The sequence below is a fragment of the Colletes latitarsis genome, chromosome 1 (assembly GCF_051014445.1).
Source record: "Colletes latitarsis isolate SP2378_abdomen chromosome 1, iyColLati1, whole genome shotgun sequence".
Lineage (NCBI taxonomy): Eukaryota > Metazoa > Arthropoda > Insecta > Hymenoptera > Colletidae > Colletes > Colletes latitarsis.
The window spans coordinates 29,898,911-29,970,999 of NC_135134.1; positions in this window are offsets into that span (position 1 = coordinate 29,898,911).

Genomic DNA, 72,089 nt, shown 5'->3' on the forward strand with positions numbered 1-72,089 from the left:
ATGTGTCAAAATAATCGATTCCTTCTCGTTGTCGGAATCCTTTCGTTACGAGTCTCGCCTTGTATCTCTTCAGATTTCCAGCTGCATCATTTTTGATTGAGAAAACCCATTTGCAACCGATTGCACGTTTTCCTTGTGGCAGTGCACATATGGTCCATGTGCGATTTTTTTCAAGCGCCAGCATCTCTTCGTCCATGGCTTTCTTCCATTTGCTGGTGTCGTCACTAGATATTGCCTCAGTGTAGGTCATAGGCACCGTATCAGCCAAAAAAGCAATAGGTATGCCGTATCGGCCAGGTGCTTGTAATGTTCTTCTATTGCGCAGTTGTCTACCTTCCCGAGCATTTTCATTGGCGGCTACCTGCTCTGTCTCTGGCAAAGCTGCGCTTTCTTTATTTCCATTGGTTTCCAGTTCTCGTGTTTGGGCGACATTTTCCACAACTGGAGCTTGGTGTTCGGCTGCACCTTCTGGAGTAGGAATCGTCTATCTTTCGTCTTCAATTCCGAACTTGATTATTGTATCGGTTTCGGCACGCGTTTCGGCACTGGGCAGGGCATTTTCGTTGAAGGTTACGTCACTGCTTATTGAAATTTTCTTCAATTTATTATCCCAGAGTCTATAATTAGTAGACTCCCCATCGTAACCGACGAATATGACCTGTCTGCTTTTTGGGTCGAATTTTTGCCGTCTTTCCTTCGGCACGTTCAGGTAAGCTACGGATCCAAACACCTTTAAATGTTTTATATCAGGTTTGTGTTTAAACCACTTCTCGAACGGAGTAATCATCTCCCCTGGCTTTAGGATGGTCCGATTCAGCACGTAACACGCAGTATTTACTACTTCTGCCCATAATTTTTGATGCATGTTCTTTGCGTGAATCATAGAACGTGTACTTTCAATGAGCGTACGAATTTCGCGTTCAGCGCGACCATTCTGCTCATGAATGTATGGTGACGAGCGTTCGTGGATTATACCTTTTTCCTCTAAAAAGGTCCGGAGCTGGCTGCAGGTGTACTCTGCCCCATTGTCCGAGCGCAGGACTTTGATTTTCGTTCCAGTCTGCGTCGATACGAATGCCTCGTACTCCTTAAATTTGCTGAATACTTTTGATTTATGGCTCATGAAGTATACCTTCCTATAGCTGGTACTCACGTCCTTAAACAGTAAAAAGAACCGCGTGTTGCTCGGTGAGTTTATGTTTACAGGGCCACAGACATCGATATGAATTTTCTCCCCTGGTCCGTAATTGTCTTCAACCCCGATGCTTGGTTGCGGCCTTCGGGACTGCTTGCCCATAATGCATCCTTCACTAAAAAACTTTGTCAAATTGTCCTTTTCAATTCCATGGATGCCGAGTTGATCACACGTGTGTTTTACGGCGCGCTCATTTACGTGTCTCATTCGCTCATGCCAAAGTTTTAATTTTTCCTGGCCATCTGCTAATTTCAGCGCTTTACAGTCAATGGGCACTTTCACTTTGAAACACATTTTAAACAGTTTCCCGTGCGGTATTCCAGGTGCGGCGAGTTTTCCTTTACTATCGCGAACTTCACATTTGTTTTCAAACGAATGAAAAGAGTACCGTTTTTTGTTCACTGAGCCCATAGAAAACAAACTACACTTTAGTTCAGGTACATAGAGCACATCTTGTAATTCGCGTTTGTATAGCACTCCCTCAAGCACTTCTTGGATTTTAATTGTTCCGATGCCAGCCGCTAAGATGATGCGATCATCCGCTACTTTAACCGCATGACCATTTGAATTCGGCTGCAGTGCCGAAGAATAGTCTTTGCGGAAAGTTATATGCATTCCGGCACTCGAATCCGCAATCCACATGTCACGGAGCTCAGAGGGCGGAACGCCCGTCTGCAGCTCCTGTTGGAGGAGGAGCGACAGGGGAGGAGGAGGGCAGAGGCGCTGTGGAACAGCGCGGCCCTCCCTCCCATCCTCCCTCCTCCTCCACCGCCGCGTCCCTCGGCGGAGGTAAATAAGCGGAGTGCGGCGGCAGTGGTGCGGGGTACAACGGGCCCCTCCACCCGCACTCCGCCCGTGAAGAAGTCCCCGTCCTCCTCAGAAGACGATCTTCTGAGGAGGATTGGGGACATGATTGATGGCAAGCTGGCCGCCTTCCGGGAGGAGCTCCTCGCCGGAAGAGCGGTCAGCAGGAAGGCGGTGCCTCCCCGACCTGTTCCGGTACAGTCGGGGAAGGCAAAGAAGGGCGGAGTGAAGGCTCCGCCCAGCGTTGCGGCACCAGGGCCCCGGGTCGCGACCCCCAAGGGGGGTGGTGTACCCGTGGTCGCGGTGGTCGCGTCCTCCACAGCACCCTCCCAAGGGGGGGGTGGCGTGGAGTGAGGTGGTGGGGCGGAAGGCGAAGCGGGCGGCGAGGAAGGCCTCGCAACCGCAGCCTCCGCCTCCGCCGCCGGCGGCCAAGGTAAAGGCCGCGAAGGTCGGGAAGGCACGACCAGGTCGTCCCCCAAAAACGGCAGCGGTGACGCTGACCGTTGCGCAGGGGGGCGACCTGACCCTCGCGGAGGCGATGCGGCTCGCCAGGGAGAATATCTCCCTGGAAGAGCTGGGCATCGCCTCCGTGAGGGCGAAGAGGGCCGTGACCGGGGCTCTCTTGCTGGAGATCCCCGGTGCAGAAGGCGGCGCGAAGGCGAATCGTCTCGCCCAGAGGCTCCGGGAGCAGCTGGGCGAGCGAGGTGTCCGGGTCGCCCGGCCCACGAAGCGCACGGAGATGCGCGTTTCTGGGCTGGACGACTCGGTCAGCGCACAGGATGTGTCCCGTGCCCTTGCGAGGGCGGGGGACTGTCCTGTGGAGGACCTGCGGATCGGAGAGATCCGCAGGTCGCCCTCCGGCCTCGGGTCGGTGTGGGCCCGGTGCCCCCTCTCCGCCGCCCGTAAGGTGGCGGAATCCGGGAGGGTGTTGGTGGGGTGGGTTTCGGCGCGAGTGGAAATCCTCGCGCCGCGCCCGCTCCAGTGTCACCGCTGCCTCGAATTGGGGCACGTGAGGCAGTGGTGCACCTCGCCGGTGGACCGCAGCGGTCAGTGTTACCGCTGCGGTGCCAAAGAGCACCGTGCGAGCCAGTGCTCGGCGGCCCCCCACTGCCCGCTGTGTGCGGACATGGGGAGGCCAGCCGATCACAGGGTGGGGAGCAAGAAGTGCTCCCCCCCCTCCCGGAAGGAGAGGGAGAGGCGGGCTGCACCGGCTCCGGTGCCGAGGGCGGTGGCATCGTCCTCCATGGAGGTGGACGGTGCTACGGGGACGGACGGCCGGGAGGAGGCTGGCGCGGCCATTAATTAATGCCGCCCCGCCTCCTCCTCCAGGCCAACCTCAACCACTGCCGCGCGGCACAGGACTTGATGTCCCAAGTCCTCGCGGAGTGGGGGGTTGGCCTGGCGATCGCCGCCGAGCCGTACCGCGTCCCTGATCACCCTCATTGGGTGGGCGACGCGGACGGCTTGGTGGCGACGGTATGGGGAGGGGGCGACGGGTCCCGACCGTTCTCCTTGTTGGAGCGCGGTCGGGGATTCGTCGCCGTGGACTGGGGGGGAGTCGCTGTGGTGGGGTGCTACATTTCGCCCCGTAGCGGTCACGCTGCGTTCGAGCTGTACTTGGCCGAGGTTGCGGCATGCGTGCAGCGCTACGCGGCTCGGCCGGTGCTGGTCCTGGGGGATTTTAATGCCAAGTCGGTGGCTTGGGGATCCCCCAGGACCTCCGTTCGCGGCGGGATCCTGGGCGATTGGGCGGCGGGGCTCGACCTTCGGGTATTGAACCGGGGGTCGGAGCACACATGCGTGCGGCGATATGGGGGGTCCATCGTGGATGTTGGATTCGCGACCCCCAACGCCGTGCGCATGGTGTCGGGTTGGCACGTGGTCGCGGGGGCGGAGACACTCTCCGATCACCGGTACATCCGGATGGAGGTGTCTGCCGCCGCGAGTGCATCCCGACACGGCCGCCTGCGTGGCACCCCACCACGCCGCTGGGCGCTTCGGCGCCTGGACAAGGACGCCCTGATGGCAGCTGCCCTCGCTGCAACTTGGCCGCAGGGAGCGGCCGAGTTGCCGAGCATAGAGGAGGAGGTCGCCCGGCTCGGAGCATTGGTCGCGGGTATTTGCGACGCGGCGATGCCTCGGGTCGGGCGGGCTTCTCCTCGCCGGGCGGTGTACTGGTGGTCGGACGCGATCGCGGAGTTGCGAGTCGCGACTGTCCGCGCCCGACGCCAGTACACCCGCGCGCGCCGTCGTCAACGTACAGGCGACGGCGTGGCACGAGCGAGGGCAGCTGATGACCTGTATGGAGCATACCGCGTGGCGCGGGTTGCTCTGCAGGTCGCCATCAAACGGGCCAAGACCCAGGCATGGAAGGAGCTCCTCCAGACCCTTGATGACGATCCATGGGGGCGCCCATACAAGGTGGTGCTGAATAAGCTCCGCCCGTGGGCGCCCCCCGTCACCGAGGGTCTTGACCCCCGGCTGCTGGAGGACGTGGTCAATACACTCTTCCCAATTGGGGAGAGGGGACCGCGTCCTCCGGCGGCGGCGGCTGTCCCAGTGGAGTGGACGGCTGAGCTGGGGGTCACGCAGGAGGAGCTGGCAGCGGCCATCAGACGGCTCGGGGTTCGTAACACGGCCCCGGGTCCGGATGGTGTGCCCGGCCGGGTTTGGGTCTTGACCCAGGGCGTCCTTGGGGCCGACCTCAGGTGGTTGTTCGACCGCTGCCTGAGGGACGGGCGATTCCCCCCCAGTTGGAAGGTGGCGAGGATGGTCCTCCTCCGGAAGGAGGGTCGGCCCGCGGAGTCTCCCTCCGCATACCGGCCCATTTGTCTCCTCGACGAGGTGGGCAAGCTCTTCGAGCGGGTGATTGCTGCCCGCCTCGTCGAGCACCTGTCGCGGGGTGATCCCGGTCTGGCCGACTGCCAGTTCGGTTTCCGGGGGGGCCGATCGACTATCGACGCGATAGGTCGTGTGAGGGCCCTCTCGGGGGCGGCCGTCTCCCGGGGAGGGGTGGCATTGGCAATATCCTTGGATATTGCCAATGCCTTTAACACCCTCCCCTGGGAAGAGATAAGGAGGGGACTCGAATATCATCGGGTCCCCCCTTGTCTCAGGGCGGTCGTCGGGGATTATCTCCGCGGCAGGTGGATCGAGTATCCGGGCCGGGATGGTGATATGCGGAGGGAGGTGTACTGCGGTGTTCCGCAGGGGTCGGTCCTCGGGCCACTCCTGTGGAACATCGCGTACGACTCGGTGTTGCGGGCCGGCCTCCCCGACGGCGTCAGCACGGTGTGTTATGCGGATGACACACTGGTGCTGGCCGTCGGGGTGCACTGGGGGAGGGCCATGCGTCGCGCGGAGGAGGGGTCGCACCGCGTCGTCGACCGGATCAGGGGGATGGGGATGACGGTGGCGGTCCATAAGACCGAGGTGATTGCGTTTCATTCACCTCGGCAGGATCCGCCACCCCCTCTAATCCGGGTGGGTGGGGCTGACATCGAGGTGAAGCCCCAGATCAGGTATCTAGGGCTGATCCTCGATAGCCACTGGCGTTTCGAGGAGCATTTCCGCTGCCTGGTCCCCCGGTTGGAAAGGATGGTTGCGGCTCTGGGCCGGATCCTGCCAAACCTGGGGGGCCCGGCGGGCCGAGTTCGTCGCCTCTATGTGGCAATGGTCCAGTCGGTGGCCCTATACGGGGCCCCCGTCTGGGCGGACGACCTGGCTGCCTCCCGGCGCGGCATGACTATGCTGCGTCGGGTGCAGAGGCGCATGGCGCTCAGGGTCGTCCGCGGGTATCGGACCATGTCACATGAGGCGGCGACGGTTCTAGCGGGGATGCCGCCCATGGACCTGCTCGCGCGGTCGCACGCGGTGATGTACCGGCACCGCGTCGACCGTCGCGCGGGGGTGGGGGCGGTCCCGGGCGGGCAGGAACCTGCTTGGGGCGATTTGAAGCGCCAGGCCCGGCAGTCCGTGTTGCTCGCGTGGCAGGAGCGGCTGGCTCTGCCAACCGCGGGGCACCGGACTGTCGGGGCGGTTCGGCCACTCCTGAAGGAGTGGCTGGACAGAGGCCATGGCAGCCTCACCTACCGGATGGCACAGGTATTTTCCGGGCATGGCAGCTTCGGAAGATACCTGTGCCGGATAGGGAAGGAGCCGACGGCGCGTTGCTGCCACTGCGACGCTGAGCAGGACACGGCGGATCATACCCTGGAGGTATGCCCCGCGTGGGAGGGGGAGCGCCGTGTCCTGGTCGGCGTCGTCGGGCGGGATGTCTCGCTGCCGGGCGTGGTGCGCGCCATGCTCGGCAGCGAGGAGAAGTGGAGGGCCGTGGCCTCCTTCTGCGAGAACGTAATGTTGCAGAAGGAGGCCGCGGGGAGGGAGCGCGAGCTTCAGCGGCGTGCTGAAGCGCGCGCTCGTGCGGTGGCCCGAGGTCGTCGCCCGGTCGCGAGGCGTCGCGGGCGGCCGCCTCGGCGTGGCGGATGACCTAGGCTGGGAGGGGGGTCCTGAGGGGACCCTCCTCCCGCCAGGCGGCGCCGGGTCGGACCGGTTGGGGGTAGGAGTGCCTCCCCCTACCGGTCCGACGCAAGGGGAAGCACCCTCGGCTGTCTGGTGCGGCCATGAACGCCCGGCCGCCGAGGGGTGGAAACGGGGTCGCGGGCGGTTGCGAGTTGGGGCTCGCAGCCGCCACTAAACGCGGCCTCGGGACGGATAGCGGCGGGATGGAGTGGCCCCGTCCCGCCGCTATGAGGCAGTGTGTCTACTGGGGGGACCGATTGTCCCCCCGGGGGATGGGCGCGAAAGCGCGGGCACGGGGAGGATACCGGAAGAATGCTTCGAGCGATTCCCGGTATCCTCCCAAAGCGTGCCGAAGGGTCACCGTGGGGTTTTTAGTGGGTAGGTCCCGCGCCTGTCGTTGTACGGGCGCGGGGAATCCCACACACCCCTCCCACCTCTCCCCAAGGAGGTGGGAGGGAGTCTTTCGGAGATTTTCCCCACGACAAAAAAAAAAAAAAAAAAAGTAATGTGGTACCACACTGAAGCAGTCAATTAAACCTGGTTTCGATCAATATTTTAGAGGATAACGCCGGTTAGGTCTGGGTTAGGTCTGGGAAATGCGCGCATCTGGCTTATACTTTCGCCTTTTTCGCAAACTTGTTGGCCTGATCCTGGGTTTTTTTCGTGTTTGAATCACGTAGTAATGTGGTAACACACTGAAGCAGTCAATTAAACCTGGTTTCGATCAATATTTTAGAGGATAACACCGGTTAGGTCTGGGTTAGGTCTTGGTTATGCCCGCATCTGGGTCATGATTTTGCCTTCTTCGCATACTTGTTGGCCAGATCTTGGGTTTTTTTCGTGTTTGAATCACGTAGTAATGTGGTAACACACTGAAGCAGTCAATTAAACCTGGTTTCGAACAATATTTTAGAGGATAACACCGGTTAGGTCTGGGTTAGGTCTGGGTTATGCCCGCATCTGGCTCATGATTTTGCCTTCTTCGCATACTTGTTGGCCAGATCCTGGGTTTTTTTCGCGTTTCAATCACGTAGTAATGTGGTAACACACTGAGGCAGTCTATTAAACCTGGATTCGGACAGTATTTTAGAGGATAACACCGGTTAGGTCTGGGTTAGGTCTTGGTTATGCCCGCATCTGGGTCATGATTTTGCCTTCTTCGCATACTTGTTGGCCAGATCTTGGGTTTTTTTCGTGTTTGAATCACGTAGTAATGTGGTAACACACTGAAGCAGTCAATTAAACCTGGTTTCGAACAATATTTTAGAGGATAACACCGGTTAGGTCTGGGTTAGGTCTGGGTTATGCCCGCATCTGGCTCATGATTTTGCCTTCTTCGCATACTTGTTGGCCAGATCCTGGGTTTTTTTCGCGTTTCAATCACGTAGTAATGTGGTAACACACTGAGGCAGTCTATTAAACCTGGATTCGGACAGTATTTTAGAGGATAACACCGGTTAGGTCTGGGTTAGGTCTGGGTTATGCCCGCATCTGGCTCATGATTTTGCCTTCTTCGCATACTTGTTGGCCAGATCCTGGGTTTTTTTCGTGTTTGAATCACGTAGTAATGTGGTAACACACTGAAGCTGTCAATTAAACCTGGTTTCGATCAAAATTTTAGAGGATAACACCGGTTAGGTCTGGGTTAGGTCTGGGTTATGCCCGCATCTGGCTCATGATTTTGCCTTCTTCGCATACTTGTTGGCCAGATCCTGGGTTTTTTTCGCGTTTCAATCACGTAGTAATGTGGTAACACACTGAGGCAGTCTATTAAACCTGGATTCGGACAGTATTTTAGAGGATAACACCGGTTAGGTCTGGGTTAGGTCTGGGTTATGCCCGCATCTGGCTCATGATTTTGCCTTCTTCGCATACTTGTTGGCCAGATCCTGGGTTTTTTTCGTGTCTGAATCACGTAGTAATGTGGTATCACACTGAAGCAGTCAATTAAACCTGGTTTCGATCAATATTTCAGAGGATAACACCGGTTAGGTCTGGGTTAGGTCTGGGATATGCGCGCATCTGGCTTATACTTTCGCCTTTTTTGCAAACTTGTTGGCTAGATCCTTGGTTTTTTTCGGGTTTGAATAACGCAGTAATGTGGTACCACACTGAAGCAGTCAATTAAACCTGGTTTCGATCAATATTTTAGAGGATAACGCCGGTTAGGTCTGGGTTAGGTCTGGGAAATGCGCGCATCTGGCTTATACTTTCGCCTTTTTCGCAAACTTGTTGGCCAGATCCTGGGTTTTTTTCGTGTTTGAATCACGTAGTAATGTGGTAACACACTGAAGCAGTCAATTAAACCTGGTTTCGATCAATATTTTAGAGGATAACACCGGTTAGGTCGGGGTTAGGTCTGGGTTATGCCCGCATCTGGCTCATGATTTTGCCTTCTTCGCATACTTGTTGGCCAGATCCTGGGTTTTTTCCGTGTTTGAATCACGTAGTAATGTGGTAACACACTGAAGCAGTCAATTAAACCTGGTTTCGATCAATATTTTAGAGGATAACGCCGGTTAGGTCTGGGTTAGGTCTGGGAAATGCGCGCATCTGGCTTATACTTTCGCCTTTTTCGCAAACTTGTTGGCCAGATCCTGGGTTTTTTTCGTGTTTGAATCACGTAGTAATGTGGTAACACACTGAAGCAGTCAATTAAACCTGGTTTCGATCAATATTTTAGAGGATAACACCGGTTAGGTCTGGGTTAGGTCTGGGTTATGCCCGCATCTGGCTCATGATTTTGCCTTCTTCGCATACTTGTTGGCCAGATCCTGGGTTTTTTTCGAGTTTCAATCACGTAGTAATGTGGTAACACACTGAGGCAGTCTATTAAACCTGGATTCGGACAGTATTTTAGAGGATAACACCGGTTAGCTCTGGGTTAGGTCTGGGAAATGCGCGCATCTGGCTTATACTTTCGCCTTTTTCGCAAACTTGTTGGCCAGATCCTGGGTATTTTCCGTGTTTGAAACATGTAGTAATGTGGTAACACACTGTAGCAGTCAATAAAACCTGGTTTCGATCAATATTTTAGAGGATAACACCGGTTAGGTCTGGGTTAGGTCTGGGATATGCGCGCATCTGGCTTATACTTTCGCCTTTTTCGCAAACTTGTTGGCCACATCCTGGGTATTTTCCGTGTTTGAAACACGTAGTAATGTGGTAACACACTGAAGCAGTCTATTAAACCTGGTTTCGATCAATATTTTAGAGGATAACACCGGTTAGGTCTGGGTTAGGTCTGGGTTATGCCCGCATCTGGCTCATGATTTTGCCTTCTTCGCATACTTGTTGGCCAGATCCTGGGTTTTTTCCGTGTTTGAATCACGTAGTAATGTGGTAACACACTGAAGCTGTCAATTAAACCTGGTTTCGATCAATATTTTAGAGGATAACACCGGTTAGCTCTGGGTTAGGTCTGGGATTTGCGCGCATCTGGCTTATACTTTCGCCTTTTTCGCAAAGTTGTTGGCCAGATCCTGGGTATTTTCCGTGTTTGAAACATGTAGTAATGTGGTAACACACTGTAGCAGTCAATAAAACCTGGTTTCGATCAATATTTTAGAGGATAACGCCGGTTAGGTCTGGGTTAGGTCTGGGATATGCGCGCATCTGGCTTATACTTTCGCCTTTTTCGCAAACTTGTTGGCCAGATCCTGGGTATTTTCCGTGTTTGAAACACGTAGTAATGTGGTAACACACTGAAGCAGTCAATTAAACCTGGTTTCGATCAATATTTCAGAGGATAACACCGGTTAGGTCTGGGTTAGGTCTGGGATATGCGCGCATCTGGCTTATACTTTCGCCTTTTTCGCATACTTGTTGGCTAGATCCTGGGTTTTTTCGGGTTTGAATAACGCAGTAATGTGGTACCACACTGAAGCAGTCAATTAAACCTGGTTTCGATCAATATTTTAGAGGATAACGCCGGTTAGGTCTGGGTTAGGTCTGGGAAATGCGCGCATCTGGCTTATACTTTCGCCTTTTTCGCAAACTTGTTTGCCAGATCCTGGGTTTTTTTCGTGTTTGAATCGCGTCGTAATGTGGTAATACACTGAAGCAGTCAATAAAACCTGGTTTCGATCAATATTTTAGAGGATAACAACGGTTAGGTCTGGGTTAGGTCACGGGTTATGCCCGCATCTGGCTCATGATTTTGCATTCTTCGCATACTTGTTGGCCAGATCTTGGGTTTTTTTCGTGTTTGAATCACGTAGTAATGTGGTACCACACTGAAGCAGTCAATTAAACCTGGTTTCGATCCATATTTTAGAGAATAACGCCGGTTAGGTCTGGGTTAGGTCTGGGAAATGCGCGCATCTGGCTTATACTTTCGCCTTTTTCGCAAACTTGTTGGCCAGATCCTGGGTATTTTTCGTGTTTGAATCACGTAGTAATGTGGTAACACACTGAAGCAGTCAATTAAACCTGGTTTCGATCAATATTTTAGAGGATAACACCGGTTAGGTCTGGGTTAGGTCTGGGTTATGCCCGCATCTGGCTCATGATTTTGCCTTCTTCGCATACTTGTTGGCCAGATCCTGGGTATTTTCCGTGTTTGAAACACGTAGTAATGTGGTAACACACTGAAGCAGTCAATTAAACCTGGTTTCGTTCAATATTTCAGAGGATAACACCGGTTAGGTCTGGGTTAGGTCTGGGATATGCGCGCATCTGGCTTATACTTTCGCCTTTTTCGCAAACTTGTTGGCTAGATCCTGGGTTTTTTTCGGGTTTGAATACCGCAGTAATGTGGTACCACATTGAAGCAGTCAATTAAACCTGGTTTCGATCAATATTTTAGAGGATAACGCCGGTTAGGTCTGGGTTAGGTCTGGGAAATGCGAGCATCTGGCTCATGATTTTGCCTTCTTCGCATACTTGTTGGCCACATCCTGGGTTTTTTTCGTGTTTGAATCACGTAGTAATGTGGTAACACACTGAAGCTGTCAATTAAACCTGGTTTCGATCAATATTTCAGAGGATAACACCGGTTAGGTCTGGGTTAGGTCTGGGTTATGCCCGCATCTGGCTCATGATTTTGCCTTCATCGCATACTTGTTGGCCAGATCCTGGGTTTTTTTCGGGTTTGAATCACGTAGTAATGTGGTACCACACAGAAACAGTCCACTAAACCTGGATTCGGACAGTATTTAGGAGGATAACACCGGTTAGGTCTGGGTTAGGTCTGGGTTATGCCCGCATCTGGCGCATGATTTTGCCTTCTTCGCATACTTGTTGGCCAGATCCTGGGTTTTTTTCGTGTTTGAATCACGTAGTAATGTGGTAACAAACTGAAGCAGTCAATAAAACCTGGTTTCGATCAATATTTTAGAGGATAACACCGGTTAGGTCTGGGTTAGGTCTGGGATTTGCGCGCATATGGCTTATACTTTCGCCTTTTTCGCAAACTTGTTGGCCAGATCCTGGGTATTTTCCGTGTTTGAAACACGTAGTAATGTGGTAACACACTGAAGCAGTCAATTAAACCTGGTTTCGATCAATATTTCAGAGGATAACACCGGTTAGGTCTGGGTTAGGTCTGGGTTATGCCCGCATCTGGCTCATGATTTTGCCTTCATCGCATACTTGTTGGCCAGATCCTGGGTTTTTTTCGGGTTTGAATCACGTAGTAATGTGGTACCACACAGAAACAGTCCACTAAACCTGGATTCGGACAGTATTTAGGAGGATAACACCGGTTAGGTCTGGGTTAGGTCTGGGTTATGCCCGCATCTGGCTCATGATTTTGCCTTCTTCGCATACTTGTTGGCCAGATCCTGGGGTTTTTTCGTGTTTGAATCACGTAGTAATGTGGTAACAAACTGAAGCAGTCAATAAAACCTGGTTTCGATCAATATTTTAGAGGATAACACCGGTTAGGTCTGGGTTAGGTCTGGGATTTGCGCGCATATGGCTTATACTTTCGCCTTTTTCGCAAACTTGTTGGCCAGATCCTGGGTATTTTCCGTGTTTGAAACACGTAGTAATGTGGTAACACACTGAAGCAGTCAATTAAACCTGGTTTCGATCAATATTTCAGAGGATAACACCGGTTAGGTCTGGGTTAGGTCTGGGTTATGCCCGCATCTGGCTCATGATTTTGCCTTCATCGCATACTTGTTGGCCAGATCCTGGGTTTTTTTCGGGTTTGAATCACGTAGTAATGTGGTACCACACAGAAACAGTCCACTAAACCTGGATTCGGACAGTATTTAGGAGGATAACACCGGTTAGGTCTGGGTTAGGTCTGGGTTATGCCCGCATCTGGCTCATGATTTTGCCTTCTTCGCATACTTGTTGGCCAGATCCTGGGTTTTTTTCGTGTTTGAATCACGTAGTAATGTGGTAACACACTGAAGCTGACAATTAAACCTGGTTTCGATCAATATTTTAGAGGATAACACCGGTTAGGTCTGGGTTAGGTCTGGGTTATGCCCGCATCTGGCTCATGATTTTGCCTTCTTCGCATACTTGTTGGCTAGGTCCTGGGTTTTTTTCGGGTTTGAATAACGCAGTAATGTGGTACCACACAGAAGCAGTCAATTAAACCTGGTTTCGATCAATATTTTAGAGGATAACGCCGGTTAGGTCTGGGTTAGGTCTGGGTTATGCCCGCATCTGGCTCATGATTTTGCCTTCTTCGCATACTTGTTGGCCAGATCCTGGGTTTTTTTCGTGTTTGAATCACGTAGTAATGTGGTAACACACTGAAGCAGTCAATTAAACCTGGTTTCGATCAATATTTTAGAGGATAATACCGGTTAGGTCTGGGTTAGGTCTGGGTTATGCCCGCATCTGGCTCATGATTTTGCCTTCATCGCATACTTGTTGGCCAGATCCTGGGTTTTTTCCGTGTTTGAATCACGTAGTAATGTGGTAACACACTGAAGCAGTCAATTAAACCTGGTTTCGATCAATATTTCAGAGGATAACACCGGTTGGGTCTGGGTTAGGTCTGGGAAATGCGCGCATCTGGCTTATACTTTCGCCTTCTTCGCATACTTGTTGGCCAGATCCTGGGTTTTTTTCGTGTTTGAATCACGTAGGAATGTGGTAACACACTGAAGCACTCAATTAAACCTGGTTTCGATCAATATTTTAGAGGATAACACTGGTTAGGTCTGGGTTAGGTCCGGGATATGCCCGTATCTCGCTCATGATTTTGCCTTCTTCGCATACTTGTTAGCCAGATCCTGGGTTTTTTTCGTGTTTGAATCACGTAGTAATGTGGTAACGCACTGAAGCTGTCCATTAAACCTGGTTTCGATCAATATTTTAGAGGATAACACCGGTTAGGTCTGGGTTAGGTCTGGGTTATGCCCGCATCTGGCTCATGATTTTGCCTTCTTCGCATACTTGTTGGCCAGATCCTGGGTTTTTTTCGTGTTTGAATCACGTAGTAATGTGGTAACACACTGAAGCTGTCAATTAAACCTGGTTTCCATCAATATTTTAGAGGATAACACCGGTTAGGTCTGGGTTAGGTCTGGGATATGCGCGCATCTGGCTTATACTTTCACCTTTATCGCAAACTTGTTGGCCAGATCCTGGGTTTTTTCCGTGTTTGATCACGTAGTAATGTGGTAACACACTGAAGCAGTCAATTAAACTTGGTATCGATCAATATTTCAGAGGATAACACCGGTTAGGTCTGGGTTAGGTCTGGGAAATGCGCGCATCTCGCTTATACTGTCGCCTTCTTCGCATACTTGTTGGCCACATCCTGGGTTTTTTTCGTGTTTGAATCACGTAATAATGTGGTAACACACTGAAGCAGTCAATTAAACCTGGTTTCGATCAATATTTTAGAGGATAATACCGGTTAGGTCTGGGTTAGGTCTGGGAAATGCGCGCATCTGGCTCATGATTTTGCCTTCTTCGCATACTTGTTGGCCACATCCTGGGTTTTTTTCGTGTTTGAATCACGTAATAATGTGGTAACACACTGAAGCAGTCAATTAAACCTGGTTTCGATCAATATTTTAGAGGATAACACCGGTTAGGTCTGGGTTAGGTCTGGGAAATGCGCGCATCTGGCTCATGATTTTGCCTTCTTCGCATACTTGTTGGCCACATCCTGGGTTTTTTTCGTGTTTGAATCACGTAATAATGTGGTAACACACTGAAGCAGTCAATTAAACCTGGTTTCGATCAATATTTTAGAGGATAACACCGGTTAGGTCTGGGTTAGGTCTGGGTTATGCCCGCATCTGGCTCATGATTTTGCCTTCTTCGCATACTTGTTGGCCAGATCCTGGGTTTTTTTCGTGTTTGAATCACGTAGTAATGTGGTAATACACTGTAGCAGTCAATTAAACCTGGTTTCGATCAATATTTTAGAGGATAACACCGGTTAGGTCTGGGTTAGGTCTGGGTTATGCCCGCATCTGGCTCATGATTTTGCCTTCTTCGCATACTTGTTGGCCAGATCCTGGGTTTTTTTCGTGTTTCAATCACGTAGCAATGTGGTAACACACTGAGGCAGTCTATTAAACCAGGATTCGGACAGTATTTTGGAGGATAACACTGGTTAGGCTTGGGTTTCGTCTGGGTTATGTCCGCACCTGGCTCATGATTTTGCCTTCTTCGCATACTTGTTGGCCAGATCCTGGGTTTTTTTCGTGTTTGAATCACGTAGTAATGTGGTAACAAACTGAAGCAGTCAATAAAACCTGGTTTCGATCAATATTTTAGAGGATAACACCGGTTAGGTCTGGGTTCGGTCTGGGATTTGCGCGCATATGGCTTATACTTTCGCCTTTTTCGCAAACTTGTTGGCCAGATCCTGGGTATTTTCCGTGTTTGAATCCCGTAGTAATGTGGTAACACACTGAAGCAGTCAATTAAACCTGGTTTCGATCAATATTTCAGAGGATAACACCGGTTAGGTCTGGGTTAGGTCTGGGTTATGCCCGCATCTGGCTCATGATTTTGCATTCATCGCATACTTGTTGGCCAGATCCTGGGTTTTTTCCGTGTTTGAATCACGTAGTAATGTGGTAACACACTGAAGCAGTCAATTAAACCTGGTTTCGATCAAAATTTCAGAGGATAACACCGGTTAGGTCTGGGTTAGGTCTGGGAAATGCTCGCATCTGGCTTATTCTTTCGCCTTCTTCGCATACTTCTTGGCCAGATCCTGGGTTTTTTTCGTGTTTGAATCACGTAGGAATGTGGTAACACACTGAAGCAGTCAATTAAACCTGGTTTCGATCAATATTTTAGAGGATAACACCGGTTAGGTCTGGGTTAGGTCTGGGTTATGCCCGCATCTGGCTCATGATTTTGCCTTCTTCGCATACTTGTTGGCCAGAACCTGGGTTTTTTCCGTGTTTGAATCACGTAGTAATGTGGTAACACACTGAAGCAGTCAATTAAACCTGGTTTCGATCAATATTTTAGAGGATAACGCCGGTTAGGTCTGGGTTAGGTCTGGGTTATGCCCGCATCTGGCTCATGATTTTGCCTTCTTCGCATACTTGTTGGCCAGATCCTGGGTTTTTTTCGTGTTTGAATCACGTAGTAATGTGGTAACACACTGAAGCAGTCAATTAAACCTGGTTTCGATCAATATTTTAGAGGATAATACCGGTTAGGTCTGGGTTAGGTCTGGGTTATGCCCGCATCTGGCTCATGATTTTGCCTTCATCGCATACTTGTTGGCCAGATCCTGGGTTTTTTCCGTGTTTGAATCACGTAGTAATGTGGTAACACACTGAAGCAGTCAATTAAACCTGGTTTCGATCAATATTTCAGAGGATAACACCGGTTGGGTCTGGGTTAGGTCTGGGAAATGCGCGCATCTGGCTTATACTTTCGCCTTCTTCGCATACTTGTTGGCCAGATCCTGGGTTTTTTTCGTGTTTGAATCACGTAGGAATGTGGTAACACACTGAAGCACTCAATTAAACCTGGTTTCGATCAATATTTTAGAGGATAACACTGGTTAGGTCTGGGTTAGGTCCGGGATATGCCCGTATCTCGCTCATGATTTTGCCTTCTTCGCATACTTGTTAGCCAGATCCTGGGTTTTTTTCGTGTTTGAATCACGTAGTAATGTGGTAACGCACTGAAGCTGTCCATTAAACCTGGTTTCGATCAATATTTTAGAGGATAACACCGGTTAGGTCTGGGTTAGGTCTGGGTTATGCCCGCATCTGGCTCATGATTTTGCCTTCTTCGCATACTTGTTGGCCAGATCCTGGGTTTTTTTCGTGTTTGAATCACGTAGTAATGTGGTAACACACTGAAGCTGTCAATTAAACCTGGTTTCCATCAATATTTTAGAGGATAACACCGGTTAGGTCTGGGTTAGGTCTGGGATATGCGCGCATCTGGCTTATACTTTCACCTTTATCGCAAACTTGTTGGCCAGATCCTGGGTTTTTTCCGTGTTTGATCACGTAGTAATGTGGTAACACACTGAAGCAGTCAATTAAACTTGGTATCGATCAATATTTCAGAGGATAACACCGGTTAGGTCTGGGTTAGGTCTGGGAAATGCGCGCATCTCGCTTATACTGTCGCCTTCTTCGCATACTTGTTGGCCACATCCTGGGTTTTTTTCGTGTTTGAATCACGTAATAATGTGGTAACACACTGAAGCAGTCAATTAAACCTGGTTTCGATCAATATTTTAGAGGATAATACCGGTTAGGTCTGGGTTAGGTCTGGGAAATGCGCGCATCTGGCTCATGATTTTGCCTTCTTCGCATACTTGTTGGCCACATCCTGGGTTTTTTTCGTGTTTGAATCACGTAATAATGTGGTAACACACTGAAGCAGTCAATTAAACCTGGTTTCGATCAATATTTTAGAGGATAACACCGGTTAGGTCTGGGTTAGGTCTGGGAAATGCGCGCATCTGGCTCATGATTTTGCCTTCTTCGCATACTTGTTGGCCACATCCTGGGTTTTTTTCGTGTTTGAATCACGTAATAATGTGGTAACACACTGAAGCAGTCAATTAAACCTGGTTTCGATCAATATTTTAGAGGATAACACCGGTTAGGTCTGGGTTAGGTCTGGGTTATGCCCGCATCTGGCTCATGATTTTGCCTTCTTCGCATACTTGTTGGCCAGATCCTGGGTTTTTTTCGTGTTTGAATCACGTAGTAATGTGGTAATACACTGTAGCAGTCAATTAAACCTGGTTTCGATCAATATTTTAGAGGATAACACCGGTTAGGTCTGGGTTAGGTCTGGGTTATGCCCGCATCTGGCTCATGATTTTGCCTTCTTCGCATACTTGTTGGCCAGATCCTGGGTTTTTTTCGTGTTTCAATCACGTAGCAATGTGGTAACACACTGAGGCAGTCTATTAAACCAGGATTCGGACAGTATTTTGGAGGATAACACTGGTTAGGCTTGGGTTTCGTCTGGGTTATGTCCGCACCTGGCTCATGATTTTGCCTTCTTCGCATACTTGTTGGCCAGATCCTGGGTTTTTTTCGTGTTTGAATCACGTAGTAATGTGGTAACAAACTGAAGCAGTCAATAAAACCTGGTTTCGATCAATATTTTAGAGGATAACACCGGTTAGGTCTGGGTTCGGTCTGGGATTTGCGCGCATATGGCTTATACTTTCGCCTTTTTCGCAAACTTGTTGGCCAGATCCTGGGTATTTTCCGTGTTTGAATCCCGTAGTAATGTGGTAACACACTGAAGCAGTCAATTAAACCTGGTTTCGATCAATATTTCAGAGGATAACACCGGTTAGGTCTGGGTTAGGTCTGGGTTATGCCCGCATCTGGCTCATGATTTTGCATTCATCGCATACTTGTTGGCCAGATCCTGGGTTTTTTCCGTGTTTGAATCACGTAGTAATGTGGTAACACACTGAAGCAGTCAATTAAACCTGGTTTCGATCAAAATTTCAGAGGATAACACCGGTTAGGTCTGGGTTAGGTCTGGGAAATGCTCGCATCTGGCTTATTCTTTCGCCTTCTTCGCATACTTCTTGGCCAGATCCTGGGTTTTTTTCGTGTTTGAATCACGTAGGAATGTGGTAACACACTGAAGCAGTCAATTAAACCTGGTTTCGATCAATATTTTAGAGGATAACACCGGTTAGGTCTGGGTTAGGTCTGGGTTATGCCCGCATCTGGCTCATGATTTTGCCTTCTTCGCATACTTGTTGGCCAGAACCTGGGTTTTTTTCGTGTTTGAATCACGTAGTAATGTGGTAACACACTGAAGCTGTCAATTAAACCTGGTTTCGATCAATATTTTAGAGGATAACACCGGTTAGGTCTGGGTTAGGTCTGGGTTATGCCCGCATCTGGCTCATGATTTTGCCTTCTTCGCATACTTGTTGGCCAGATCCTGGGTTTTTTTCGTGTTTGAATCACGTAGTAATGTGGTAACACACTGAAGCTGTCAATTAAACCTGGTTTCCATCAATATTTTAGAGGATAACACCGGTTAGGTCTGGGTTAGGTCTGGGATATGCGCGCATCTGGCTTATACTTTCACCTTTATCGCAAACTTGTTGGCCAGATCCTGGGTTTTTTCCGTGTTTGATCACGTAGTAATGTGGTAACACACTGAAGCAGTCAATTAAACCTGGTTTCGATCAATATTTCAGAGGATAACACCGGTTAGGTCTGGGTTAGGTCTGGGAAATGCGCGCATCTCGCTTATACTGTCGCCTTCTTCGCATACTTGTTGGCCAGATCCTGGGTTTTTTTCGTGTTTGAATCACGTAGGAATGTGGTAACACACTGAAGCAGTCAATTAAACCTGGTTTCGATCAATATTTTAGAGGATAACACCGGTTAGGTCTGGGTTAGGTCTGGGTTATGCCCGCATCTGGCTCATGATTTTGCCTTCTTCGCATACTTGTTGGCCAGATCCTGGGTTTTTTTCGTGTTTGAATCACGTAGTAATGTGGTAACACACTGAAGCTGTCAATTAAACCTGGTTTCGATCAATATTTTAGAGGATAACACCGGTTAGGTCTGGGGTAGGTCTGGGTTATGCCCGCATCTGGCTCATGATTTTGCCTTCTTCGCATACTTGTTGGCCAGATCCTGGGTTTTTTTCGTGTTTGAATCACGTAGTAATGTGGTAACACACTGAAGCTGTCAGTTAAACCTGGATTCGATCAATATTTTAGGGTATAACACCGGTTAGGTCTGGGTTAGGTCAGGGATTTGCGCGCATCTGGCTTATACTTTCGCCTTTTTCGCAAACTTGTTGGCCAGATCCTGGGTATTTTCCGTGTTTGAATCACGTAGTAATGTGGTAATACACTGAAGCAGTCAATTAAACCTGGTTTCGATCAATATTTTAGAGGATAACACCGGTTAGGTCTGGGTTAGGTCTGGGTTATGCCCGCATCTGGCTCATGATTTTGCCTTCTTCGCATACTTGTTGGCCAGATCCTGGGTTTTTTTCGTGATTGAATCACGTAGTAATGTGGTAATACACTGAAGCAGTCAATTAAACCTGGTTTCGATCAATATTTTAGAGGATAACACCGGTTAGGTCTGGGTTAGGTCTGGGTTATGCCCGCATCTGGCTCATGATTTTGCCTTCTTCGCATACTTGTTGGCCAGATCCTGGGTTTTTTTCGTGTTTGAATCACGTAGTAATGTGGTAACACACTGAAGCTGTCAGTTAAACCTGGATTCGATCAATATTTTAGGGTATAACACCGGTTAGGTCTGGGTTAGGTCAGGGATTTGCGCGCATCTGGCTTATACTTTCGCCTTTTTCGCAAACTTGTTGGCCAGATCCTGGGTTTTTTTCGTGTTTCAATCACGTAGTAATGTGGTAACACACTGAGGCAGTCTATTAAACCAGGATTCGGACAGTATTTTGGAGGATAACACTGGTTAGGCTTGGGTTTCGTCTGGGTTACGTCCGCACCTGGCTCATGATTTTGCCTTCTTCGCATACTTGTTGGCCAGATCCTGGGTTTTTTTCGTGTTTGAATCACGTAGTAATGTGGTAACAAACTGAAGCAGTCAATAAAACCTGGTTTCGATCAATATTTTAGAAGATAACACCGGTTAGGTCTGGGTTCGGTCTGGGATTTGCGCGCATATGGCTTATACTTTCGCCTTTTTCGCAAACTTGTTGGCCAGATCCTGGGTATTTTCCGTGTTTGAATCACGTAGTAATGTGGTAACACACTGAAGCAGTCAATTAAACCTGGTTTCGATCAATATTTCAGAGGATAACACCGGTTAGGTCTGGGTTAGGTCTGGGTTATGCCCGCATCTGGCTCATGATTTTGCCTTCATCGCATACTTGTTGGCCAGATCCTGGGTTTTTTCCGTGTTTGAATCACGTAGTAATGTGGTAACACACTGAAGCAGTCAATTAAACCTGGTTTCGATCAATATTTCAGAGGATAACACCGGTTAGGTCTGGGTTAGGTCTGGGAAATGCTCGCATCTGGCTTATTCTTTCGCCTTCTTCGCATACTTCTTGGCCAGATCCTGGGTTTTTTTCGTGTTTGAATCACGTAGGAATGTGGTAACACACTGAAGCACTCAATTAAACCTGGTTTCGATCAATATTTTAGAGGATAACACTGGTTAGGTCTGGGTTAGGTCCGGGATATGCCCGTATCTGGCTCATGATTTTGCCTTCTTCGCATACTTGTTAGCCAGATCCTGGGTTTTTTTCGTGTTTGAATCACGTAGTAATGTGGTAACGCACTGAAGCTGTCCATTAAACCTGGTTTCGATCAATATTTTAGAGGATAATACCGGTTAGGTCTGGGTTAGGTCTGGGTTATGCCCGCATCTGGCTCATGATTTTGCCTTCATCGCATACTTGTTGGCCAGATCCTGGGTTTTTTCCGTGTTTGAATCACGTAGTAATGTGGTAACACACTGAAGCAGTCAATTAAACCTGGTTTCGATCAATATTTCAGAGGATAACACCGGTTGGGTCTGGGTTAGGTCTGGGAAATGCGCGCATCTGGCTTATACTTTCGCCTTCTTCGCATACTTGTTGGCCAGATCCTGGGTTTTTTTCGTGTTTGAATCACGTAGGAATGTGGTAACACACTGAAGCAGTCAATTAAACCTGGTTTCGATCAATATTTTAGAGGATAACACCGGTTAGGTCTGGGTTAGGTCTGGGTTATGCCCGCATCTGGCTCATGATTTTGCCTTCTTCGCATACTTGTTGGCCAGATCCTGGGTTTTTTTCGTGTTTGAATCACGTAGTAATGTGGTAACACACTGAAGCTGTCAATTAAACCTGGTTTCGATCAATATTTTAGAGGATAACACCGGTTAGGTCTGGGGTAGGTCTGGGTTATGCCCGCATCTGGCTCATGATTTTGCCTTCTTCGCATACTTGTTGGCCAGATCCTGGGTTTTTTTCGTGTTTGAATCACGTAGTAATGTGGTAACACACTGAAGCTGTCAGTTAAACCTGGATTCGATCAATATTTTAGGGTATAACACCGGTTAGGTCTGGGTTAGGTCAGGGATTTGCGCGCATCTGGCTTATACTTTCGCCTTTTTCGCAAACTTGTTGGCCAGATCCTGGGTATTTTCCGTGTTTGAATCACGTAGTAATGTGGTAATACACTGAAGCAGTCAATTAAACCTGGTTTCGATCAATATTTTAGAGGATAACACCGGTTAGGTCTGGGTTAGGTCTGGGTTATGCCCGCATCTGGCTCATGATTTTGCCTTCTTCGCATACTTGTTGGCCAGATCCTGGGTTTTTTTCGTGATTGAATCACGTAGTAATGTGGTAACACACTGAAGCAGTCAATTAAACCTGGTTTCGATCAATATTTCAGAGGATAACACCGGTTAGGTCTGGGTTAGGTCTGGGTTATGCCCGCATCTGGCTCATGATTTTGCCTTCTTCGCATACTTGTTGGCCAGATCCTGGGTTTTTTTCGTGTTTGAATCACGTAGTAATGTGGTAATACACTGTAGCAGTCAATTAAACCTGGTTTCGATCAATATTTTAGAGGATAACACCGGTTAGGTCTGGGTTAGGTCTGGGTTGTGCCCGCATCTGGCTCATGATTTTGCCTTCTTCGCATACTTGTTGGCCAGATCCTGGGTTTTTTTCGTGTTTCAATCACGTAGTAATGTGGTAACACACTGAGGCAGTCTATTAAACCAGGATTCGGACAGTATTTTGGAGGATAACACTGGTTAGGCTTGGGTTTCGTCTGGGTTACGTCCGCACCTGGCTCATGATTTTGCCTTCTTCGCATACTTGTTGGCCAGATCCTGGGTTTTTTTCGTGTTTGAATCACGTAGTAATGTGGTAACAAACTGAAGCAGTCAATAAAACCTGGTTTCGATCAATATTTTAGAAGATAACACCGGTTAGGTCTGGGTTCGGTCTGGGATTTGCGCGCATATGGCTTATACTTTCGCCTTTTTCGCAAACTTGTTGGCCAGATCCTGGGTATTTTCCGTGTTTGAATCACGTAGTAATGTGGTAACACACTGAAGCAGTCAATTAAACCTGGTTTCGATCAATATTTCAGAGGATAACACCGGTTAGGTCTGGGTTAGGTCTGGGTTATGCCCGCATCTGGCTCATGATTTTGCCTTCATCGCATACTTGTTGGCCAGATCCTGGGTTTTTTCCGTGTTTGAATCACGTAGTAATGTGGTAACACACTGAAGCAGTCAATTAAACCTGGTTTCGATCAATATTTCAGAGGATAACACCGGTTAGGTCTGGGTTAGGTCTGGGAAATGCTCGCATCTGGCTTATTCTTTCGCCTTCTTCGCATACTTCTTGGCCAGATCCTGGGTTTTTTTCGTGTTTGAATCACGTAGGAATGTGGTAACACACTGAAGCACTCAATTAAACCTGGTTTCGATCAATATTTTAGAGGATAACACTGGTTAGGTCTGGGTTAGGTCCGGGATATGCCCGTATCTGGCTCATGATTTTGCCTTCTTCGCATACTTGTTAGCCAGATCCTGGGTTTTTTTCGTGTTTGAATCACGTAGTAATGTGGTAACGCACTGAAGCTGTCCATTAAACCTGGTTTCGATCAATATTTTAGAGGATAATACCGGTTAGGTCTGGGTTAGGTCTGGGTTATGCCCGCATCTGGCTCATGATTTTGCCTTCATCGCATACTTGTTGGCCAGATCCTGGGTTTTTTCCGTGTTTGAATCACGTAGTAATGTGGTAACACACTGAAGCAGTCAATTAAACCTGGTTTCGATCAATATTTCAGAGGATAACACCGGTTGGGTCTGGGTTAGGTCTGGGAAATGCGCGCATCTGGCTTATACTTTCGCCTTCTTCGCATACTTGTTGGCCAGATCCTGGGTTTTTTTCGTGTTTGAATCACTTAGGAATGTGGTAACACACTGAAGCACTCAATTAAACCTGGTTTCGATCAATATTTTAGAGGATAACACTGGTTAGGTCTGGGTTAGGTCCGGGATATGCCCGTATCTGGCTCATGATTTTGCCTTCTTCGCATACTTGTTAGCCAGATCCTGGGTTTTTTTCGTGTTTGAATCACGTAGTAATGTGGTAACGCACTGAAGCTGTCCATTAAACCTGGTTTCGATCAATATTTTAGAGGATAACACCGGTTAGGTCTGGGTTAGGTCTGGGTTATGCCCGCATCTGGCTCATGATTTTGCCTTCTTCGCATACTTGTTGGCCAGATCCTGGGTTTTTTTCGTGTTTGAATCACGTAGTAATGTGGTAACACACTGAAGCTGTCAATTAAACCTGGTTTCCATCAATATTTTAGAGGATAACACCGGTTAGGTCTGGGTTAGGTCTGGGATATGCGCGCATCTGGCTTATACTTTCACCTTTATCGCAAACTTGTTGGCCAGATCCTGGGTTTTTTCCGTGTTTGATCACGTAGTAATGTGGTAACACACTGAAGCAGTCAATTAAACTTGGTTTCGATCAATATTTCAGAGGATAACACCGGTTAGGTCTGGGTTAGGTCTGGGAAATGCGCGCATCTCGCTTATACTGTCGCCTTCTTCGCATACTTGTTGGCCAGATCCCGGGTTTTTTTCGTGTTTGAATCACGTAGGAATGTGGTAACACACTGAAGCAGTCAATTAAACCTGGTTTCGATCAATATTTTAGAGGATAACACCGGTTAGGTCTGGGTTAGGTCTGGGAAATGCGCGCATCTGGCTCATGATTTTGCCTTCTTCGCATACTTGTTGGCCACATCCTGGGTTTTTTTCGTGTTTGAATCACGTAATAATGTGGTAACACACTGAAGCAGTCAATTAAACCTGGTTTCGATCAATATTTTAGAGGATAACACCGGTTAGGTCTGGGTTAGGTCTGGGTTATGCCCGCATCTGGCTCATGATTTTGCCTTCTTCGCATACTTGTTGGCCAGATCCTGGGTTTTTTTCGTGTTTGAATCACGTAGTAATGTGGTAATACACTGTAGCAGTCAATTAAACCTGGTTTCGATCAATATTTTAGAGGATAACACCGGTTAGGTCTGGGTTAGGTCTGGGTTATGCCCGCATCTGGCTCATGATTTTGCCTTCTTCGCATACTTGTTGGCCAGATCCTGGGTTTTTTTCGTGTTTCAATCACGTAGCAATGTGGTAACACACTGAGGCAGTCTATTAAACCAGGATTCGGACAGTATTTTGGAGGATAACACTGGTTAGGCTTGGGTTTCGTCTGGGTTATGTCCGCACCTGGCTCATGATTTTGCCTTCTTCGCATACTTGTTGGCCAGATCCTGGGTTTTTTTCGCGTTTGAATCACGTAGTAATGTGGTAACAAACTGAAGCAGTCAATAAAACCTGGTTTCGATCAATATTTTAGAGGATAACACCGGTTAGGTCTGGGTTCGGTCTGGGATTTGCGCGCATATGGCTTATACTTTCGCCTTTTTCGCAAACTTGTTGGCCAGATCCTGGGTATTTTCCGTGTTTGAATCCCGTAGTAATGTGGTAACACACTGAAGCAGTCAATTAAACCTGGTTTCGATCAATATTTCAGAGGATAACACCGGTTAGGTCTGGGTTAGGTCTGGGTTATGCCCGCATCTGGCTCATGATTTTGCATTCATCGCATACTTGTTGGCCAGATCCTGGGTTTTTTCCGTGTTTGAATCACGTAGTAATGTGGTAACACACTGAAGCAGTCAATTAAACCTGGTTTCGATCAATATTTCAGAGGATAACACCGGTTAGGTCTGGGTTAGGTCTGGGAAATGCTCGCATCTGGCTTATTCTTTCGCCTTCTTCGCATACTTCTTGGCCAGATCCTGGGTTTTTTTCGTGTTTGAATCACGTAGGAATGTGGTAACACACTGAAGCAGTCAATTAAACCTGGTTTCGATCAATATTTTAGAGGATAACACCGGTTAGGTCTGGGTTAGGTCTGGGTTATGCCCGCATCTGGCTCATGATTTTGCCTTCTTCGCATACTTGTTGGCCAGATCCTGGGTTTTTTTCGTGTTTGAATCACGTAGTAATGTGGTAACACACTGAAGCTGTCAATTAAACCTGGTTTCCATCAATATTTTAGAGGATAACACCGGTTAGGTCTGGGTTAGGTCTGGGATATGCGCGCATCTGGCTTATACTTTCACCTTTATCGCAAACTTGTTGGCCAGATCCTGGGTTTTTTCCGTGTTTGATCACGTAGTAATGTGGTAACACACTGAAGCAGTCAATTAAACCTGGTTTCGATCAATATTTCAGAGGATAACACCGGTTAGGTCTGGGTTAGGTCTGGGAAATGCGCGCATCTCGCTTATACTGTCGCCTTCTTCGCATACTTGTTGGCCAGATCCTGGGTTTTTTTCGTGTTTGAATCACGTAGTAATGTGGTAATACACTGTAGCAGTCAATTAAACCTGGTTTCGATCAATATTTTAGAGGATAACACCGGTTAGGTCTGGGTTAGGTCTGGGTTGTGCCCGCATCTGGCTCATGATTTTGCCTTCTTCGCATACTTGTTGGCCAGATCCTGGGTTTTTTTCGTGTTTCAATCACGTAGTAATGTGGTAACACACTGAGGCAGTCTATTAAACCAGGATTCGGACAGTATTTTGGAGGATAACACTGGTTAGGCTTGGGTTTCGTCTGGGTTACGTCCGCACCTGGCTCATGATTTTGCCTTCTTCGCATACTTGTTGGCCAGATCCTGGGTTTTTTTCGTGTTTGAATCACGTAGTAATGTGGTAACAAACTGAAGCAGTCAATAAAACCTGGTTTCGATCAATATTTTAGAAGATAACACCGGTTAGGTCTGGGTTCGGTCTGGGATTTGCGCGCATATGGCTTATACTTTCGCCTTTTTCGCAAACTTGTTGGCCAGATCCTGGGTATTTTCCGTGTTTGAATCACGTAGTAATGTGGTAACACACTGAAGCAGTCAATTAAACCTGGTTTCGATCAATATTTCAGAGGATAACACCGGTTAGGTCTGGGTTAGGTCTGGGTTATGCCCGCATCTGGCTCATGATTTTGCCTTCATCGCATACTTGTTGGCCAGATCCTGGGTTTTTTCCGTGTTTGAATCACGTAGTAATGTGGTAACACACTGAAGCAGTCAATTAAACCTGGTTTCGATCAATATTTCAGAGGATAACACCGGTTAGGTCTGGGTTAGGTCTGGGAAATGCTCGCATCTGGCTTATTCTTTCGCCTTCTTCGCATACTTCTTGGCCAGATCCTGGGTTTTTTTCGTGTTTGAATCACGTAGGAATGTGGTAACACACTGAAGCACTCAATTAAACCTGGTTTCGATCAATATTTTAGAGGATAACACTGGTTAGGTCTGGGTTAGGTCCGGGATATGCCCGTATCTGGCTCATGATTTTGCCTTCTTCGCATACTTGTTAGCCAGATCCTGGGTTTTTTTCGTGTTTGAATCACGTAGTAATGTGGTAACGCACTGAAGCTGTCCATTAAACCTGGTTTCGATCAATATTTTAGAGGATAATACCGGTTAGGTCTGGGTTAGGTCTGGGTTATGCCCGCATCTGGCTCATGATTTTGCCTTCATCGCATACTTGTTGGCCAGATCCTGGGTTTTTTCCGTGTTTGAATCACGTAGTAATGTGGTAACACACTGAAGCAGTCAATTAAACCTGGTTTCGATCAATATTTCAGAGGATAACACCGGTTGGGTCTGGGTTAGGTCTGGGAAATGCGCGCATCTGGCTTATACTTTCGCCTTCTTCGCATACTTGTTGGCCAGATCCTGGGTTTTTTTCGTGTTTGAATCACTTAGGAATGTGGTAACACACTGAAGCACTCAATTAAACCTGGTTTCGATCAATATTTTAGAGGATAACACTGGTTAGGTCTGGGTTAGGTCCGGGATATGCCCGTATCTGGCTCATGATTTTGCCTTCTTCGCATACTTGTTAGCCAGATCCTGGGTTTTTTTCGTGTTTGAATCACGTAGTAATGTGGTAACGCACTGAAGCTGTCCATTAAACCTGGTTTCGATCAATATTTTAGAGGATAACACCGGTTAGGTCTGGGTTAGGTCTGGGTTATGCCCGCATCTGGCTCATGATTTTGCCTTCTTCGCATACTTGTTGGCCAGATCCTGGGTTTTTTTCGTGTTTGAATCACGTAGTAATGTGGTAACACACTGAAGCTGTCAATTAAACCTGGTTTCCATCAATATTTTAGAGGATAACACCGGTTAGGTCTGGGTTAGGTCTGGGATATGCGCGCATCTGGCTTATACTTTCACCTTTATCGCAAACTTGTTGGCCAGATCCTGGGTTTTTTCCGTGTTTGATCACGTAGTAATGTGGTAACACACTGAAGCAGTCAATTAAACTTGGTTTCGATCAATATTTCAGAGGATAACACCGGTTAGGTCTGGGTTAGGTCTGGGAAATGCGCGCATCTCGCTTATACTGTCGCCTTCTTCGCATACTTGTTGGCCAGATCCCGGGTTTTTTTCGTGTTTGAATCACGTAGGAATGTGGTAACACACTGAAGCAGTCAATTAAACCTGGTTTCGATCAATATTTTAGAGGATAACACCGGTTAGGTCTGGGTTAGGTCTGGGAAATGCGCGCATCTGGCTCATGATTTTGCCTTCTTCGCATACTTGTTGGCCACATCCTGGGTTTTTTTCGTGTTTGAATCACGTAATAATGTGGTAACACACTGAAGCAGTCAATTAAACCTGGTTTCGATCAATATTTTAGAGGATAACACCGGTTAGGTCTGGGTTAGGTCTGGGTTATGCCCGCATCTGGCTCATGATTTTGCCTTCTTCGCATACTTGTTGGCCAGATCCTGGGTTTTTTTCGTGTTTGAATCACGTAGTAATGTGGTAATACACTGTAGCAGTCAATTAAACCTGGTTTCGATCAATATTTTAGAGGATAACACCGGTTAGGTCTGGGTTAGGTCTGGGTTATGCCCGCATCTGGCTCATGATTTTGCCTTCTTCGCATACTTGTTGGCCAGATCCTGGGTTTTTTTCGTGTTTCAATCACGTAGCAATGTGGTAACACACTGAGGCAGTCTATTAAACCAGGATTCGGACAGTATTTTGGAGGATAACACTGGTTAGGCTTGGGTTTCGTCTGGGTTATGTCCGCACCTGGCTCATGATTTTGCCTTCTTCGCATACTTGTTGGCCAGATCCTGGGTTTTTTTCGCGTTTGAATCACGTAGTAATGTGGTAACAAACTGAAGCAGTCAATAAAACCTGGTTTCGATCAATATTTTAGAGGATAACACCGGTTAGGTCTGGGTTCGGTCTGGGATTTGCGCGCATATGGCTTATACTTTCGCCTTTTTCGCAAACTTGTTGGCCAGATCCTGGGTATTTTCCGTGTTTGAATCCCGTAGTAATGTGGTAACACACTGAAGCAGTCAATTAAACCTGGTTTCGATCAATATTTCAGAGGATAACACCGGTTAGGTCTGGGTTAGGTCTGGGTTATGCCCGCATCTGGCTCATGATTTTGCATTCATCGCATACTTGTTGGCCAGATCCTGGGTTTTTTCCGTGTTTGAATCACGTAGTAATGTGGTAACACACTGAAGCAGTCAATTAAACCTGGTTTCGATCAATATTTCAGAGGATAACACCGGTTAGGTCTGGGTTAGGTCTGGGAAATGCTCGCATCTGGCTTATTCTTTCGCCTTCTTCGCATACTTCTTGGCCAGATCCTGGGTTTTTTTCGTGTTTGAATCACGTAGGAATGTGGTAACACACTGAAGCTGTCAATTAAACCTGGTTTCCATCAATATTTTAGAGGATAACACCGGTTAGGTCTGGGTTAGGTCTGGGATATGCGCGCATCTGGCTTATACTTTCACCTTTATCGCAAACTTGTTGGCCAGATCCTGGGTTTTTTCCGTGTTTGATCACGTAGTAATGTGGTAACACACTGAAGCAGTCAATTAAACCTGGTTTCGATCAATATTTCAGAGGATAACACCGGTTAGGTCTGGGTTAGGTCTGGGAAATGCGCGCATCTCGCTTATACTGTCGCCTTCTTCGCATACTTGTTGGCCAGATCCTGGGTTTTTTTCGTGTTTGAATCACGTAGGAATGTGGTGACACACTGAAGCAGTCAATTAAACCTGGTTTCGATCAATATTTTAGAGGATAACACCGGTTAGGTCTGGGTTAGGTCTGGGTTATGCCCGCATCTGGCTCATGATTTTGCCTTCTTCGCATACTTGTTGGCCAGATCCTGGGTTTTTTTCGTGTTTGAATCACGTAGTAATGTGGTAACACACTGAAGCTGTCAATTAAACCTGGTTTCGATCAATATTTTAGAGGATAACACCGGTTAGGTCTGGGGTAGGTCTGGGTTATGCCCGCATCTGGCTCATGATTTTGCCTTCTTCGCATACTTGTTGGCCAGATCCTGGGTTTTTTTCGTGTTTGAATCACGTAGTAATGTGGTAACACACTGAAGCTGTCAATTAAACCTGGTTTCCATCAATATTTTAGAGGATAACACCGGTTAGGTCTGGGTTAGGTCTGGGATATGCGCGCATCTGGCTTATACTTTCACCTTTATCGCAAACTTGTTGGCCAGATCCTGGGTTTTTTCCGTGTTTGATCACGTAGTAATGTGGTAACACACTGAAGCAGTCAATTAAACCTGGTTTCGATCAATATTTCAGAGGATAACACCGGTTAGGTCTGGGTTAGGCCTGGGAAATGCGCGCATCTCGCTTATACTGTCGCCTTCTTCGCATACTTGTTGGCCAGATCCTGGGTTTTTTTCGTGTTTGAATCACGTAGGAATGTGGTAACACACTGAAGCAGTCAATTAAACCTGGTTTCGATCAATATTTTAGAGGATAACACCGGTTAGGTCTGGGTTAGGTCTGGGTTATGCCCGCATCTGGCTCATGATTTTGCCTTCTTCGCATACTTGTTGGCCAGATCCTGGGTTTTTTTCGTGTTTGAATCACGTAGTAATGTGGTAACACACTGAAGCTGTCAATTAAACCTGGTTTCGATCAATATTTTAGAGGATAACACCGGTTAGGTCTGGGTTAGGTCTGGGTTATGCCCGCATCTGGCTCATGATTTTGCCTTCTTCGCATACTTGTTGGCCAGATCCTGGGTTTTTTTCGTGTTTGAATCACGTAGTAATGTGGTAACACACTGAAGCTGTCAGTTAAACCTGGATTCGATCAATATTTTAGGGTATAACACCGGTTAGGTCTGGGTTAGGTCAGGGATTTGCGCGCATCTGGCTTATACTTTCGCCTTTTTCGCAAACTTGTTGGCCAGATCCTGGGTATTTTCCGTGTTTGAATCACGTAGTAATGTGGTAATACACTGAAGCAGTCAATTAAACCTGGTTTCGATCAATATTTTAGAGGATAACACCGGTTAGGTCTGGGTTAGGTCTGGGTTATGCCCGCATCTGGCTCATGATTTTGCCTTCTTCGCATACTTGTTGGCCAGATCCTGGGTTTTTTTCGTGATTGAATCACGTAGTAATGTGGTAACACACTGAAGCAGTCAATTAAACCTGGTTTCGATCAATATTTCAGAGGATAACACCGGTTAGGTCTGGGTTAGGTCTGGGTTATGCCCGCATCTGGCTCATGATTTTGCCTTCTTCGCATACTTGTTGGCCAGATCCTGGGTTTTTTTCGTGTTTGAATCACGTAGTAATGTGGTAATACACTGTAGCAGTCAATTAAACCTGGTTTCGATCAATATTTTAGAGGATAACACCGGTTAGGTCTGGGTTAGGTCTGGGTTGTGCACGCATCTGGCTCATGATTTTGCCTTCTTCGCATACTTGTTGGCCAGATCCTGGGTTTTTTTCGTGTTTCAATCACGTAGTAATGTGGTAACACACTGAGGCAGTCTATTAAACCAGGATTCGGACAGTATTTTGGAGGATAACACTGGTTAGGCTTGGGTTTCGTCTGGGTTATGTCCGCACCTGGCTCATGATTTTGCCTTCTTCGCATACTTGTTGGCCAGATCCTGGGTTTTTTTCGTGTTTGAATCACGTAGTAATGTGGTAACAAACTGAAGCAGTCAATAAAACCTGGTTTCGATCAATATTTTAGAAGATAACACCGGTTAGGTCTGGGTTCGGTCTGGGATTTGCGCGCATATGGCTTATACTTTCGCCTTTTTCGCAAACTTGTTGGCCAGATCCTGGGTATTTTCCGTGTTTGAATCACGTAGTAATGTGGTAACACACTGAAGCAGTCAATTAAACCTGGTTTCGATCAATATTTCAGAGGATAACACCGGTTAGGTCTGGGTTAGGTCTGGGTTATGCCCGCATCTGGCTCATGATTTTGCCTTCATCGCATACTTGTTGGCCAGATCCTGGGTTTTTTCCGTGTTTGAATCACGTAGTAATGTGGTAACACACTGAAGCAGTCAATTAAACCTGGTTTCGATCAATATTTCAGAGGATAACACCGGTTAGGTCTGGGTTAGGTCTGGGAAATGCTCGCATCTGGCTTATTCTTTCGCCTTCTTCGCATACTTCTTGGCCAGATCCTGGGTTTTTTTCGTGTTTGAATCACGTAGGAATGTGGTAACACACTGAAGCAGTCAATTAAACCTGGTTTCGATCAATATTTTAGAGGATAACACCGGTTAGGTCTGGGTTAGGTCTGGGTTATGCCCGCATCTGGCTCATGATTTTGCCTTCTTCGCATACTTGTTGGCCAGATCCTGGGTTTTTTTCGTGTTTCAATCACGTAGCAATGTGGTAACACACTGAGGCAGTCTATTAAACCAGGATTCGGACAGTATTTTGGAGGATAACACTGGTTAGGCTTGGGTTTCGTCTGGGTTATGTCCGCACCTGGCTCATGATTTTGCCTTCTTCGCATACTTGTTGGCCAGATCCTGGGTTTTTTTCGCGTTTGAATCACGTAGTAATGTGGTAACAAACTGAAGCAGTCAATAAAACCTGGTTTCGATCAATATTTTAGAGGATAACACCGGTTAGGTCTGGGTTCGGTCTGGGATTTGCGCGCATATGGCTTATACTTTCGCCTTTTTCGCAAACTTGTTGGCCAGATCCTGGGTATTTTCCGTGTTTGAATCCCGTAGTAATGTGGTAACACACTGAAGCAGTCAATTAAACCTGGTTTCGATCAATATTTCAGAGGATAACACCGGTTAGGTCTGGGTTAGGTCTGGGTTATGCCCGCATCTGGCTCATGATTTTGCATTCATCGCATACTTGTTGGCCAGATCCTGGGTTTTTTCCGTGTTTGAATCACGTAGTAATGTGGTAACACACTGAAGCAGTCAATTAAACCTGGTTTCGATCAATATTTCAGAGGATAACACCGGTTAGGTCTGGGTTAGGTCTGGGAAATGCTCGCATCTGGCTTATTCTTTCGCCTTCTTCGCATACTTCTTGGCCAGATCCTGGGTTTTTTTCGTGTTTGAATCACGTAGGAATGTGGTAACAAACTGAAGCTGTCAATTAAACCTGGTTTCCATCAATATTTTAGAGGATAACACCGGTTAGGTCTGGGTTAGGTCTGGGATATGCGCGCATCTGGCTTATACTTTCACATTTATCGCAAACTTGTTGGCCAGATCCTGGGTTTTTTCCGTGTTTGATCACGTAGTAATGTGGTAACACACTGAAGCAGTCAATTAAACTTGGTTTCGATCAATATTTCAGAGGATAACACCGGTTAGGTCTGGGTTAGGTCTGGGAAATGCGCGCATCTCGCTTATACTGTCGCCTTCTTCGCATACTTGTTGGCCAGATCCCGGGTTTTTTTCGTGTTTGAATCACGTAGGAATGTGGTAACACACTGAAGCAGTCAATTAAACCTGGTTTCGATCAATATTTTAGAGGATAACGCCGGTTAGGTCTGGGTTAGGTCTGGGAAATGCGCGCATCTGGCTCATGATTTTGCCTTCTTCGCATACTTGTTGGCCACATCCTGGGTATTTTTCGTGTTTGAATCACGTAATAATGTGGTAACACACTGAAGCAGTCAATTAAACCTGGTTTCGATCAATATTTTAGAGGATAACACCGGTTAGGTCTGGGTTAGGTCTGGGAAATGCGCGCATCTGGCTCATGATTTTGCCTTCTTCGCATACTTGTTGGCCACATCCTGGGTTTTTTTCGTGTTTGAATCACGTAATAATGTGGTAACACACTGAAGCAGTCAATTAAACCTGGTTTCGATCAATATTTTAGAGGATAACACCGGTTAGGTCTGGGTTAGGTCTGGGTTATGCCCGCATCTGGCTCATGATTTTGCCTTCTTCGCATACTTGTTGGCCAGATCCTGGGTTTTTTTCGTGTTTGAATCACGTAGTAATGTGGTAATACACTGTAGCAGTCAATTAAACCTGGTTTCGATCAATATTTTAGAGGATAACACCGGTTAGGTCTGGGTTAGGTCTGGGTTATGCCCGCATCTGGCTCATGATTTTGCCTTCTTCGCATACTTGTTGGCCAGATCCTGGGTTTTTTCGTGTTTCAATCACGTAGCAATGTGGTAACACACTGAGGCAGTCTATTAAACCAGGATTCGGACAGTATTTTGGAGGATAACACTGGTTAGGCTTGGGTTTCGTCTGGGTTATGTCCGCACCTGGCTCATGATTTTGCCTTCTTCGCATACTTGTTGGCCAGATCCTGGGTTTTTTTCGTGTTTGAATCACGTAGTAATGTGGTAACAAACTGAAGCAGTCAATAAAACCTGGTTTCGATCAATATTTTAGAGGATAACACCGGTTAGGTCTGGGTTCGGTCTGGGATTTGCGCGCATATGGCTTATACTTTCGCCTTTTTCGCAAACTTGTTGGCCAGATCCTGGGTATTTTCCGTGTTTGAATCACGTAGTAATGTGGTAACACACTGAAGCAGTCAATTAAACCTGGTTTCGATCAATATTTCAGAGGATAACACCGGTTAGGTCTGGGTTAGGTCTGGGTTATGCCCGCATCTGGCTCATGATTTTGCATTCATCGCATACTTGTTGGCCAGATCCTGGGTTTTTTCCGTGTTTGAATCACGTAGTAATGTGGTAACACACTGAAGCAGTCAATTAAACCTGGTTTCGATCAATATTTCAGAGGATAACACCGGTTAGGTCTGGGTTAGGTCTGGGAAATGCTCGCATCTGGCTTATTCTTTCGCCTTCTTCGCATACTTCTTGGCCAGATCCTGGGTTTTTTTCGTGTTTGAATCACGTAGGAATGTGGTAACACACTGAAGCAGTCAATTAAACCTGGTTTCGATCAATATTTTAGAGGATAACACCGGTTAGGTCTGGGTTAGGTCTGGGTTATGCCCGCATCTGGCTCATGATTTTGCCTTCTTCGCATACTTGTTGGCCAGATCCTGGGTTTTTTTCGTGTTTGAATCACGTAGTAATGTGGTAACACACTGAAGCTGTCAATTAAACCTGGTTTCGATCAATATTTTAGAGGATAACACCGGTTAGGTCTGGGTTACGTCTGGGTTATGCCCGCATCTGGCTCATGATTTTGCCTTCTTCGCATACTTGTTGGCCAGATCCTGGGTTTTTTTCGTGTTTGAATCACGTAGTAATGTGGTAACACACTGAAGCTGTCAATTAAACCTGGTTTCGATCAATATTTTAGAGGATAACACCGGTTAGGTCTGGGTTAGGTCTGGGTTATGCCCGCATCTGGCTCATGATTTTGCCTTCTTCGCATACTTGTTGGCCAGATCCTGGGTTTTTTTCGTGTTTGAATCACGTAGTAATGTGGTAACACACTGAAGCTGTCAATTAAACCTGGTTTCCATCAATATTTTAGAGGATAACACCGGTTAGGTCTGGGTTAGGTCTGGGATATGCGCGCATCTGGCTTATACTTTCACCTTTATCGCAAACTTGTTGGCCAGATCCTGGGTTTTTTCCGTGTTTGATCACGTAGTAATGTGGTAACACACTGAAGCAGTCAATTAAACCTGGTTTCGATCAATATTTCAGAGGATAACACCGGTTAGGTCTGGGTTAGGTCTGGGAAATGCGCGCATCTCGCTTATACTGTCGCCTTCTTCGCATACTTGTTGGCCAGATCCTGGGTTTTTTTCGTGTTTGAATCACGTAGGAATGTGGTAACACACTGAAGCAGTCAATTAAACCTGGTTTCGATCAATATTTTAGAGGATAACACCGGTTAGGTCTGGGTTAGGTCTGGGTTATGCCCGCATCTGGCTCATGATTTTGCCTTCTTCGCATACTTGTTGGCCAGATCCTGGGTTTTTTTCGTGTTTGAATCACGTAGTAATGTGGTAACACACTGAAGCTGTCAATTAAACCTGGTTTCGATCAATATTTTAGAGGATAACACCGGTTAGGTCTGGGGTAGGTCTGGGTTATGCCCGCATCTGGCTCATGATTTTGCCTTCTTCGCATACTTGTTGGCCAGATCCTGGGTTTTTTTCGTGTTTGAATCACGTAGTAATGTGGTAACACACTGAAGCTGTCAATTAAACCTGGTTTCCATCAATATTTTAGAGGATAACACCGGTTAGGTCTGGGTTAGGTCTGGGATATGCGCGCATCTGGCTTATACTTTCACCTTTATCGCAAACTTGTTGGCCAGATCCTGGGTTTTTTCCGTGTTTGATCACGTAGTAATGTGGTAACACACTGAAGCAGTCAATTAAACTTGGTTTCGATCAATATTTCAGAGGATAACACCGGTTAGGTCTGGGTTAGGTCTGGGTTATGCCCGCATCTGGCTCATGATTTTGCCTTCTTCGCATACTTGTTGGCCAGATCCTGGGTTTTTTTCGTGTTTGAATCACGTAGTAATGTGGTAACACACTGAAGCTGTCAGCTAAACCTGGATTCGATCAATATTTTAGGGTATAACACCGGTTAGGTCTGGGTTAGGTCAGGGATTTGCGCGCATCTGGCTTATACTTTCGCCTTTTTCGCAAACTTGTTGGCCAGATCCTGGGTATTTTCCGTGTTTGAATCACGTAGTAATGTGGTAATACACTGAAGCAGTCAATTAAACCTGGTTTCGATCAATATTTTAGAGGATAACACCGGTTAGGTCTGGGTTAGGTCTGGGTTATGCCCGCATCTGGCTCATGATTTTGCCTTCTTCGCATACTTGTTGGCCAGATCCTGGGTTTTTTTCGTGTTTGAATCACGTAGTAATGTGGTAACACACTGAAGCAGTCAATTAAACCTGGTTTCGATCAATATTTCAGAGGATAACACCGGTTAGGTCTGGGTTAGGTCTGGGTTATGCCCGCATCTGGCTCATGATTTTGCCTTCTTCGCATACTTGTTGGCCAGATCCTGGGTTTTTTTCGTGTTTGAATCACGTAGTAATGTGGTAATACACTGTAGCAGTCAATTAAACCTGGTTTCGATCAATATTTTAGAGGATAACACCGGTTAGGTCTGGGTTAGGTCTGGGTTGTGCCCGCATCTGGCTCATGATTTTGCCTTCTTCGCATACTTGTTGGCCAGATCCTGGGTTTTTTTCGTGTTTCAATCACGTAGTAATGTGGTAACACACTGAGGCAGTCTATTAAACCAGGATTCGGACAGTATTTTGGAGGATAACACTGGTTAGGCTTGGGTTTCGTCTGGGTTATGTCCGCACCTGGCTCATGATTTTGCCTTCTTCGCATACTTGTTGGCCAGATCCTGGGTTTTTTTCGTGTTTGAATCACGTAGTAATGTGGTAACAAACTGAAGCAGTCAATAAAACCTGGTTTCGATCAATATTTTAGAAGATAACACCGGTTAGGTCTGGGTTCGGTCTGGGATTTGCGCGCATATGGCTTATACTTTCGCCTTTTTCGCAAACTTGTTGGCCAGATCCTGGGTATTTTCCGTGTTTGAATCACGTAGTAATGTGGTAACACACTGATGCAGTCAATTAAACCTGGTTTCGATCAATATTTCAGAGGATAACACCGGTTAGGTCTGGGTTAGGTCTGGGTTATGCCCGCATCTGGCTCATGATTTTGCCTTCATCGCATACTTGTTGGCCAGATCCTGGGTTTTTTCCGTGTTTGAATCACGTAGTAATGTGGTAACACACTGAAGCAGTCAATTAAACCTGGTTTCGATCAATATTTCAGATGATAACACCGGTTAGGACTGGGTTAGGTCTGGGAAATGCTCGCATCTGGCTTATTCTTTCGCCTTCTTCGCATACTTCTTGGCCAGATCCTGGGTTTTTTTCGTGTTTGAATCACGTAGGAATGTGGTAACACACTGAAGCACTCAATTAAACCTGGTTTCGATCAATATTTTAGAGGATAACACTGGTTAGGTCTGGGTTAGGTCCGGGATATGCCCGTATCTGGCTCATGATTTTGCCTTCTTCGCATACTTGTTAGCCAGATCCTGGGTTTTTTTCGTGTTTGAATCACGTAGTAATGTGGTAACGCACTGAAGCTGTCCATTAAACCTGGTTTCGATCAATATTTTAGAGGATAACACCGGTTAGGTCTGGGTTAGGTCGGGGTTATGCCCGCATCTGGCTCATGATTTTGCCTTCTTCGCATACTTGTTGGCCAGATCCTGGGTTTTTTTCGTGTTTGAATCACGTAGTAATGTGGTAACACACTGAAGCTGTCAATTAAACCTGGTTTCCATCAATATTTTAGAGGATAACACCGGTTAGGTCTCGGTTAGGTCTGGGATATGCGCGCATCTGGCTTATACTTTCACCTTTATCGCAAACTTGTTGGCCAGATCCTGGGTTTTTTCCGTGTTTGATCACGTAGTAATGTGGTAACACACTGAAGCAGTCAATTAAACTTGGTTTCGATCAATATTTCAGAGGATAACACCGGTTAGGTCTGGGTTAGGTCTGGGAAATGCGCGCATCTCGCTTATACTGTCGCCTTCTTCGCATACTTGTTGGCCAGATCCCGTGTTTTTTTCGTGTTTGAATCACGTAGGAATGTGGTAACACACTGAAGCAGTCAATTAAACCTGGTTTCGATCAATATTTTAGAGGATAACGCCGGTTAGGTCTGGGTTAGGTCTGGGAAATGCGCGCATCTGGCTCATGATTTTGCCTTCTTCGCATACTTGTTGGCCACATCCTGGGTTTTTTTCGTGTTTGAATCACGTAATAATGTGGTAACACACTGAAGCAGTCAATTAAACCTGGTTTTGATCAATATTTTAGAGGATAACACCGGTTAGGTCTGGGTTAGGTCTGGGAAATGCGCGCATCTGGCTCATGATTTTGCCTTCTTCGCATACTTGTTGGCCACATCCTGGGTTTTTTTCGTGGTTGAATCACGTAATAATGTGGTAACACACTGAAGCAGTCAATTAAACCTGGTTTCGATCAATATTTTAGAGGATAACACCGGTTAGGTCTGGGTTAGGTCTGGGTTATGCCCGCATCTGGCTCATGATTTTGCCTTCTTCGCATACTTGTTGGCCAGATCCTGGGTTTTTTTCGTGTTTGAATCACGTAGTAATGTGGTAATACACTGTAGCAGTCAATTAAACCTGGTTTCGATCAATATTTTAGAGGATAACACCGGTTAGGTCTGGGTTAGGTCTGGGTTATGCCCGCATCTGGCTCATGATTTTGCCTTCTTCGCATACTTGTTGGCCAGATCCTGGGTTTTTTTCGTGTTTCAATCACGTAGCAATGTGGTAACACACTGAGGCAGTCTATTAAACCAGGATTCGGACAGTATTTTGGAGGATAACACTGGTTAGGCTTGGGTTTCGTCTGGGTTATGTCCGCACCTGGCTCATGATTTTGCCTTCTTCGCATACTTGTTGGCCAGATCCTGGGTTTTTTTCGTGTTTGAATCACGTAGTAATGTGGTAACAAACTGAAGCAGTCAATAAAACCTGGTTTCGATCAATATTTTAGAGGATAACACCGGTTAGGTCTGGGTTCGGTCTGGGATTTGCGCGCATATGGCTTATACTTTCGCCTTTTTCGCATACTTGTTGGCCAGATCCTGGGTTTTTTTCGTGTTTGAATCACGTAGTAATGTGGTAACACACTGAAGCTGTCAATTAAACCTGGTTTCGATAAATATTTTAGAGGATAACACCGGTTAGGTCTGGGTTAGGTCTGGGTTATGCCCGCATCTGGCTCATGATTTTGCCTTCTTCGCATACTTGTTGGCCAGAACCTGGGTTTTTTTCGTGTTTGAATCACGTAGTAATGTGGTAACACACTGAAGCTGTCAATTAAACCTGGTTTCGATCAATATTTTAGAGGATAACACCGGTTAGGTCTGGGTTAGGTCTGGGTTATGCCCGCATCTGGCTCATGATTTTGCCTTCTTCGCATACTTGTTGGCCAGATCCTGGGTTTTTTTCGTGTTTGAATCACGTAGTAATGTGGTAACACACTGAAGCTGTCAATTAAACCTGGTTTCCATCAATATTTTAGAGGATAACACCGGTTAGGTCTGGGTTAGGTCTGGGATATGCGCGCATCTGGCTTATACTTTCACCTTTATCGCAAACTTGTTGGCCAGATCCTGGGTTTTTTCCGTGTTTGATCACGTAGTAATGTGGTAACACACTGAAGCACTCAATTAAACCTGGTTTCGATCAATATTTTAGAGGATAACACTGGTTAGGTCTGGGTTAGGTCCGGGATATGCCCGTATCTGGCTCATGATTTTGCCTTCTTCGCATACTTGTTAGCCAGATCCTGGGTTTTTTTCGTGTTTGAATCACGTAGTAATGTGGTAACGCACTGAAGCTGTCCATTAAACCTGGTTTCGATCAATATTTTAGAGGATAACACCGGTTAGGTCTGGGTTAGGTCTGGGTTATGCCCGCATCTGGCTCATGATTTTGCCTTCTTCGCATACTTGTTGGCCAGATCCTGGGTTTTTTTCGTGTTTGAATCACGTAGTAATGTGGTAACACACTGAAGCTGTCAATTAAACCTGGTTTCGATCAATATTTTAGAGGATAACACCGGTTAGGTCTGGGGTAGGTCTGGGTTATGCCCGCATCTGGCTCATGATTTTGCCTTCTTCGCATACTTGTTGGCCAGATCCTGGGTTTTTTTCGTGTTTGAATCACGTAGTAATGTGGTAACACACTGAAGCTGTCAATTAAACCTGGTTTCGATCAATATTTTAGAGGATAACACCGGTTAGGTCTGGGGTAGGTCTGGGTTATGCCCGCATCTGGCTCATGATTTTGCCTTCTTCGCATACTTGTTGGCCAGATCCTGGGTTTTTTTCGTGTTTGAATCACGTAGTAATGTGGTAACACACTGAAGCTGTCAATTAAACCTGGTTTCCATCAATATTTTAGAGGATAACACCGGTTAGGTCTGGGTTAGGTCTGGGATATGCGCGCATCTGGCTTATACTTTCACCTTTATCGCAAACTTGTTGGCCAGATCCTGGGTTTTTTCCGTGTTTGATCACGTAGTAATGTGGTAACACACTGAAGCAGTCAATTAAACCTGGTTTCGATCAATATTTCAGAGGATAACACCGGTTAGGTCTGGGTTAGGTCTGGGAAATGCGCGCATCTCGCTTATACTGTCGCCTTCTTCGCATACTTGTTGGCCAGATCCTGGGTTTTTTTCGTGTTTGAATCACGTAGGAATGTGGTAACACACTGAAGCAGTCAATTAAACCTGGTTTCGATCAATATTTTAGAGGATAACACCGGTTAGGTCTGGGTTAGGTCTGGGTTATGCCCGCATCTGGCTCATGATTTTGCCTTCTTCGCATACTTGTTGGCCAGATCCTGGGTTTTTTTCGTGTTTGAATCACGTAGTAATGTGGTAACACACTGAAGCTGTCAGTTAAACCTGGTTTCGATCAATATTTTAGGGTATAACACCGGTTAGGTCTGGGTTAGGTCAGGGATTTGCGCGCATCTGGCTTATACTTTCGCCTTTTTCGCAAACTTGTTGGCCAGATCCTGGGTATTTTCCGTGTTTGAATCCCGTAGTAATGTGGTAATACACTGAAGCAGTCAATTAAACCTGGTTTCGATCAATATTTTAGAGGATAACACCGGTTAGGTCTGGGTTAGGTCTGGGTTATGCCCGCATCTGGCTCATGATTTTGCCTTCTTCGCATACTTGTTGGCCAGATCCTGGGTTTTTTTCGTGTTTGAATCACGTAGTAATGTGGTAACACACTGAAGCAGTCAATTAAACCTGGTTTCGATCAATATTTCAGAGGATAACACCGGTTAGGTCTGGGTTAGGTCTGGGTTATGCCCGCATCTGGCTCATGATTTTGCCTTCTTCGCATACTTGTTGGCCAGATCCTGGGTTTTTTTCGTGTTTGAATCACGTAGTAATGTGGTAATACACTGTAGCAGTCAATTAAACCTGGTTTCGATCAATATTTTAGAGGATAACACCGGTTAGGTCTGGGTTAGGTCTGGGTTGTGCCCGCATCTGGCTCATGATTTTGCCTTCTTCGCATACTTGTTGGCCGGATCCTGGGTTTTTTTCGTGTTTCAATCACGTAGTAATGTGGTAACACACTGAGGCAGTCTATTAAACCAGGATTCGGACAGTATTTTGGAGGATAACACTGGTTAGGCTTGGGTTTCGTCTGGGTTATGTCCGCACCTGGCTCATGATTTTGCCTTCTTCGCATACTTGTTGGCCAGATCCTGGGTTTTTTTCGTGTTTGAATCACGTAGTAATGTGGTAACAAACTGAAGCAGTCAATAAAACCTGGTTTCGATCAATATTTTAGAAGATAACACCGGTTAGGTCTGGGTTCGGTCTGGGATTTGCGCGCATATGGCTTATACTTTCGCCTTTTTCGCAAACTTGTTGGCCAGATCCTGGGTATTTTCCGTGTTTGAATCACGTAGTAATGTGGTAACACACTGAAGCAGTCAATTAAACCTGGTTTCGATCAATATTTCAGAGGATAACACCGGTTAGGTCTGGGTTAGGTCTGGGTTATGCCCGCATCTGGCTCATGATTTTGCCTTCATCGCATACTTGTTGGCCAGATCCTGGGTTTTTTCCGTGTTTGAATCACGTAGTAATGTGGTAACACACTGAAGCAGTCAATTAAACCTGGTTTCGATCAATATTTCAGAGGATAACACCGGTTAGGTCTGGGTTAGGTCTGGGAAATGCTCGCATCTGGCTTATTCTCTCGCCTTCTTCGCATACTTCTTGGCCAGATCCTGGGTTTTTTTCGTGTTTGAATCACGTAGGAATGTGGTAACACACTGAAGCAGTCAATTAAACCTGGTTTCGATCAATATTTTAGAGGATAACACCGGTTAGGTCTGGGTTAGGTCTGGGTTATGCCCGCATCTGGCTCATGATTTTGCCTTCTTCGCATACTTGTTGGCCAGATCCTGGGTTTTTTTCGTGTTTGAATCACGTAGTAATGTGGTAACACACTGAAGCTGTCAATTAAACCTGGTTTCGATCAATATTTTAGAGGATAACACCGGTTAGGTCTGGGTTAGGTCTGGGTTATGCCCGCATCTGGCTCATGATTTTGCCTTCTTCGCATACTTGTTGGCCAGAACCTGGGTTTTTTTCGTGTTTGAATCACGTAGTAATGTGGTAACACACTGAAGCTGTCAATTAAACCTGGTTTCCATCAATATTTTAGAGGATAACACCGGTTAGGTCTGGGTTAGGTCTGGGATAAGCGCGCATCTGGCTTATACTTTCACCTTTATCGCAAACTTGTTGGCCAGATCCTGGGTTTTTTCCGTGTTTGATCACGTAGTAATGTGGTAACACACTGAAGCAGTCAATTAAACCTGGTTTCGATCAATATTTCAGAGGATAACACCGGTTAGGTCTGGGTTAGGTCTGGGAAATGCGCGCATCTCGCTTATACTGTCGCCTTCTTCGCATACTTGTTGGCCAGATCCTGGGTTTTTTTCGTGTTTGAATCACGTAGTAATGTGGTAACACACTGAAGCAGTCAATTAAACCTGGTTTCGATCAATATTTTAGAGGATAACACCGGTTAGGTCTGGGTTAGGTCTGGGTTATGCCCGCATCTGGCTCATGATTTTGCCTTCTTCGCATACTTGTTGGCCAGATCCTGGGTTTTTTTCGTGTTTGAATCACGTAGTAATGTGGTAACACACTGAAGCTGTCAATTAAACCTGGTTTCGATCAATATTTTAGAGGATAACACCGGTTAGGTCTGGGTTAGGTCTGGGTTATGCCCGCATCTGGCTCATGATTTTGCCTTCTTCGCATACTTGTTGGCCAGATCCTGGGTTTTTTTCGTGTTTGAATCACGTAGTAATGTGGTAACACACTGAAGCTGTCAATTAAACCTGGTTTCCATCAATATTTTAGAGGATAACACCGGTTAGGTCTGGGTTAGGTCTGGGATATGCGCGCATCTGGCTTATACTTTCACCTTTATCGCAAACTTGTTGGCCAGATCCTGGGTTTTTTCCGTGTTTGATCACGTAGTAATGTGGTAACACACTGAAGCAGTCAATTAAACCTGGTTTCGATCAATATTTCAGAGGATAACACCGGTTAGGTCTGGGTTAGGTCTGGGAAATGCGCGCATCTCGCTTATACTGTCGCCTTCTTCGCATACTTGTTGGCCAGATCCTGGGTTTTTTTCGTGTTTGAATCACGTAGGAATGTGGTAACACACTGAGGCAGTCAATTAAACCTGGTTTCGATCAATATTTTAGAGGATAACACCGGTTAGGTCTGGGTTAGGTCTGGGTTATGCCCGCATCTGGCTCATGATTTTGCCTTCTTCGCATACTTGTTGGCCAGATCCTGGGTTTTTTTCGTGTTTGAATCACGTAGTAATGTGGTAATACACTGTAGCAGTCAATTAAACCTGGTTTCGATCAATATTTTAGAGGATAACACCGGTTAGGTCTGGGTTAGGTCTGGGTTATGCCCGCATCTGGCTCATGATTTTGCCTTCTTCGCATACTTGTTGGCCAGATCCTGGGTTTTTTTCGTGTTTCAATCACGTAGTAATGTGGTAACACACTGAGGCAGTCTATTAAACCAGGATTCGGACAGTATTTTGGAGGATAACACTGGTTAGGCTTGGGTTTCGTCTGGGTTATGTCCGCACCTGGCTCATGATTTTGCCTTCTTCGCATACTTGTTGGCCAGATCCTGGGTTTTTTTCGTGTTTGAATCACGTAGTAATGTGGTAACAAACTGAAGCAGTCAATAAAGCCTGGTTTCGATCAATATTTTAGAAGATAACACCGGTTAGGTCTGGGTTCGGTCTGGGATTTGCGCGCATATGGCTTATACTTTCGCCTTTTTCGCAAACTTGTTGGCCAGATCCTGGGTATTTTCCGTGTTTGAATCACGTAGTAATGTGGTAACACACTGAAGCAGTCAATTAAACCTGGTTTCGATCAATATTTCAGAGGATAACACCGGTTAGGTCTGGGTTAGGTCTGGGTTATGCCCGCATCTGGCTCATGATTTTGCCTTCATCGCATACTTGTTGGCCAGATCCTGGGTTTTTTCCGTGTTTGAATCACGTAGTAATGTGGTAACACACTGAAGCAGTCAATTAAACCTGGTTTCGATCAATATTTCAGAGGATAACACCGGTTAGGTCTGGGTTAGGTCTGGGAAATGCTCGCATCTGGCTTATTCTTTCGCCTTCTTCGCATACTTCTTGGCCAGATCCTGGGTTTTTTTCGTGTTTGAATCACGTAGGAATGTGGTAACACACTGAAGCAGTCAATTAAACCTGGTTTCGATCAATATTTTAGAGGATAACACCGGTTAGGTCTGGGTTAGGTCTGGGTTATGCCCGCATCTGGCTCATGATTTTGCCTTCTTCGCATACTTGTTGGCCAGATCCTGGGTTTTTTTCGTGTTTGAATCACGTAGTAATGTGGTAACACACTGAAGCTGTCAATTAAACCTGGTTTCGATCAATATTTTAGAGGATAACACCGGTTAGGTCTGGGGTAGGTCTGGGTTATGCCCGCATCTGGCTCATGATTTTGCCTTCTTCGCATACTTGTTGGCCAGATCCTGGGTTTTTTTCGTGTTTGAATCACGTAGTAATGTGGTAACACACTGAAGCTGTCAATTAAACCTGGTTTCCATCAATATTTTAGAGGATAACACCGGTTAGGTCTGGGTTAGGTCTGGGATATGCGCGCATCTGGCTTATACTTTCACCTTTATCGCAAACTTGTTGGCCAGATCCTGGGTTTTTTCCGTGTTTGATCACGTAGTAATGTGGTAACACACTGAAGCAGTCAATTAAACCTGGTTTCGATCAATATTTCAGAGGATAACACCGGTTAGGTCTGGGTTAGGTCTGGGAAATGCGCGCATCTCGCTTATACTGTCGCCTTCTTCGCATACTTGTTGGCCAGATCCTGGGTTTTTTTCGTGTTTGAATCACGTAGGAATGTGGTAACACACTGAAGCAGTCAATTAAACCTGGTTTCGATCAATATTTTAGAGGATAACACCGGTTAGGTCTGGGTTAGGTCTGGGTTATGCCCGCATCTGGCTCATGATTTTGCCTTCTTCGCATACTTGTTGGCCAGATCCTGGGTTTTTTTCGTGTTTGAATCACGTAGTAATGTGGTAACACACTGAAGCTGTCAATTAAACCTGGTTTCGATCAATATTTTAGAGGATAACACCGGTTAGGTCTGGGTTAGGTCTGGGTTATGCCCGCATCTGGCTCATGATATTGCCTTCTTCGCATACTTGTTGGCCAGATCCTGGGTTTTTTTCGTGTTTGAATCACGTAGTAATGTGGTAACACACTGAAGCTGTCAGTTAAACCTGGTTTCGATCAATATTTTAGGGTATAACACCGGTTAGGTCTGGGTTAGGTCAGGGATTTGCGCGCATCTGGCTTATACTTTCGCCTTTTTCGCAAACTTGTTGGCCAGATCCTGGGTATTTTCCGTGTTTGAATCACGTAGTAATGTGGTAATACACTGAAGCAGTCAATTAAACCTGGTTTCGATCAATATTTTAGAGGATAACACCGGTTAGGTCTGGGTTAGGTCTGGGTTATGCCCGCATCTGGCTCATGATTTTGCCTTCTTCGCATACTTGTTGGCCAGATCCTGGGTTTTTTTCGTGTTTGAATCACGTAGTAATGTGGTAACACACTGAAGCAGTCAATTAAACCTGGTTTCGATCAATATTTCAGAGGATAACACCGGTTAGGTCTGGGTTAGGTCTGGGTTATGCCCGCATCTGGCTCATGATTTTGCCTTCTTCGCATACTTGTTGGCCAGATCCTGGGTTTTTTTCGTGTTTGAATCACGTAGTAATGTGGTAATACACTGTAGCAGTCAATTAAACCTGGTTTCGATCAATATTTTAGAGGATAACACCGGTTAGGTCTGGGTTAGGTCTGGGTTATGCCCGCATCTGGCTCATGATTTTGCCTTCTTCGCATACTTGTTGGCCAGATCCTGGGTTTTTTTCGTGTTTCAATCACGTAGTAATGTGGTAACACACTGAGGCAGTCTATTAAACCAGGATTCGGACAGTATTTTGGAGGATAACACTGGTTAGGCTTGGGTTTCGTCTGGGTTATGTCCGCACCTGGCTCATGATTTTGCCTTCTTCGCATACTTGTTGGCCAGATCCTGGGTTTTTTTCGTGTTTGAATCACGTAGTAATGTGGTAACAAACTGAAGCAGTCAATAAAACCTGGTTTCGATCAATATTTTAGAGGATAACACCGGTTAGGTCTGGGTTCGGTCTGGGATTTGCGCGCATATGGCTTATACTTTCGCCTTTTTCGCAAACTTGTTGGCCAGATCCTGGGTATTTTCCGTGTTTGAATCACGTAGTAATGTGGTAACACACTGAAGCAGTCAATTAAACCTGGTTTCGATCAATATTTCAGAGGATAACACCGGTTAGGTCTGGGTTAGGTCTGGGTTATGCCCGCATCTGGCTCATGATTTTGCCTTCATCGCATACTTGTTGGCCAGATCCTGGGTTTTTTCCGTGTTTGAATCACGTAGTAATGTGGTAACACACTGAAGCAGTCAATTAAACCTGGTTTCGACCAATATTTCAGAGGATAACACCGGTTAGGTCTGGGTTAGGTCTGGGAAATGCTCGCATCTGGCTTATTCTTTCGCCTTCTTCCAATACTTCTTGGCCAGATCCTGGGTTTTTTTCGTGTTTGAATCACGTAGGAATGTGGTAACACACTGAAGCAGTCAATTAAACCTGGTTTCGATCAATATTTTAGAGGATAACACCGGTTAGGTCTGGGTTAGGTCTGGGTTATGCCCGCATCTGGCTCATGATTTTGCCTTCTTCGCATACTTGTTGGCCAGATCCTGGGTTTTTTTCGTGTTTGAATCACGTAGTAATGTGGTAACACACTGAAGCTGTCAATTAAACCTGGTTTCGATCAATATTTTAAAGGATAACACCGGTTAGGTCTGGGTTAGGTCTGGGTTATGCCCGCATCTGGCTCATGATTTTGCCTTCTTCGCATACTTGTTGGCCAGATCCTGGGTTTTTTTCGTGTTTGAATCACGTAGTAATGTGGTAACACACTGAAGCTGTCAATTAAACCTGGTTTCGATCAATATTTTAGAGGATAACACCGGTTAGGTCTGGGTTAGGTCTGGGATATGCGCGCATCTGGCTTATACTTTCACCTTTATCGCAAACTTGTTGGCCAGATCCTGGGTTTTTTCCGTGTTTGATCACGTAGTAATGTGGTAACACACTGAAGCAGTCAATTAAACCTGGTTTCGATCAATATTTCAGAGGATAACACCGGTTAGGTCTGGGTTAGGTCTGGGAAATGCGCGCATCTCGCTTATACTGTCGCCTTCTTCGCATACTTGTTGGCCAGATCCTGGGTTTTTTTCGTGTTTGAATCACGTAGGAATGTGGTAACACACTGAAGCAGTCAATTAAACCTGGTTTCGATCAATATTTTAGAGGATAACACCGGTTAGGTCTGGGTTAGGTCTGGGTTATGCCCGCATCTGGCTCATGATTTTGCCTTCTTCGCATACTTGTTGGCCAGATCCTGGGTTTTTTTCGTGTTTGAATCACGTAGTAATGTGGTAACACACTGAAGCTGTCAATTAAACCTGGTTTCGATCAATATTTTAGAGGATAACACCGGTTAGGTCTGGGTTAGGTCTGGGTTATGCCCGCATCTGGCTCATGATTTTGCCTTCTTCGCATACTTGTTGGCCAGATCCTGGGTTTTTTTCGTGTTTGAATCACGTAGTAATGTGGTAACACACTGAAGCAGTCAATTAAACCTGGTTTCGATCAATATTTCAGAGGATAACACCGGTTAGGTCTGGGTTAGGTCTGGGTTATGCCCGCATCTGGCTCATGATTTTGCCTTCTTCGCATACTTGTTGGCCAGATCCTGGGTTTTTTTCGTGTTTGAATCACGTAGTAATGTGGTAATACACTGTAGCAGTCAATTAAACCTGGTTTCGATCAATATTTTAGAGGATAACACCGGTTAGGTCTGGGTTAGGTCTGGGTTATGCCCGCATCTGGCTCATGATTTTGCCTTCTTCGCATACTTGTTGGCCAGATCCTGGGTTTTTTTCGTGTTTCAATCACGTAGTACTGTGGTAACACACTGAGGCAGTCTATTAAACCAGGATTCGGACAGTATTTTGGGAGGATAACACTGGTTAGGCTTGGGTTTCGTCTGGGTTATGTCCGCACCTGGCTCATGATTTTGCCTTCTTCGCATACTTGTTGGCCAGATCCTGGGTTTTTTTCGTGTTTGAATCACGTAGTAATGTGGTAACAAACTGAAGCTGTCAATAAAACCGTGTTTCGATCAATATTTTAGAGGATAACACCGGTTAGGTCTGGGTTCGGTCTGGGATTTGCGCGCATTTGGCTTATACTGTCGCCTTCTTCGCATACTAGTTGGCCAGATCCTGGGTTTTTTTCGTGTTTGAATCACGTAGGAATGTGGTAACACACTGAAGCAGTCAATTAAACCTGGTTTCGATCAATATTTCAGAGGATAACACCGGTTAGGTCTGGGTTAGGTCTGGGTTATGCCCGCATCTGGCTCATGATTTTGCCTTCATCGCATACTTGTTGGCCAGATCCTGGGTTTTTTCCGTGTTTGAATCACGTAGTAATGTGGTAACACACTGAAGCAGTCAATTAAACCTGGTTTCGATCAATATTTCAGAGGATAACACCGGTTAGGTCTGGGTTAGGTCTGGGAAATGCTCGCATCTGGCTTATTCTTTCGCCTTCTTCGCATACTTCTTGGCCAGATCCTGGGTTTTTTTCGTGTTTGAATCACGTAGGAATGTGGTAACACACTGAAGCAGTCAATTAAACCTGGTTTCGATCAATATTTTAGAGGATAACACCGGTTAGATCTGGGTTAGGTCTGGGTTATGCCCGCATCTGGCTCATGATTTTGCCTTCTTCGCATACTTGTTGGCCAGATCCTGGGTTTTTTTCGTGTTTGAATCACGTAGTAATGTGGTAACACACTGAAGCTGTCAATTAAACCTGGTTTCGATCAATATTTTAGAGGATAACACCGGTTAGGTCTGGGTTAGGTCTGGGTTATGCCCGCATCTGGCTCATGATTTTGCCTTCTTCGCATACTTGTTGGCCAGAACCTGGGTTTTTTTCGTGTTTGAATCACGTAGTAATGTGGTAACACACTGAAGCTGTCAATTAAACCTGGTTTCGATCAATATTTTAGAGGATAACACCGGTTAGGTCTGTGTTAGGTCTGGGTTATGCCCGCATCTGGCTCATGATTTTGCCTTCTTCGCATACTTGTTGGCCAGATCCTGGGTATTTTCCGTCTTTGAATCACGTAGTAATGTGGTAACACACTGAAGCAGTCAATTAAACCTGGTTTCGATCAATATTTCAGAGGATAACACCGGTTAGGTCTGGGTTAGGTCTGGGTTATGCCCGCATCTGGCTCATGATTTTGCCTTCTTCGCATACTTGTTGGCCAGATCCTGGGTTTTTTTCGTGTTTGAATCATGTAGTAATGTGGTAACACACTGAAGCAGACAATTAAACCTGGTTTCGATCAATATTTTAGAGGATAACACCGGTTAGGTCTGGGTTAGGTCCGGGATATGCGCGCATCTGGCTTATACTTTCGCCTTTTTCGCAAACTTGTTGGCTAGATCCTGGGTTTTTTCGGGTTTGAATAACGCAGTAATGTGGTACCACACTGAAGCAGTCAATTAAACCTGGTTTCGATCAATATTTTAGAGGATAACACCGGTTAGGTCTGGGTTAGGTCTGGGAAATGCGCGCATCTGGCTTATTCTTTCGCATTCTTCGCATACTTGTTGGCCAGATCCTAGGTATTTTCCGTGTTTGAATCACGTAGTAATGTGGTAACACACTGAAGCAGTCAATTAAACCTGGTTTCGATCAATATTTCGGAGGATAACACCGGTTAGGTCTGGGTTAGGTCTGGGTTATGCCCGCATCTGGCTCATGATTTTGCCTTCTTCGCATACTTGTTGGCCAGATCCTGGGTTTTTTTCGTGTTTGAATCACGTAATAAAGTGGTAACACACTGAAGCAGTCAATTAAACCTGGTTTCGATCAATATTTCAGAGGATAACACCGGTTAAGTCTGGGTTAGGTCTGGGTTATGCCCGCATCTGGCTCATGATTTTGCCACATCGCATACTTGTTGGCCAGATCCTGGGTTTTTTCCGTGTTTGAATCACGTAGTAATGTGGTAACTCACTGACGCAGTCAATTAAACCTGGTTTCGATCAATGTTTCAGAGGATAACACCGGTTAGGTCTGGGTTAGGTCTGGGTTATTCCCGCATCTGGCTCATGATTTTGCCTTCTTCGCATACTTGTTGGCCAGATCCTGGGTTTTTTTCGTGTTTGAATCACGTAGTAATGTGGTAATACACTGAAGCAGTCAATTAAACCTGGTTTCGATCAATATTTCAGAGGATAACACCGGTTAGGTCTGGGTTAGGTCCGGGATATGCGCGCATATGGCTTATACTTTCGCCATTTTCGCAAACTTGTTGGCCAGATCCTGGGAATTTTCCGTGTTTGAAACACGTAGTAATGTGGTACCACACTGAAGCAGTCAATTAAACCTGGTTTCGATCAATATTTTAGAGGATAACACCGGTTAGGTCTGGGATATGCGCGCATCTGGCTTATGCTTTCACCTTCTTCGCATACTTGTTGGCCAGATCCTGGGTATTTTCCGTGTTTGAATCACGTAGTAATGTGGTAACACACTGAAGCAGTCAATTAAACCTGGTTTCGATCAATATTTCAGAGGATAACACCGGTTTGGTCTGGGTTAGGTCTGGGTTATGCCCCCATCTGGCTCATGATTTTGCCTTCTTCGCATACTTGTTGGCCAGATCCTGGGTTTTTTTCGTGTTTGAATCACGTAGGAATGTGGTAACACACTGAAGCAGTCAATTAAACCTGGTTTCGATCAATATTTTAGAGGATAACACCGGTTAGGTCTGGGTTAGGTCTGGGTTATGCCCGCATCTGGCTCATGATTTTGCCTTCATCGCATACTTGTTGGCCAGATCCTGGGTATTTTCCGTGTTTGAATCACGTAGTAATGTGGTAACTCACTGACGCAGTCAATTAAACCTGGTTTCGATCAATGTTTCAGGGGATAACACCGGTTAGGTCTGGGTTAGGTCTGGGTTATGCCCGCATCTGGCTCATGATTTGCCTTCTTCGCATACTTGTTGGCCAGATCCTGGGTTTTTTTCGTGTTTGAATCACGTAGTAATGTGGTAATACACTGAAGCAGTCAATTAAACCTGGTTTCGATCAATATTTTAGAGGATAACACCGGTTAGGTCTGGGTTAGGTCTGGGTTATGCCCGCATCTGGCTCATGATTTTGCCTTCTTCGCATACTTGTTGGCCAGATCCTGGGTTTTTTTCGTGTTTGAGTCACGTAGTAATGTGGTAACACACTGAAGCAGTCAAATAAACCTGGTTTCGATCAATATTTTAGAGGATAACGCCGGTTAGGTCTGGGTTAGGTCTGGGAAATGCGCGTATCTGGCTCATGATTTTGCCTTCTTCGCATACTTGTTGGCCAGATCCTGGGTATTTTCCGTGTTTGAATCACGTAGTAATGTGGTAATACACTGAAGCAGTAAATTAAACCTGGTTTCGATCAATATTTTAGAGGATAACACCGGTTAGGTCTGGGTTAGGTCAGGGTTATGCCCGCATCTGGCTCATGATTTTGCCTTCTTCGCATACTTGTTGGCCAGATCCTGGGTTTTTTTCGTGTTTGAATCACGTAGTAATGTGGTAACACTGAAGCAGTCAATTAAACCTGGTTTCGATCAATATTTTAGAGGATAACACCGGTTAGGTCTGGGTTAGGTCTGGGATATGCGCGCATCTGGCTTATGCTTTCGCCTTTTTCGCAAACTTGTTGGCCAGATCCTGGGTTTTTTCCGTGTTTGAATCACGTAGTAATGTTGTACCACACTGAGGCAGTCAATTAAACCTGGATTCGGACAGTATTTCAGAGGATAACACCGGTTAGGTCTGGGTTAGGTCTGGGAAATGCGCGCATCTGGCTTATTCTTTCGCATTCTTCGCATACTTGTTGGCCAGATCCTGGGTATTTTCCGTGTTTGAAACACGTAGTAATGTGATAACACAATGAAGCAGTCAATTAAATCTGGTTTCGATCAATATTTCAGAGGATAACACCGGTTAGGTCTGGGTTAGTTCCGGGATATGCGCGCATATGGCTTATACTTTCGCCATTTTCGCAAACTTGTTGGCCAGATCCTGGGTATTTTCCGTATTTGAAACACGTAGTAATGTGGTACCACACTGAAGCAGTCAATTAAACCTGGTTTCGATCAATATTTTAGAGGATAACACCGGTTAGGTCTGGGATATGCGCGCATCTGGCTTATGCTTTCGCCTTCTTCGCATACTTGTTGGCCAGATCCTGGGTATTTTCCGTGTTTGAATCACGTAGTAATGTTGTAACACACTGAAGCAGTCAATTAAACCTGGTTTCGATCAATATTTCAGAGGATAACACCGGTTAGGTCTGGGTTAGTTCTGGGTTATGCCCCCATCTGGCTCATGATTTTGCCTTCTTCGCATACTTGTTGGCCAGATCCTGGGTTTTTTCCGTGTTTGAATCACGTAGTAATGTGGTAACACACTGAAGCAGTCTATTAAACCTGGTTTCGATCAATATTTCAGAGGATAACACCGGTTAGGTCTGGGTTAGGTCTGGGAGATGCGCGCAACTGGCTTATACTTTCGCCTCCTTCGCATACTTGTTGGCCAGATCTTGGGTTTTTTTCGTGTTTGAATCACGTAGTAATGTGGTAACACACTGAAGCAGTCAATTAAACCTGGTTTCGATCAATATTTTAGAGGATAACACCGGTTAGGTCTGGGTTAGGTCTGGGTTATGCCCGCATCTGGCTCATGATTTTGCCTCCATCGCATACTTGTTGGCCAGATCCTGGGTTTTTTTCGTGTTTGAATCACGTAGTAATGTGGTAACACACTGAAGCAGTCAATTAAACCTGGTTTCGATCAATATTTTAGAGGATAACACCGGTTAGGTCTGGGTTAGGTCTGGGTTAGGCCCGCATCTGGCTCATGATTTTGCCTTCTTCGCATACTTGTTGGCCAGATCCTGGGTTTTTTTCGTGTTTGAATCACGTAGTAATGTGGTAACACTGAAGCAGTCAATTAAACCTGGTTTCGATCAATATTTTAGAGGATAACACCGGTTAGGTCTGGGTTAGGTCTGGGATATGCGCGCATCTGGCTTATGCTTTCGCCTTTTTCGCAAACTTGTTGGCCAGATCCTGGGTTTTTTTCGTGTTTGAGTCACGTAGTAATGTGGTAACACACTGAAGCAGTCAAATAAACCTGGTTTCGATCAATATTTTAGAGGATAACGCCGGTTAGGTCTGGGTTAGGTCTGGGAAATGCGCGCATCTGGCTCATGATTTTGCCTTCTTCGCATACTTGTTGGCCAGATCCTGGGTATTTTCCGTGTTTGAATCACGTAGTAATGTGGTAACACACTGAAGCAGTCAATTAAACCTGGTTTCGATCAATATTTCAGAGGATAACACCGGTTAGGTCTGGGTTAGGTCTGTGTTATGCCCGCATCTGGCTCATGATTTTGCCTTCTTCGCATACTTGTTGGCCAGATCCTGGGTTTTTTTCGTGTTTGAATCACGTAGTAATGTGGTAATACACTGAAGCAGTCAATTAAACCTGGTTTCGATCAATATTTTAGAGGATAACACCGGTTAGGTCTGGGTTAGGTCTGGGTTATGCCCGCATCTGGCTCATGATTTTGCCTTCTTCGCATACTTGTTGGCCAGATCCTGGGTTTTTTTCGTGTTTGAATCACGTAGTAATGTGGTAACACACTGAAGCAGTCAATTAAACCTGGTTTCGATCAATATTTTAGAGGATAACACCGGTTAGGTCTGGGTTAGGTCTGGGTTATGCCCGCATCTGGCTCATGATTTTGCCTCCATCGCATACTTGTTGGCCAGATCCTGGGTTTTTTTCGTGTTTGAATCACGTAGTAATGTGGTAACACACTGAAGCTGTCAATTAAACCTGGTTTCGATCAATATTTTAGAGGATAACACCGGTTAGGTCTGGGTTAGGTCTGTGTTATGCCCGCATCTGGCTCATTATTTTGCCTTCTTCGCATACTTGTTGGTCAGATCCTGGGTATTTTCCGTGTTTGAAACACGTAGTAATGTGGTAACACACTGAAGCAGTCAATTAAACCTGGTTTCGATCAATATTTTAGAGGATAACACCGGTTAGGTCTGGGTTAGGTCTGTGTTATGCCCGCATCTGGCTCATGATTCTGCCTTCTTCGCATACTTGTTGGCCAGATCCTGGGTATTTTCCGTGTTTGAAACACGTAGTAATGTGGTAACACACTGAAGCAGTCAATTAAACCTGGTTTCGATCAATATTTTTGAGGATAACACCGGTTAGGTCTGGGTTAGGTCTGGGTTATGCCCGCATCTGGCTCATGATTTTGCCTTCTTCGCATACTTGTTGGCCAGATCCTGGGTTTTTTTCGTGTTTGAATCACGTAGTAATGTGGTAACACTGAAGCAGTCAATTAAACCTGGTTTCGATCAATATTTTAGAGGATAACACCGGTTAGGTCTGGGTTAGGTCTGGGATATGCGCGCATCTGGCTTATGCTTTCGCCTTTTTCGCAAACTTGTTGGCCAGATCCTGGGTTTTTTTCGTGTTTGAATCACGTAGGAATGTGGTAACACACTGAAGCAGTCAATTAAACCTGGTTTCGATCAATATTTTAGAGGATAACACCGGTTAGGTCTGGGTTAGGTCTGGGTTATGCCCGCATCTGGCTCATGATTTTGCCTTCTTCGCATACTTGTTGGCCAGATCCTGGGTTTTTTTCGTGTTTGAATCACGTAGTAATGTGGTAACACACTGAAGCTGTCAATTAAACCTGGTTTCGATCAATATTTTAGAGGATAACACCGGTTAGGTCTGGGTTAGGTCTGGGTTATGCCCGCATCTGGCTCATGATTTTGCCTTCTTCGCATACTTGTTGGCCAGATCCTGGGTTTTTTTCGTGTTTGAATCACGTAGTAATGTGGTAACACACTGAAGCTGTCAGTTAAACCTGGTTTCGATCAATATTTTAGGGTATAACACCGGTTAGGTCTGGGTTAGGTCAGGGATTTGCGCGCATCTGGCTTATACTTTCGCCTTTTTCGCAAACTTGTTGGCCAGATCCTGGGTATTTTCCGTGTTTGAATCACGTAGTAATGTGGTAATACACTGAAGCAGTCAATTAAACCTGGTTTCGATCAATATTTTAGAGGATAACACCGGTTAGGTCTGGGTTAGGTCTGGGTTATGCCCGCATCTGGCTCATGATTTTGCCTTCTTCGCATACTTGTTGGCCAGATCCTGGGTTTTTTTCGTGTTTGAATCACGTAGTAATGTGGTAACACACTGAAGCAGTCAATTAAACCTGGTTTCGATCAATATTTCAGAGGATAACACCGGTTAGGTCTGGGTTAGGTCTGGGTTATGCCCGCATCTGGCTCATGATTTTGCCTTCTTCGCATACTTGTTGGCCAGATCCTGGGTTTTTTTCGTGTTTGAATCACGTAGTAATGTGGTAATACACTGTAGCAGTCAATTAAACCTGGTTTCGATCAATATTTTAGAGGATAACACCGGTTAGGTCTGGGTTAGGTCTGGGTTATGCCCGCATCTGGCTCATGATTTTGCCTTCTTCGCATACTTGTTGGCCAGATCCTGGGTTTTTTTCGTGTTTCAATCACGTAGTAATGTGGTAACACACTGAGGCAGTCTATTAAACCAGGATTCGGACAGTATTTTGGAGGATAACACTGGTTAGGCTTGGGTTTCGTCTGGGTTATGTCCGCACCTGGCTCATGATTTTGCCTTCTTCGCATACTTGTTGGCCAGATCCTGGGTTTTTTTCGTGTTTGAATCACGTAGTAATGTGGTAACAAACTGAAGCAGTCAATAAAACCTGGTTTCGATCAATATTTTAGAGGATAACACCGGTTAGGTCTGGGTTCGGTCTGGGATTTGCGCGCATATGGCTTATACTTTCGCCTTTTTCGCAAACTTGTTGGCCAGATCCTGGGTATTTTCCGTGTTTGAATCACGTAGTAATGTGGTAACACACTGAAGCAGTCAATTAAACCTGGTTTCGATCAATATTTCAGAGGATAACACCGGTTAGGTCTGGGTTAGGTCTGGGTTATGCCCGCATCTGGCTCATGATTTTGCCTTCATCGCATACTTGTTGGCCAGATCCTGGGTTTTTTCCGTGTTTGAATCACGTAGTAATGTGGTAACACACTGAAGCAGTCAATTAAACCTGGTTTCGACCAATATTTCAGAGGATAACACCGGTTAGGTCTGGGTTAGGTCTGGGAAATGCTCGCATCTGGCTTATTCTTTCGCCTTCTTCCAATACTTCTTGGCCAGATCCTGGGTTTTTTTCGTGTTTGAATCACGTAGGAATGTGGTAACACACTGAAGCAGTCAATTAAACCTGGTTTCGATCAATATTTTAGAGGATAACACCGGTTAGGTCTGGGTTAGGTCTGGGTTATGCCCGCATCTGGCTCATGATTTTGCCTTCTTCGCATACTTGTTGGCCAGATCCTGGGTTTTTTTCGTGTTTGAATCACGTAGTAATGTGGTAACACACTGAAGCTGTCAATTAAACCTGGTTTCGATCAATATTTTAAAGGATAACACCGGTTAGGTCTGGGTTAGGTCTGGGTTATGCCCGCATCTGGCTCATGATTTTGCCTTCTTCGCATACTTGTTGGCCAGATCCTGGGTTTTTTTCGTGTTTGAATCACGTAGTAATGTGGTAACACACTGAAGCTGTCAATTAAACCTGGTTTCGATCAATATTTTAGAGGATAACACCGGTTAGGTCTGGGTTAGGTCTGGGATATGCGCGCATCTGGCTTATACTTTCACCTTTATCGCAAACTTGTTGGCCAGATCCTGGGTTTTTTCCGTGTTTGATCACGTAGTAATGTGGTAACACACTGAAGCAGTCAATTAAACCTGGTTTCGATCAATATTTCAGAGGATAACACCGGTTAGGTCTGGGTTAGGTCTGGGAAATGCGCGCATCTCGCTTATACTGTCGCCTTCTTCGCATACTTGTTGGCCAGATCCTGGGTTTTTTTCGTGTTTGAATCACGTAGGAATGTGGTAACACACTGAAGCAGTCAATTAAACCTGGTTTCGATCAATATTTTAGAGGATAACACCGGTTAGGTCTGGGTTAGGTCTGGGTTATGCCCGCATCTGGCTCATGATTTTGCCTTCTTCGCATACTTGTTGGCCAGATCCTGGGTTTTTTTCGTGTTTGAATCACGTAGTAATGTGGTAACACACTGAAGCTGTCAATTAAACCTGGTTTCGATCAATATTTTAGAGGATAACACCGGTTAGGTCTGGGTTAGGTCTGGGTTATGCCCGCATCTGGCTCATGATTTTGCCTTCTTCGCATACTTGTTGGCCAGATCCTGGGTTTTTTTCGTGTTTGAATCACGTAGTAATGTGGTAACACACTGAAGCAGTCAATTAAACCTGGTTTCGATCAATATTTCAGAGGATAACACCGGTTAGGTCTGGGTTAGGTCTGGGTTATGCCCGCATCTGGCTCATGATTTTGCCTTCTTCGCATACTTGTTGGCCAGATCCTGGGTTTTTTTCGTGTTTGAATCACGTAGTAATGTGGTAATACACTGTAGCAGTCAATTAAACCTGGTTTCGATCAATATTTTAGAGGATAACACCGGTTAGGTCTGGGTTAGGTCTGGGTTATGCCCGCATCTGGCTCATGATTTTGCCTTCTTCGCATACTTGTTGGCCAGATCGTGGGTTTTTTTCGTGTTTCAATCACGTAGTACTGTGGTAACACACTGAGGCAGTCTATTAAACCAGGATTCGGACAGTATTTTGGGAGGATAACACTGGTTAGGCTTGGGTTTCGTCTGGGTTATGTCCGCACCTGGCTCATGATTTTGCCTTCTTCGCATACTTGTTGGCCAGATCCTGGGTTTTTTTCGTGTTTGAATCACGTAGTAATGTGGTAACAAACTGAAGCTGTCAATAAAACCGTGTTTCGATCAATATTTTAGAGGATAACACCGGTTAGGTCTGGGTTCGGTCTGGGATTTGCGCGCATTTGGCTTATACTGTCGCCTTCTTCGCATACTAGTTGGCCAGATCCTGGGTTTTTTTCGTGTTTGAATCACGTAGGAATGTGGTAACACACTGAAGCAGTCAATTAAACCTGGTTTCGATCAATATTTCAGAGGATAACACCGGTTAGGTCTGGGTTAGGTCTGGGTTATGCCCGCATCTGGCTCATGATTTTGCCTTCATCGCATACTTGTTGGCCAGATCCTGGGTTTTTTCCGTGTTTGAATCACGTAGTAATGTGGTAACACACTGAAGCAGTCAATTAAACCTGGTTTCGATCAATATTTCAGAGGATAACACCGGTTAGGTCTGGGTTAGGTCTGGGAAATGCTCGCATCTGGCTTATTCTTTCGCCTTCTTCGCATACTTCTTGGCCAGATCCTGGGTTTTTTTCGTGTTTGAATCACGTAGGAATGTGGTAACACACTGAAGCAGTCAATTAAACCTGGTTTCGATCAATATTTTAGAGGATAACACCGGTTAGATCTGGGTTAGGTCTGGGTTATGCCCGCATCTGGCTCATGATTTTGCCTTCTTCGCATACTTGTTGGCCAGATCCTGGGTTTTTTTCGTGTTTGAATCACGTAGTAATGTGGTAACACACTGAAGCTGTCAATTAAACCTGGTTTCGATCAATATTTTAGAGGATAACACCGGTTAGGTCTGGGTTAGGTCTGGGTTATGCCCGCATCTGGCTCATGATTTTGCCTTCTTCGCATACTTGTTGGCCAGAACCTGGGTTTTTTTCGTGTTTGAATCACGTAGTAATGTGGTAACACACTGAAGCTGTCAATTAAACCTGGTTTCGATCAATATTTTAGAGGATAACACCGGTTAGGTCTGTGTTAGGTCTGGGTTATGCCCGCATCTGGCTCATGATTTTGCCTTCTTCGCATACTTGTTGGCCAGATCCTGGGTATTTTCCGTCTTTGAATCACGTAGTAATGTGGTAACACACTGAAGCAGTCAATTAAACCTGGTTTCGATCAATATTTCAGAGGATAACACCGGTTAGGTCTGGGTTAGGTCTGGGTTATGCCCGCATCTGGCTCATGATTTTGCCTTCTTCGCATACTTGTTGGCCAGATCCTGGGTTTTTTTCGTGTTTGAATCATGTAGTAATGTGGTAACACACTGAAGCAGACAATTAAACCTGGTTTCGATCAATATTTTAGAGGATAACACCGGTTAGGTCTGGGTTAGGTCCGGGATATGCGCGCATCTGGCTTATACTTTCGCCTTTTTCGCAAACTTGTTGGCTAGATCCTGGGTTTTTTCGGGTTTGAATAACGCAGTAATGTGGTACCACACTGAAGCAGTCAATTAAACCTGGTTTCGATCAATATTTCAGAGGATAACACCGGTTAGGTCTGGGTTAGGTCTGGGAAATGCTCGCATCTGGCTTATTCTTTCGCCTTCTTCGCATACTTCTTGGCCAGATCCTGGGTTTTTTTCGTGTTTGAATCACGTAGGAATGTGGTAACACACTGAAGCAGTCAATTAAACCTGGTTTCGATCAATATTTTAGAGGATAACACCGGTTAGATCTGGGTTAGGTCTGGGTTATGCCCGCATCTGGCTCATGATTTTGCCTTCTTCGCATACTTGTTGGCCAGATCCTGGGTTTTTTTCGTGTTTGAATCACGTAGTAATGTGGTAACACACTGAAGCTGTCAATTAAACCTGGTTTCGATCAATATTTTAGAGGATAACACCGGTTAGGTCTGGGTTAGGTCTGGGTTATGCCCGCATCTGGCTCATGATTTTGCCTTCTTCGCATACTTGTTGGCCAGAACCTGGGTTTTTTTCGTGTTTGAATCACGTAGTAATGTGGTAACACACTGAAGCTGTCAATTAAACCTGGTTTCGATCAATATTTTAGAGGATAACACCGGTTAGGTCTGTGTTAGGTCTGGGTTATGCCCGCATCTGGCTCATGATTTTGCCTTCTTCGCATACTTGTTGGCCAGATCCTGGGTATTTTCCGTCTTTGAATCACGTAGTAATGTGGTAACACACTGAAGCAGTCAATTAAACCTGGTTTCGATCAATATTTCAGAGGATAACACCGGTTAGGTCTGGGTTAGGTCTGGGTTATGCCCGCATCTGGCTCATGATTTTGCCTTCTTCGCATACTTGTTGGCCAGATCCTGGGTTTTTTTCGTGTTTGAATCATGTAGTAATGTGGTAACACACTGAAGCAGACAATTAAACCTGGTTTCGATCAATATTTTAGAGGATAACACCGGTTAGGTCTGGGTTAGGTCCGGGATATGCGCGCATCTGGCTTATACTTTCGCCTTTTTCGCAAACTTGTTGGCTAGATCCTGGGTTTTTTCGGGTTTGAATAACGCAGTAATGTGGTACCACACTGAAGCAGTCAATTAAACCTGGTTTCGATCAATATTTTAGAGGATAACACCGGTTAGGTCTGGGTTAGGTCTGGGATTTGCGGGCATCTGGCTTATACTTTCGCCTTTTTCGCAAACTTGTTGGCCAGATCCTGGGTATTTTCCGTGTCTGAATCACGTAGTAATGTGGTAACACACTGAAGCAGTCAATTAAACCTGGTTTCGATCAATATTTCAGAGGATAACACCGGTTAGGTCTGGGTTAGGTCTGGGATATGCGCGCATCTGGCTTATACTTTCGCCTTTTTTGCAAACTTGTTGGCTAGATCCTGGGTTTTTTTCGGGTTTGAATAACGCAGTAATGTGGTACCACATTGAAGCAGTCAATTAAACCTGGTTTCGATCAATATTTTAGAGAATAACGCCGGTTAGGTCTGGGTTAGGTCTGGGAAATGCGCGCATCTGGCTTATACTTTCGCCTTTTTCGCAAACTTGTTGGCCAGATCCTAGGTTTTTTTCGTGTTTGAATCACGTAGTAATGTGGTAACACACTGAAGCAGTCAATTAAACCTGGTTTCGATCAATATTTTAGAGGATAACACCGGTTAGGTCTGGGTTAGGTCTGGGATTTGCGCGCATATGGCTTATACTTTCGCCTTTTTCGCAAACTTGTTGGCCAGATCCTGGGTATTTTCCGTGTTTGAAACACGTAGTAATGTGGTAACACACTGAAGCAGTCAATTAAACCTGGTTTCGATCAATATTTCAGAGGATAACACCGGTTAGGTCTAGGTTAGGTCTGGGATATGCGCGCATCTGGCTTATACTTTCGCCTTTTTCGCAAACTTGTTGGCTAGATCCTGGGTTTTTTTCGGGTTTGAATACCGTAGTAATGTGGTACCACATTGAAGCAGTCAATTAAACCTGGTTTCGATCAATATTTTAGAGGATTACGCCGGTTAGGTCTGGGTTAGGTCTGGGAAATGCGCGCATCTGGCTCATGATTTTGCCTTCTTCGCATACTTGTTGGCCACATCCTGGGTTTTTTTCGTGTTTGAATCACGTAATAAAGTGGTAACACACTGAAGCAGTCAATTAAACCTGGTTTCGATCAATATTTCAGAGGATAACACCGGTTAGGTCTGGGTTAGGTCTGGGAAATGCGCGCATCTGGCTTATTCTTTCGCATTCTTCGCATACTTGTTGGCCAGATCCTAGGTATTTTCCGTGTTTGAATCACGTAGTAATGTGGTAACACACTGAAGCAGTCAATTAAACCTGGTTTCGATCAATATTTCGGAGGATAACACCGGTTAGGTCTGGGTTAGGTCTGGGTTATGCCCGCATCTGGCTCATGATTTTGCCTTCTTCGCATACTTGTTGGCCAGATCCTGGGTTTTTTTCGTGTTTGAATCACGTAATAAAGTGGTAACACACTGAAGCAGTCAATTAAACCTGGTTTCGATCAATATTTCAGAGGATAACACCGGTTAAGTCTGGGTTAGGTCTGGGTTATGCCCGCATCTGGCTCATGATTTTGCCACATCGCATACTTGTTGGCCAGATCCTGGGTTTTTTCCGTGTTTGAATCACGTAGTAATGTGGTAACTCACTGACGCAGTCAATTAAACCTGGTTTCGATCAATGTTTCAGAGGATAACACCGGTTAGGTCTGGGTTAGGTCTGGGTTATTCCCGCATCTGGCTCATGATTTTGCCTTCTTCGCATACTTGTTGGCCAGATCCTGGGTTTTTTTCGTGTTTGAATCACGTAGTAATGTGGTAATACACTGAAGCAGTCAATTAAACCTGGTTTCGATCAATATTTCAGAGGATAACACCGGTTAGGTCTGGGTTAGGTCCGGGATATGCGCGCATATGGCTTATACTTTCGCCATTTTCGCAAACTTGTTGGCCAGATCCTGGGAATTTTCCGTGTTTGAAACACGTAGTAATGTGGTACCACACTGAAGCAGTCAATTAAACCTGGTTTCGATCAATATTTTAGAGGATAACACCGGTTAGGTCTGGGATATGCGCGCATCTGGCTTATGCTTTCACCTTCTTCGCATACTTGTTGGCCAGATCCTGGGTATTTTCCGTGTTTGAATCACGTAGTAATGTGGTAACACACTGAAGCAGTCAATTAAACCTGGTTTCGATCAATATTTCAGAGGATAACACCGGTTTGGTCTGGGTTAGGTCTGGGTTATGCCCCCATCTGGCTCATGATTTTGCCTTCTTCGCATACTTGTTGGCCAGATCCTGGGTTTTTTTCGTGTTTGAATCACGTAGGAATGTGGTAACACACTGAAGCAGTCAATTAAACCTGGTTTCGATCAATATTTTAGAGGATAACACCGGTTAGGTCTGGGTTAGGTCTGGGTTATGCCCGCATCTGGCTCATGATTTTGCCTTCATCGCATACTTGTTGGCCAGATCCTGGGTATTTTCCGTGTTTGAATCACGTAGTAATGTGGTAACTCACTGACGCAGTCAATTAAACCTGGTTTCGATCAATGTTTCAGGGGATAACACCGGTTAGGTCTGGGTTAGGTCTGGGTTATGCCCGCATCTGGCTCATGATTTTGCCTTCTTCGCATACTTGTTGGCCAGATCCTGGGTTTTTTTCGTGTTTGAATCACGTAGTAATGTGGTAATACACTGAAGCAGTCAATTAAACCTGGTTTCGATCAATATTTTAGAGGATAACACCGGTTAGGTCTGGGTTAGGTCTGGGTTATGCCCGCATCTGGCTCATGATTTTGCCTTCTTCGCATACTTGTTGGCCAGATCCTGGGTTTTTTTCGTGTTTGAGTCACGTAGTAATGTGGTAACACACTGAAGCAGTCAAATAAACCTGGTTTCGATCAATATTTTAGAGGATAACGCCGGTTAGGTCTGGGTTAGGTCTGGGAAATGCGCGCATCTGGCTCATGATTTTGCCTTCTTCGCATACTTGTTGGCCAGATCCTGGGTATTTTCCGTGTTTGAATCACGTAGTAATGTGGTAATACACTGAAGCAGTAAATTAAACCTGGTTTCGATCAATATTTTAGAGGATAACACCGGTTAGGTCTGGGTTAGGTCAGGGTTATGCCCGCATCTGGCTCATGATTTTGCCTTCTTCGCATACTTGTTGGCCAGATCCTGGGTTTTTTTCGTGTTTGAATCACGTAGTAATGTGGTAACACTGAAGCAGTCAATTAAACCTGGTTTCGATCAATATTTTAGAGGATAACACCGGTTAGGTCTGGGTTAGGTCTGGGATATGCGCGCATCTGGCTTATGCTTTCGCCTTTTTCGCAAACTTGTTGGCCAGATCCTGGGTTTTTTCCGTGTTTGAATCACGTAGTAATGTTGTACCACACTGAGGCAGTCAATTAAACCTGGATTCGGACAGTATTTCAGAGGATAACACCGGTTAGGTCTGGGTTAGGTCTGGGAAATGCGCGCATCTGGCTTATTCTTTCGCATTCTTCGCATACTTGTTGGCCAGATCCTGGGTATTTTCCGTGTTTGAAACACGTAGTAATGTGATAACACAATGAAGCAGTCAATTAAATCTGGTTTCGATCAATATTTCAGAGGATAACACCGGTTAGGTCTGGGTTAGTTCCGGGATATGCGCGCATATGGCTTATACTTTCGCCATTTTCGCAAACTTGTTGGCCAGATCCTGGGTATTTTCCGTATTTGAAACACGTAGTAATGTGGTACCACACTGAAGCAGTCAATTAAACCTGGTTTCGATCAATATTTTAGAGGATAACACCGGTTAGGTCTGGGATATGCGCGCATCTGGCTTATGCTTTCGCCTTCTTCGCATACTTGTTGGCCAGATCCTGGGTATTTTCCGTGTTTGAATCACGTAGTAATGTTGTAACACACTGAAGCAGTCAATTAAACCTGGTTTCGATCAATATTTCAGAGGATAACACCGGTTAGGTCTGGGTTAGTTCTGGGTTATGCCCCCATCTGGCTCATGATTTTGCCTTCTTCGCATACTTGTTGGCCAGATCCTGGGTTTTTTCCGTGTTTGAATCACGTAGTAATGTGGTAACACACTGAAGCAGTCTATTAAACCTGGTTTCGATCAATATTTCAGAGGATAACACCGGTTAGGTCTGGGTTAGGTCTGGGAGATGCGCGCAACTGGCTTATACTTTCGCCTCCTTCGCATACTTGTTGGCCAGATCTTGGGTTTTTTTCGTGTTTGAATCACGTAGTAATGTGGTAACACACTGAAGCAGTCAATTAAACCTGGTTTCGATCAATATTTCAGAGGATAACACCGGTTAGGTCTGGGTTAGTTCTGGGTTATGCCCCCATCTGGCTCATGATTTTGCCTTCTTCGCATACTTGTTGGCCAGATCCTGGGTTTTTTCCGTGTTTGAATCACGTAGTAATGTGGTAACACACTGAAGCAGTCTATTAAACCTGGTTTCGATCAATACTTCAGAGGATAACACCGGTTAGGTCTGGGTTAGGTCTGGGAGATGCGCGCAACTGGCTTATACTTTCGCCTCCTTCGCATACTTGTTGGCCAGATCTTGGGTTTTTTTCGTGTTTGAATCACGTAGTAATGTGGTAACACACTGAAGCAGTCAATTAAACCTGGTTTCGATCAATATTTTAGAGGATAACACCGGTTAGGTCTGGGTTAGGTCTGGGTTATGCCCGCATCTGGCTCATGATTTTGCCTCCATCGCATACTTGTTGGCCAGATCCTGGGTTTTTTTCGTGTTTGAATCACGTAGTAATGTGGTAACGCACTGAAGCAGTCAATTAAACCTGGTTTCGATCAATATTTTAGAGGATAACACCGGTTAGGTCTGGGTTAGGTCTGGGTTATGCCCGCATCTGGCTCATGATTTTGCCTTCTTCGCATACTTGTTGGCCAGATCCTGGGTTTTTTTCGTGTTTGAATCACGTAGTAATGTGGTAACACTGAAGCAGTCAATTAAACCTGGTTTCGATCAATATTTTAGAGGATAACACCGGTTAGGTCTGGGTTAGGTCTGGGATATGCGCGCATCTGGCTTATGCTTTCGCCTTTTTCGCAAACTTGTTGGCCAGATCCTGGGTTTTTTTCGTGTTTGAGTCACGTAGTAATGTGGTAACACACTGAAGCAGTCAAATAAACCTGGTTTCGATCAATATTTTAGAGGATAACGCCGGTTAGGTCTGGGTTAGGTCTGGGAAATGCGCGCATCTGGCTCATGATTTTGCCTTCTTCGCATACTTGTTGGCCAGATCCTGGGTATTTTCCGTGTTTGAATCACGTAGTAATGTGGTAACACACTGAAGCAGTCAATTAAACCTGGTTTCGATCAATATTTCAGAGGATAACACCGGTTAGGTCTGGGTTAGGTCTGTGTTATGCCCGCATCTGGCTCATGATTTTGCCTTCTTCGCATACTTGTTGGCCAGATCCTGGGTTTTTTTCGTGTTTGAATCACGTAGTAATGTGGTAACACACTGAAGCAGTCAATTAAACCTGGTTTCGATCAATATTTTAGAGGATAACACCGGTTAGGTCTGGGTTAGGTCTGGGTTATGCCCGCATCTGGCTCATGATTTTGCCTCCATCGCGTACTTGTTGGCCAGATCCTGGGTTTTTTTCGTGTTTGAATCACGTAGTAATGTGGTAACACACTGAAGCAGTCAATTAAACCTGGTTTCGATCAATATTTTAGAGGATAACACCGGTTAGGTCTGGGTTAGGTCTGGGTTATGCCCGCATCTGGCTCATGATTTTGCCTTCATCGCATACTTGTTGGCCAGATCCTGGGTTTTTTCCGTGTTTGAATCACGTAGTAATGTGGTAACTCACTGAAGCAGTCAATTAAACCTGGTTTCGATCAATATTTCAGAGGATAACACCGGTTAGGTCTGGGTTAGGTCTGGGTTATGCCCGCATCTGGCTCATGATTCTGCCTTCTTCGCATACTTGTTGGCCAGATCCTGGGTATTTTCCGTGTTTGAAACACGTAGTAATGTGGTAACACACTGAAGCAGTCAATTAAACCTGGTTTCGATCAATATTTTAGAGGATAACACCGGTTAGGTCTGGGTTAGGTCTGGGTTATGCCCGCATCTGGCTCATGATTTTGCCTTCATCGCATACTTGTTGGCCAGATCCTGGGTTTTTTTCGTGTTTGAATCACGTAGTAATGTGGTAACACACTGAAGCTGTCAATTAAACCTGGTTTCGATCAATATTTTAGAGGATAACACCGGTTAGGTCTGGGTTAGGTCTGTGTTATGCCCGCATCTGGCTCATTATTTTGCCTTCTTCGCATACTTGTTGGTCAGATCCTGGGTATTTTCCGTGTTTGAAACACGTAGTAATGTGGTAACACACTGAAGCAGTCAATTAAACCTGGTTTCGATCAATATTTTAGAGGATAACACCGGTTAGGTCTGGGTTAGGTCTGGGTTATGCCCGCATCTGGCTTATGCTTTCGCCTTTTTCGCAAACTTGTTGGCCAGATCCTGGGTTTTTTCCGTGTTTGAATCACGTAGTAATGTTGTACCACACTGAGGCAGTCAATTAAACCTGGATTCGGACAGTATTTTAGAGGATAACACCGGTTAGATCTGGGTTAGGTCTGGGTTATGCCCGCATCTGGCTCATGATTTTGCCTTCTTCGCATACTTGTTGGCCACGTGTTGACGATAAAACTGTAAGATATAGGATGAATTAAGTTCCATGTCCCTAAAATTTTCCAAATCATAGATTTAAAAATGATTTAGATATTTAGATGATTTTAGTGTGGGTATTTATACAAGTATGTAAATCTCTATTTATGCATAACATGTTACCCCTATATGGGCAAGTTAATGAATTATATACATGTTAATTGTATAATAATAACCCTTTGTTCCTCATAAAAATTCATAACTGAATTGCTATCATTCTAAAAAAATCCATCCCAAAATATATTGTCAAAACTAGTAATAAATTATTTGAACAAGGTGATAACAGATTTGAAATATTTAATAAAATTTAAATACCAGTAGTATTAATAAAAGATAATATTAATACTATGTTGACACTGTTATTTGATTTTAATATTAATTATAGATACTTTGATTATTGATTTATTAAAACATAAAGTTAATGAAGTCCCAGTAGATTATAAATATTTTAAAGAGCATGAATTAGCATAGAATTTCATAAAAAATTTGATGAGTGATAGAAGTAACTTGAATAATCTGAATTTTGTAGCTTTTACTATATCTTTGGATATGGAATCACAGATTCATTTTATTAATAAAAATAGAGATAGTACTGATGATTTACTCAGGCTCGTTAAAGTAAGTGGGCCAAGTGGGAAGAATATTAAGATAGATGGATAGATATTGGTAAAAGTATTCTTCTTGTCCTTATATAGGAAATCTTTAATATTACAAATAAACTCTTTCTGTAAAATCTTGAACTTATCATTATAATTTATAGAATTAAAGTCAACGCATCTAATAATGAAAGTGAACTGAAGTATTTTATAGACTTGTCAAGAACGTTTTTTGGTATATTCCTAGCAAACGACCCGTTCAACGATCGGGATGAGTTATACGTAATTCGATTCGTCTAATTCAGTATATTATTTCATTAGTATATGCATTTCATTATCTGCGGAAATTCGGTATTTTTACAAAGTAACTAAGTATTTTAAATATATTCTGACAGGTTCACAGGTGGAAACAAGTGACTGTCGTTACCTGTGTTCAAAATGCCAGCTAGTCAAATGCTAATTTGTTAACAATAACATTTATTGAATGAAATTTCTGCTATTTCTGCAAATATCTCATTGAATAAATCACCATCTTTCTATTATATATACATTTACTAAATACATAATGGCTCAGGTATCCAATGAAGTTACTCTTATTGAAAATATAAAATATTGATAGTATTATATGTTAGAAAAAAGTGGTTTCTTCAATTTAATTCATGTAAGCATCAGTAATGAGATCTTGAAAATTGACGCTGTGATTAATTTTCAAATGGCCTCTGTGCCATTATTTCTACAACAAAATGTTGATTCATCAGTCTCTATCTACTCTACCCTTCCACAATTGCTGCGCAGTATTTTTATTTAATGTTAGTTATATAATATCACGACATTGCTCATAATTATATGTTAGCATATATGGTAATTTTAAAACAATATCTGTAACTGAGTTTGTTTTTAGAAAACCACGTTCTTTGCTTTTCAAATATCTTTATATAATGGAATGGCTTTTAAAAAATAAGGGTATAAACATCTCACCGTAAACCGTAAATAGTTTACATTTTAAAGATCCAGAAACAGGCGCTCATACGAATAAAACAGAAACTACGTGGAAGCATAGTAAACACTTTTTGCCTGAATATTGTCGGTTAGTATTTGCAGTTCCACACGTTTTTTAATATGTTTTTCTAACATATAATACAAAATAATAAATATTATATTTTCTATTTTCAGCAAAAAAGATAATTTCATTGGGTACTTAAGCCATTACGTGTTTTATAAACCTTCCAAGCAAGGAAAGGATGATTTATTTAATCAGTTCTTAAAAGAAATTTCAGAAATTTCATTTGATGATGATCGATTCTGTAAAAAATCAAAATATACCAGACTTAGATGATAATGAAATTTAATAATAAAAACAAGTTAAACCAACGTACTGCGTACAATAGTAATTTACTATATATTGTAAACACTGTCAGCGACGGGGAGACATTTTTTACTGTTGCTGCATGTACTGTCTACATACCTGGTTTTAATACTGTCCACCTGACCGACTCGTGGAAGTTCTATGCCTAAAAAAATGATTTTTATGCATCATACAAATTCTTCTACAAATTCCCATTTGACAATGTAGAATAGATCCAATTAGATAAATTATTTATAATTTTTAAAATGAACATAGCAACGATGGTCACTAGTTTCTATCTGTGAACCTGTCAAAAAATCTACTTGACCTTACTTTTTTACTGTAACTTTTTATAATAACTGTTAAAATACTGTTTATATTATTTATTATAATGAATCTTGTTACAAAACAAACACACTTATTTTCCTTTGTGAAAAGAAAACTTAAAAACTAAAAGAACATTCCTCTACATGTGCTTCTTTCACACACACACACACACACACACACACACACACACCACACTACCCCTCTTATCTGAAACGGTAAACTCCTAAACACTAAAGAAACTAACGAATTTTAAGTCATATTTCTAACACGCCTTCTTGACTTAAAATTTATCAAAACAACAACAAAAATTTTGCCTTTCCTAACGATTTAGTCAGTACATCTGCAATTTGATCGTCCGTAGTCACACTTATTAGTCCCTTTTTTCATAATCATAAACAAAATGATAACTTATATCTATATGCTTGGAATTTTTTGAAAATTTTCCATTTTTTGATAAGGCTATCGCTCCAATATTGTCTTCATATATTTTTACTGGATTGTCATTCTTCACGTCAAAAACAGATAAAATGCCCTTAATTGGAATGATTTCTTCTACACAATCAGCAAGAGCGTAGTATTCAGCATGCGTTGAGGCTCTGGAGACAATTTTTTGTTTTTGCGATTTCCATAGTACTACATTTCCAAAAACTCGTATGATTATCCCTGTAGTCGATTTTCTGTCCGTAGTGTCTGCAGCCCAATCAGCGTCAACAAATGCATCCATTATTTCCTGAGTAGTTGAGTTATAAACAAGATTTATGGAACGAGTGTGATACAAGTATTTTAGAACACGTGTGCTGTCATAGCTATTTTGGAATCGACTTAGGTAATTGACCGCAAATGAAATGTCTGGGCGAGTACCATTTGCAATATACAATAATGCTCCAATTAAATTCCTATATTTCAGTTCTTCATCCACTATATCAGCAGGTTCAATTTTTCGATTCATTTCCATAGGTGTATCGAACCTTTTACTATTTATTATTCCGTACTTATGACTAAGATTTTCAATATATTTTTCTTGATTCAAGTATATTTCCTCTTTACTTTGGTTACGTTGTACTTCAATTCCCAAGTATTGCTTTATTTGTCCCAAGTCTTTC